The 72,089-nt window shown below is 43.3% G+C and overlaps 3 protein-coding genes across 3 annotated transcripts; all 3 read left to right on the top strand.

Moving 5' to 3' along the window:
- Nucleotides 1–7,171: 7,171 nt before the first annotated feature.
- LOC309975181 (PRAME family member 15-like) lies at nt 7,172–10,410 on the top strand (the record flags this gene model as incomplete). The annotated part of the gene is made up of 3 exons (XM_082860133.1): nt 7,172–7,416; nt 7,849–8,421; nt 9,837–10,410. 3 exons carry the CDS (start codon nt 7,172–7,174, stop codon nt 10,408–10,410), a joined length of 1,392 nt encoding a protein of 463 aa, XP_082716259.1.
- Nucleotides 10,411–28,585: 18,175 nt separating this feature from the next.
- On the top strand, nt 28,586–38,650 carry LOC309975171 (PRAME family member 27-like; the record flags this gene model as incomplete). The annotated part of the gene is made up of 4 exons (XM_082860122.1): nt 28,586–28,830; nt 29,282–29,854; nt 30,872–31,193; nt 38,618–38,650. 4 exons carry the CDS (start codon nt 28,586–28,588, stop codon nt 38,648–38,650), a joined length of 1,173 nt encoding a protein of 390 aa, XP_082716248.1.
- An 8,235-nt stretch (nt 38,651–46,885) lies between these two features.
- Nucleotides 46,886–50,478, top strand: LOC309975160 (PRAME family member 8-like; the record flags this gene model as incomplete). The annotated part of the gene is made up of 4 exons (XM_082860110.1): nt 46,886–47,172; nt 47,622–48,194; nt 49,207–49,572; nt 50,439–50,478. 4 exons carry the CDS (start codon nt 46,886–46,888, stop codon nt 50,476–50,478), a joined length of 1,266 nt encoding a protein of 421 aa, XP_082716236.1.
- Nucleotides 50,479–72,089: the final 21,611 nt, after the last annotated feature.

The following is a 72,089-nucleotide window of genomic DNA, read 5'->3' as shown; positions in this document are numbered from 1 at the left end:
AGTATCTTTTACCTGGGGCCACTCCCCAGTATCTTTCAACTGGGAGGCCAGATACCGTTATATACCACCAACTAAAACTCAGGATCATCAACCAATAATCAGGAGATCCAAGAACCAGGAGAGACTAACCCAAAAGAGTCTGGACATGCCGAGGAAGGGGACAGGCACAAGTGGCCTCTGCTGGTACCAAGGATCTGTGTTTTTGCAGAGTTCAGGTGAAAGAAGTCAACTCTCATTCCTTTCATGGTCACCAAAACTATTGCCTTAAAAAAGTGCAGGGCTTCCCTGGTGGCGCAGTGGTTGAGAGTCCGCCTGCCGATGCAGGGGACACGGGTTCGTGCCCCGGTCCGGGAGGATGCCACATGCCACATGCCACGGAGTGGCTGGGCCCGTGAGCCATGCCCGCTGAGCCTGTGCGTCCAGAGCCTGTGCTCCGCAACGGGAGAGGCCACAACAGTGAGAGGCCCGCGCACCGCAAAAAAAAAAAAAAAAAAAAGTGCAGAAACTAAAAGTTGAGAATTATGTTTTATTCAGTGCCCTTACTTATAGCCCAGGGAAACAACTTTTCAGATAGCTCTGAGGAACTGATCCAGAGGTAAGGAATGAACAAGGATATAAAGGAGTTTTTGCTCAAAAAAAAAAAAATGTAGTCAAATACCAAAAGTTTACTGCTAGTCACAAAAACCAGACATCTCAAGTTAGTGATCCTACGGCTTTTCTATGTATGAGAAATGTAAGAGTCTGGGCTTATTGAAGCCATTCCTTTGATATGCATCTTAACTATTTAGGACCAGTATCCTGTTTTCTCCATCTTGAATTCCCCTCAGGGGGTACTGTCTGGGGCTGCTTCAGTGGCTGATGGCTTTTTGGCTGCAACAGTTTTTCTGAAATGGCAGGTGACATTCTTTGTCCACAAACAAAAGCATAGAAGACCAAGGGTGTTACCAAGAGAGAAAATCTAGTTGAGTCCCCTCTGAGATACACCTGCTGGCTGGGTTATGGAAACGGAGCTGGAAATGAGAGCAGCTGCCTTCAGGCCTAAAAATCTACTGTAGGAATTCCCATCAGACTGTCATCCAGTATGTGCAACAGAGGATGCTGGACTGTGTCTGGGTCAGTTCTCAATGACATCTTTGGTCCTGGACTCTGAGTCACCTCTTCCTGCAGGCTCATCTCTTCCATGGGCAGAGGTCAGGTATGAGGGGTTCCTGAAAAGAGAGGTGACATCAGAATAATACACAGGGTGTCAGTGACACTAACAGGAATGAGAGATGGGATTTGGAGGTCCCTCAGCTCTAAGGACCATGTTGCAGCATCTCAGCCCACCACACGTGTCTACTTTTCCTAGGCCTGAAGTACTATGTCCTGAAAACATGGGTGGAAAGAGATCTGAAGCGGCCTCTGTGACTGTACACAGTAAGAACGATGGGTGCTGGGGTGGAAATTCCAATCATAGAGATGAGGACTTGGGCTTCTACTCATAAGTTCAGGGAACCTCATTTCCTTTCCAAGACCCCTATCACTTTTGTTGACTTCGTTTTTTTGGCGGTACTTCAAGAGGCACTGTGTGTTCCAAGGGTAAAGCACAATGACGAAAGGGCAGCGCAGATGACCCATTCAGGCACCACTGGGCTGGTTGTTGGGCCTGGGTCAGAACTATGTGATGGAACTTATTCTATTGGGTCCCACAGATGAGAAGCTTCCTGGGGAAACCACTCCCCACCCTAGACCCCAGGTTTGACCTGACCTACAAAAAACACTTCAGGTTTACCTGCATCCCTAATTTCTCTATATTCTGCCTAACTGAAGGTAAGTGCATGTTTCTGACATCAGAATTCATACTAAATATTATGCTGGCAAAGAAGACATACAGATGGCCAACAGGTACATGAAAGGGAGCTCAACAGCACTAATCAGGGAAATGCAAACGTAAACCTCAGTGAGATATCACCTCACACCTTTCAGAATGGTTGATATCAAAAAACAAAACAAACAAAACCAAGAGATAACAAGTATTGGGGGGGATGTGGAGAAAACAAGCCTTTGCATTCTTGTTGGGAACATAACAATGCAGCCAGTGTGGAAAACGGTACGGTGGTTCCTCAAAAAATTAAATATAGAATTACCAAATTGTCAAGCAATTCCACTTCTGGGTATATAAATGTAAAGGGAATGAAATCGCTCTCTCAAAAAGATATCTGCACCCCCATTTTTGTTGCAGCATTATTTACAATAGCCAAGATATGGAAACAAACTAGGTTTCCATCAAGGATAATGGACAAAATGTGAATATATATATAATGGCTTCTTTTGTGGCATATATAGTTAGGGTTAGGGTTAGGGGAAATGAATAAAGGTGGTCCAAATGTATACTCTTCTAGTTATAAAATAATAAGTCATGAGGATGTAATGTACAGCATGGTGACAAAAGTTAACAATACTATATCTTGCATTTGAACACTGCTAAGAGAGTAGATCTTAAATGTTCTCACCACAAGAAAAAAATTTGTAACGATGTGACATGATGGATGTTAAGTAAATTTATTGTGATAATCTTTTTGCAATATATACATATACCTGATCATTCATTTGTACACATAAAACAAATAGAATGTTATATGTCAATTATATTTCAATAAAACTGGAGAAATATTATTCTGGGAAATTATGGCAAAAGGAAGAGAGAAAAAAGAAATGAGAGAAACAAGGGTTTTACCATGAAGAAGACAATAACGAATATTAGCACTTTTTTTTTTTTTGCGGTACGCAGGCCTCTCACTGTTGTGGCCTCTCCTGTTGCGGAGCACAGGCTCCGGACGCGCAGGCTCAGCAGCCATGGCTCACAGGCCCAGCCGCTCCGCAGCATGTGGGATCTTCCCGGACTGGGGCACGAACCCACGTCCCCTGCATTGGCAGGTGGACTCTCAACCACTGCGCCACCAGGGAAGCCCAATATTAGCACTTTCGATTGGTTTAGCTGTATAAACTAAGACAAGCAACTGAGAAGGAGCAGAGAGAGTGTGGCTGTATCACCCTGTGCTCACCCTCACTACTCAGACCATACCAGGTGTGCTTGGGTGGTGTGTGCAGGATTATGTAACAGTCAAACATGGAAAGAAGGGTCACCTAACTTTCTCACTGGTAGGGAAAAACCACTGCTTTCATTTCTGCTAAACTTTTTCCTAGCTCTGCAGTTCTCAAATTGTTGATCTCATGACTCCTTTATTTTCTTAAAATGTATTGAGGATCCCAAAGAGCTTTTGTGTATGTGGGTTATAACTACAACATTTTCAATATTAATTAAAGTGGGAGGATGTTAAAAACTCATTTATTAATTCAGTTATGCATAACAACTCCTAACCCATTACAGGTGAATATAAATAATACATTTTTACCAAAAGTAGTTATGTTTTCCAAAATTAAAAAAAAACATAGCGTGAAGTGTCACATTTTAAAAAATATAATAGTTTTATTGGGATAAACTTTACATATTGTGCAATCCATCCAATTCAAGCACACAGTTCAGTGCTTCTGAGCGTATTCACAGAAGTGCAGATACGTCACCACAATCTGAGAACACTTTCATCACACCCAAGTGAAACTCTGTACCCACTGAGAGTAATGCCCCATCTTCTCACAAACCTCTCAGGTCCTGACAACCACTGATGCACTGTCTGTCCTTGTGGGTTTCCCCATTTGCACTGACCTTCATGTGAAGTCTGTTAGTCAGTCCTTTCCAACATTTAGGATGTCTGACAACTCAGTGGTGGTGGTGGTGGGGGGTCCTTCTAAGCCTCTCACCTGAGGGAACCTACCAATTGCTCACTGCCTGGAAGTGGGCAGTTTCTTCTCCCTGGCCCAGAACTGGGTTCACCAGCCTAAAAATAGGGAAAAGGGCAGTGACATTTACATTTTCTGTGAAGGTTATTTGAAGAAGTGGATGAAAAGTGCCCACCTTGTGAGTGTTCAACAGAGATGTTTATGATTATCATTGTTACTAATCTCACTCTACAGCACCTCATTAATAAAGACAATTGAAAGGCTGGGAGTTAAAATGTCTGTTGAGTACAATCCAGCTTACCTCATTTTTTTTTTTTTTTACGGTACACGGGCTTCTCACTGCTGTGGCGTCTCCCGCTGCGGAGCACAGGCTCTGGACGCGCAGGCTCAGTGGCCATGGCTCAGGAGCCCAGCTGCTCTGCGGCATATGGGATCTTCCCGGACCAGGGCACGAACCCGTGTCCCCTGCATCGGCAGGCGGACTCTCAACCACTGCGCCACCAGGGAAGCCCCAGCTTACCTTATTTTTATGCAAAGACCATTTATACCCAGGATAGAAATGTAGCGAATGGAATCTTTCCAACAGATACCAAGATGGAGAACACCCTTCAAAGAATCCCAGCCTTCGTGGCCAGTGGTATATAAGAAATGTTTGGGCATCACGTTGAATGGGGGAAAGAGAGGCATGGAGAATTCTTTGGGGTTGAGGAAGGTTCTCACTTGCTTTGTGTCTTGAAATTTTAAAAGAATCTCCCTGTGATGCAGTCCAGTGTGGGAGTCATCCCTGAAAGTGACAGACACTTAAACACCAAATATAGCTTCTGAATTCTGTGAGGGAAATGGGTTGAAATTTGTGAACAGTGCTAAATATGAGGAGAAAAACAGAATTTTATTTCTGTGCTTCATGGCATTGCCTCAGTCAGAACCCGTGTTGAACTTAGCTAAGCTTGAGGAAACAGGAATTATCAAAATATACTTGGGGCTTCCCTGGTGGCGCAGTGGTTGAGAGTCTGCCTGCTGATGCAGGGGACACGGGTTCGTGCCCCGGTCCGGGAAGATCCCACATGCCGTGGAGCGGCTGGGCCCGTGAGCCATGGCCGCTGAGCCTGCGTGTCCGGAGCCTGTGCTCTACGACGGGAGAGGCCACAGCAGTGAGAGGCCCGCGTACCGCAAAAAAAAAAAAAAAAAAAAAATTCCTCAAAATATACTTGGAAAGGGGCCAATGGGATTATGGTTTGGTTCCCAAAGTCCCTGGAAAATGGCTGGGGCTAATTGCCGTCTGGGAATCACCCTCTTTGGGAAGAACCTAGAAGAAAATACTTCCTGGTAGCTGCTGCCATGATGAGGACAGGGTTATTTGCAACTGACCCATGTTTACTTTTTCCCTGGCTCCAAGTTCCCAAAGAGCCCACAGCGCCACCCTCAGTGGCTCTTAGACTTGGAAATGTCCAAATTCCCAGGGCTGGGTGCCTCACTCTCCACTCACATTCTCAGATTTAGTGTTTTTAAGGCAATTTGCTGAGCTGAGCCCATCTTTCCGGGAAGTAAGGAGCTCAAAGATAACATTGTCTTCTCTTAGTTACTCCCTGTAAATTTCTAGACTCCATCCAGAGCAAAAATTTTAATCTCAAGCCTGCCGAATAGGGAAGAAAACAAACATATTTTACACTGTTTGGGTCATTCACAGGGTCACTTAATGTATACTCAGCTGCCTACTCCTCAGCCCCCACCCTTACTTCTCATTGTGATTATTACCTGACCACCATCAGAGAAGCCATGACTTAAGCCTGGAGGACCAACACATCCCCAGTTGCATTTCTCTTGCTCCTTGAATCAGTTCATGATCTGCTATGTTGCCCACATAACACTTAAATGGCAAGTTGACACAAGGACTTTTTTTTTAACCTTTTTATTGGAGTATAATTGCTTTACAGTGGTGTGTTAGTTTCTGCTTTATAACAAAGTGAATCAGCTCTACATATACATACACCCCTATATCTCCTCCTTAGGACTTCTTTATATTGGGGCTTTGCGGGGAAAGAAACCACTGTTTTTAGAAAGTTTTAAAAATTCTGGGACATTTTGATTACTTTGATCTGGCTGAAGATCCCCCAACAGTAATGCTTTTGGTATTATTATTCTCATTCAGGAAGAGATTAAACCCTTCCTGTCTCACACCCAGAGCTACAACTGTCCATATTAGTAAAACTCAGTGTTTGTGGAGTGAATCAGGAATGATTCCTTGACTCTCTTGCCGCCCCCACCCCCCATTCTTTCTCTTTCTTGAATGAATATCTGATTCAGTCAACTCATCTGAAGAAAGACAAAGGTCCAATCAGGATTAACCTGACGGACCGTCTAGAATCTAATTATGTATAACTTTCTGATTGGAAGATAGTAGTTGAAAAGGGGGATGATGTGATTAGAAAGTTCTACAAAAGCCTCAGGTACCAAAGAAGAGATGCAGAATTTTCTTGCTCTGGTGTCACTGCCTGGGCTCTCCAACAGAACTGAGGTCTGAATACCCAGCCAATCACATCAGAGCTGGTAAGTTAACAATCTCAGTTAAGGACACTCAAATCTCATCTGTGGTAATCTGGTCTTGAATGATGACATGCAGCTAGGGATGGCAGGGATATTTTCCTTTTTCTTCCTTTTCAATGAATGGATTAAAGGCTTTTGTTTTGCCTCTAAGTGTAGCTTTGCCTTAATACCAAACATTTTGATCTGCGCTTTGATGTATATCATTTTAAAATATCTTAACCAACAAGATTTACTTTTGAATGACAAACATCTATCTATTTGGAATTTTATTTCTTGACATTTAAAATATTTCGTTTGTGCACAAATGACACTCATATTAAGGGTATCTCCTTAATCTTTCCCAACCAGGTTAACTGTGGGAACTGAAGATGGAGGCTGTGTTGGTCCACAGAGCTCTCCTATTCCCATAGTCTTAGGACATTAAGTGATGGTCTGAGAGTTTGCCCCCAAAAAAGATTGGGGTCAGCTTTCAGGCTCATGATTCCCACCTCCCAGCAAGACATAAATAAGCAAAGAAATGGATGGAAATGGATAGGCTACTGGTTGATATTTCCATCTCCACGGTACTTGTGAGACTCTTCTTATGGTGCCAGAAGGGGCAGAGCTATGACTTTGTGTCAACAGAGCCCAGGGTGGAATTCGGATAAACAGAGGCTCTTCCACTGCTGCTGGAGCAGTGACCTTGGCCCTGAATTGGTTCCTCTGAAGGGTAAGGAGACACATGAAGGTCTGCTCATGCTTGGCTTGAGAAGGATGCCTTGTTCCCTGCAAATATTCACAGGATTCCTTCTGGAGCAGAGTCAGCAGGAGTGTCTGGAACCCACCCAGACTCCTGGACCTAGCAGCAATGGGTCTGCTGAGGGATGAGACCTCGGTCATCTCCATTTTGGAGCATCTGCCCACCGAGCTCTTCCCACCACTGTTCATTTTGGCCTTCTATGGGAGACACGGTGAGGCCCTGAAGGCCATGGTGCAAGCCTGGCCCTTTGTCCGCCTGCCTCTGGGGGGTCTGATGCAGACGCCTCACCGGGGGACCTTACAAGCAGTGTTGGACGGTATTGATGTCCTAGTTGCCCAGCAGGATCGCCCCAGGTGAGTCTGATCCAGGTATCCTGGTAGAGTCCTAGACATCCTTGAGAGGCAGCTGGTGTCATAAGAGTGGATGGCCGGTTGATGGACTAGAGGCTTCTGATGATGCCAAATGAAGAGGCTCAGAGGCCTTGGCCATTGCTGAGTTCCAGAAATGTAGGAGTACCTAAGATGAAAGGGCACCTGAAGGAACACGTCCCCACATCTTTCTAGTGATGCTTAAGGTACTAGAAGTGGAGAACCAGGAAGGATGGAAGGGGAAACAAGATGGAGGAAGGTGAGGCGGAGAGGGAAGAAGAGGGCAAGGCAGCAGGTGATGTCAGGGATGAGAAGTAAAAGCTCGGGTGGGAAACGAGTGCTGCCTAAATGCTGAGACTGTGGTTTCATTATGTGCGGCTCTTAAACCATCGCTGCCAATCTGCTGCTTCCCCACAGGAGGTGCAGGCTGCGGGTGCTGGATTTAAGGCACACTGGGCAGTATTTCTGGGGCATGTGGTCTGGATCCAGTTACCATGTGTCCTCAAGATCACTGATGGCACAAGTGGCTGAGGACAGGTCAAGAACAAAGCAGTCGTTAGCTCTGTTGGAGGTGTTTGTAGAACTTCACCTCAAGGAGAGTAACCTGGATGAATTCCTCATCTACCTTATCCGGTGGGTGGAGCAGAGAAAAGGTTCTATACACCTGTGCTGTAAGAAGCTGAAGATCATTACAATGCCCACAGAAAACATCAAGGAAGTCCTGAGTAGGGTGCAGCTGGACTGTATCCAGGAGGTACAAGTGAATAGCACCTGGCATCTGTCCACCCTGGCCGTGTTTGCTCCTCTCCTGGGCCAGATGAGTAACGTGCAGAGACTCCTTCTCTCCCATGTCTACTTGTCTGCCTTTGAGGAGCAGCAGCAGCAGCGTGTTTTCCAATTTACCTCTCAGTTCCTCAGGCTGCACCACCTCCGGGATCTCTATATGGAATCTCCCTCCTTTCTTGAAGGCTGCCTGGACCAAATGCTCAGGTAAGTGTGGCCACACTGGCTGAATAAAAATAAACACAATACAATGTGAATGCATTGTCTCCTTTGCTGCTCTATCTTTTTTTTTTTTGTTTTGCGGTACGCGGGCCTCTCACTGTTGTGGCCTCTCCCGTTGTGGAGCACAGGCTCCGGACGTGCAGCCTCAGCGGCCATGGCTCACGGGTCCAGCCGCTCTGCGGCATGTGGGATATTCCCGGACCGGGGCATGAACCCACTTCCCCTGCATCGGCAGACGGACTCTCAACCACTGCGCCACCAGGGAAGCCCCAGCTGCTCTATCTTGAAGTGTGGTATAACATAACCACACAAATCAAGGTAGAGGGCTAAACTGGCAGAGATGCTCTGGAAAAAGACACCATGGTACAGATTAGACCATTCAGATCTATCAATGGAGATTTTGTGATTTCTGCCTTAAGAAGAAATACCTATCTTTAATCAGATGACCTAGTAAAATATGTAAGCTGACCTGAACATTTTTAAAGAGAAGCTCTGTGCTCACCCGTTTAGTGACCACAGTGAGCCTGTCTCTAATTCATTTCAGCAAAAGTTGTGTTGTGCTCTAGATAAGGTAATTAACATATGGGAAGTGCATGATTCTGGAGAGGATGGTTAAGGAGCTAGAGCCAAAAGGATTATCAAAAGGGGTAGGTGGGCTTCCCTGGTGGCGCAGTGGTTGAGAGTCCGCCTGCCGATGCAGGGGACACGGGTTCGTGCCCCGGTCCAGGAAGATCCCACATGCCGCGGAGCGGCTGGGCCCGTGAGCCATGGCCGCTGAGCCTGCGCGTCCGGAGCCTGTGCTCTGCAACGGGAGAGGCCACAACAGTGAGAGGTCCGCGTACTGCAAAAAAAAAAAAAGGGAGGGTAGGTGATTTGCAGGTGATGCAGGGGTGTAAGTGAGCCCCTGTAGACTGGAAAATCACAGTTGATGATTTGGGAACTTGTACAGGTTGGTTTTCTATGCTTATCACCCAGGACTGTCACTTGGCCTGAGATATAGGTGCTAGGGGCCCAAGCATGGACTGAAAGAACCTGAGTTGAAAGCATTTTTTTTCGTGTTTCCCAATATTAAAATTCAGTGGTGCCACTTGATTGAAACTCTGTGTAAGACTCTCCTCTGAGCATGTTTTAGTCCACGCCATAATCTTCATTCATCCTCATAAGGAAGTCGAGTAAATTTTATTCTGCTTGACAGATGAGGAAAGAGAGCTTTCAAGATTCTGTGAACTTGACCCAGTCACACAAGGAAGATGAAAGGACTCAGGCTAAAATAAGATTGGGTATTCTGGGTATTGACCTTTATCTGATGGTCAGAACAACCTTGACCTTGGGCTTTTCTCTCACCTGGAGTTCACCTGCCACTCCAGTTTTCAAGACCTAATTCATTGGTTTCTCTCCAGCTGCCTGAAGACCCCCTTGGACAACCTCTCAATAACCAACTGCCGGCTTACAGATTCAGACTTGCTCCATCTGTCCCAGTGCCCGAACATCAGTCAGCTAAAAGGCCTGGATCTGAGTGGCGTCACTCTGACCAACTTTAGTCCTGAGCTCCTCCAAGTTCTGCTGGAGAAGGTTGCAGCCACACTCCAGGAACTGGACTTAGATCTGTGTGGGATCATGGACCCCCAACATGAGGCCATCCTGCCTGCCCTGAGCCACTGTTCCCAGCTCAGGACCTTCAGCATGTGTGGGAACCTCCTCTCCATGGCCATCATGGAGAAGCTGTTGCAACATACCTCCAGGCTGCTCAGTTTAAGTCAAGAGCTGTATCCTGCCCCTCGGGAGAGTTACAGCCCTCAGGGAGATTTCCACCCAGAGAGACTTGTCCAGCTTCAGGCTGGGCTGTTGAAGATTCTTAGAGACTTAGGACATCCCAGGACCATCTGGATTAGCTCCAGCCCCTGTCCTTACTGTGGAGAAAACACGTTCTATCATCCCGAGCCTGTTGTATACAGCTACAATACCCCTGCCTAGTTGATATTCTGCCTAGTTCTCTATCAAAAACTTTCTTCTGAGCACCTGGACTGTGAAATCTAGGCAAAGCTGCATCCTGAAGGGAAAACTGACCCATGGTTTCCAACATCTGATCAATGTGAATGGGGAAAGGAAAGGTGATCCAGCAAGGGTGCAGGATTGCAGGGGGAAATCTTGACTCAGGTAGTTGATGGGACATTCAGGAATATGTGTTGATAGAGTCTGAAATATTGATCTAAATTTCTGGAAGGAAGTTCAGGCTTGAGATACACATGTTGGAGTTATCCCTGGGTGGATGGCTGTAAGTAAATGGTCAGAAATAAAGAGACCCCCAGTGTAAACCGACTGCTGCTCCCCATGATGTATTATTCTGTTTTTGCAGTTTATACCTCAGTCATCTTCAGTTACTGGTTAAAAAAAAAAAAGGCACTGAATTGTCTATAATCTGAAACCTTACCCTTCCTGCAAATTCTTTATTCTATCTGGGGCATCTCTTACTGCATTGCTTATTTCTGTGGCTGTTCAGTGGGTTAACAAACACAACAAGGGGAACATACTCAGTGGCCAATGAGCCAATAGCATGAAGAGTTCTTGGCAGGGTCCTCACTGCTGGCTCAGGCCATGATCCTGGACATGAGCAGTCCTCACGGTTCTCCTGGTGGGTTCTTTAGTCTCAGTTTCTGGTCTTTGTATGTGCTGGGAAAAATCTTCACTACGCAAGGCAATGCCCATGGTTCTGGAAGGTGTATCTATACAGCTAAGCTGAGCCTCTGGTCCTCACCAACCCATGCCTGTCATGGGTGGGTAGTCGTCCTTCTTGAATTAATCTAGTTGTGGTCAGTATAGACATCCAAATTCCTTTTAGCAAAAATTTAAAACCATGTAGTCATGTAACATGTTTTTAGTATTTTTATAGTGTGTTAAGAATTATACCATTTGGGCTTCCCTGGTGGCGCAGTGGTTGAGAATCTACCTGCTAATGCAGGGGACACGGGTTCGAGCCCTGGTCTAGGAGGATCCCACATGCCATGGAGCAACTAGGCCTGTGAGCCACAACTACTGAGCCTGCGCGTCTGGAGCCTGTGCTCCGCAGCAAGAGAGGCCACGATAATGAGAGACCCGCACACCGCGATGAAGAGTGGCCCCTGCTTGCCACAACTAGAGAAAACCCTCACACAGAAACGAAGACCCAACACAGCAAAAATAAATAAACTAATTAATAAACTCCTACCCCCAACATCTTCTAAAAAAAAAAATTATACCATCTGGGGGGACTAGTTCATGTCAGTTAGAGATTGACTATATTCCCTTAATACCTCCTGACTCTCCCTGTTATGGAAAACTGGCATAGAATGTTTTGACATCAGCATATCAGGATATATATCAAATACCTGTTATGTACCTCATACAACTCATAGTCTGCTGTCTCCATCATCAGTTTCATGTCCTTGGATTCAACCAACTTCAGATGGTTTAGTGCTATATTTACTATTGAAAAATATCTTCATGTAAGTGGACCCAAGCAGTTCAAACCCATGTTTCCAGTGTCAGCTGTATATATAGTTATGTATTAAAGGGAGTTATTATGGGAATGGGCTTACGTGGTTCCAGAGGCTGAGAAGTCCCACAATCTGCTGTCTGTAAGCTAGACAACCAGCAAAGCTGATGGTATAACTCAGACCAAAGTTTAAGGCTGAAAAATGGTGGAACTGACAGTGTTATTCCAAGTCTGAGGCTGAAGGCCTGAGAACCAGAGGACCCCTGGTATGAAGGCTCTAGAGCCACAAGCTTCAATGTTCATGGGCAAGAAGAGCGAGAAGGTGAGAATTGGATTTCTTGTTCCATTCAGGCCCCCAAAGTATAGGATTATGCCCACCTACATTGGTGAAGGCTGATCTCTTCCCTCAGTCTATGGATTAAAATGCTAATCTCTTCCAGAAACACCCTCTCAGACACACCCAGAATTATTGTTTTACCAGATATCTGGGCATTCCTTCACCAAGGTGACTCAAAATTAACCATCACAGTCGCCCTAAACCAAAGGCACCAAAATGAAGACTCCTCGTTACAAAATAAAAAACTGGTGTTATTGGATCGGGGGAGGAATAGGATATAAGGGTGGGAGGACTTTAGGCAAGGGCCTCATTTTCCCTATAACATGAAGATAATGGAGCACACTCAAGTTACAGGATTTCAGTACAAATCGATGAGACAATGTTAGTTGGTGGCCTGGCATAGGACCTGACATGCAGTAAGAGTTCAGCAGTAGGGTGTTTCTCTTGTTTTTTCCTCCTGGTGGACACACCCACTATCTTCATCCTCTAGTTTACCCTCTATTCCTGACAACGTCAAGGAGAGCAGAATCCAGGGTGTGAAGTGGGACTCAGCTTATACCTGTGGCACCAAAGAATCCTGATTCACCCGGGGTGCTTCAGCAGCCAGTGCAGAGAGAGGGACAGAGAAGAGACTGGATTCATCTCTAGTGATTATTAGGTAGACATTCTGAGCCTCAGAACTTTTAGGCACCTACTGGTAGACCAGACCAGAGGATATAAATTAGTTTTGCAAGCAGAACTATATAATTCAGTATTTTAAAAAAATCTTGAAACCGCTATGTGGCATTTTGGGGGGCTCTGAAGAGCTCGGGTCCATTATGTCCTCCATGCAGAAAGAATTCAGTGAGAGGCAAAGTGATAGATAAGAAGTGATTTATTAGAATAGGATGCTTATGAGGCTTATAAGTGGGTGGGCAACAGGGTGCTGCCCTGGAGAACTCAGTGGGCTACAGTTTAATAATCAAAGGAAAAGTGGGGAGGAAGAAAAGACGACCTTCTTCTTCATTCTTGAGTAGATGTCATGCCTCCATCATCAGCTCCTCCTCCAGGTTGGACAGGGAAGTTTTCTTGTTCCTACAAGGTCAAGCCTGGACTGTCATGGTACTATGGAAAAATTATTTTAGGTCTCAGTACAATGAGGGTCTTTCACTTTGAAATGCCACCTTTCCATAAATTACTGTTTTTCATGTGGGTAAAGAGCATGTCCTAGGGGCCATTAACTTACTGAGCTCACTGGGCAGGATGTGCGTCTCATGCCACCATTTTTTTATTGTTTGGGGGCATTTCTTATGTTTCTGTCATATGGTTTTTTTGCTAAGCATGCCTGCTTGGTTTTGTGGTCAAGCAAACCTGTTTTCTTAAGTGATCATTAACTTACAGGGGTTCCCCATATATTTTTTTTACTTAATCCCCTAGTGAGATTAACTATTTAATTACCTACTTTGTCCCTTTACTCTGTCCCTATCAATCTTATATTATGTAAATGCTAGTTGAGTAAATAATTACACTGTGATTTCTATAAATAATAAAGTTATAAATGTTCCTTAAAAATTATAAAGTATCCTTTATCAAAGATAAGGTGACCATATGTGCATGGGTTTATCTCTGGGCTTTCTATCCTGTTCCATTGATCTGTTTTTGTGACAGTACCATACTATCTTGATTACTGTAGCTTTGTAGTATAGTCTGAAGTCTGTTTCTGTTTTTGTGACAGTACCATACTATCTTGATTACTGTAGCATTGTAGTATAGTCTGAAGTCAGGGAACCTGATTCCTTCAGCTCCGTTTTTCTTTCTCAAGATTGTTTTGGCTATTTGAGGTCTTTTGTGTTTCCATACAAATTGTGAAATTTTTTGTTCTAGTTCTGTGAAAAATGCCAGTGATAGTTTCATAGGGATTACATTAAGTCTGTAGATTGCTTTGGGTAGTATAGTCATTTTCACAATGTTGATTCTTCCAATCCAAGAACATGGTATATCTCTCCATCTATTTGTATCATCTTTAATTTCTTTCAACAGTGTCTTATAATTTTCTGCATACAGGTCTTGTCTCCTTAGGTAGGTTTATGCCTAGGTATTTTATTCTTTTTGTTGCAGTGGTAAATGAGAGTGTTTTCTTAATTGCACTTTCAGATTTTTCATCATTAGTGTATAGGAATACAAGAGATTTATGTACATTAATTTTGTATCCTGCTACTTTACAAAATTCATTGATTAGCTCTAGTAGTTTTCTGGTAGCATCTTTAGGATTCTCTATGTATAGTATCGTGCCATCTGCAAACAGTGACAGCTTTACTCCTTCTTTTCCAATTTGGATTCTTTCATTTCTTTTTCTTCTCTGATTGCTGTGACTAAAACTTCCAAAACTATGTTGAATAATAGTGGTGAGAGTGGGCAACATTGTCTTGTTCCTGATCTTAGTGGAAATGGTTTCAGTTTTTCACCATTGAGGATGATGTTGGCTGTGGGTTTGTCATATATGACCTTTATTATGTTGAGGAAAGTTCCCTCTATGCCTGCTATCTGGAGGGTTTTTTTTTTTTATCATAAATGGGTGTTGAATTTTGTTGAAAGCTTTCTCTGCATCTATTGAGATGATCATATGGGTTTTCTCCTTCAATTTGTTAATATGCTGTATCACATTGATTGATTTGCATATAGTGAAGAATCCTTGCATTCCTGGGATAAACCCCACTTGTTCATGGTGTATGATCCTTTTAATGTGCTGTTGGATTCTGTTTGCTAGTATTTTGTTGAGGATTTTTGCATCTATGTTCATCAGTGATATTGGCCTGTAGTTTTCTTTCTTTGTGACATCTTGGTCTGGTTTTGGTATCAGGGCGATGGTGGCCTTGTAGGATGAGTTGGGGAGAGTTCCTCCCTCTGCTATATTTTGGAAGAGTTTGAGAAGTATAGGTGTTAGCTCTTCTCTAAATGTTTGATAGAATTCGCCTGTGAAGCCATCTGGTCCTGAGTTTTTGTTTGTTGGAAGATTTCTAATCACAGTCTCAATTTCAGTGTTTGTGATTGGTCGTTCATATTTTCTATTTCTTCCTGGTTCAGTCTCAGAAGGTTGTGCATTTCTAAGAATTTGTCCATTTCTTCCAGGTTGTCCATTTTATTGGCATAGAGTAGCTTGTAGTAATCTCTCATGATCCTTTGTATTTCTGCAGTGTCAGTTGTTACTTCTCCTTTTTCATTTCTAAATCTGTTGATGTGTGTCTTCTCCCTTTATTTCTTGATGAGTGTGGCTAATGGTTTATCAATTTGTTTATCTTCTCAAAGAACCAGCTTTAGTTTTATTGATCTTTGCTATCATTTCCTTCATTTCTTTTTCATTTATTTCTGATCTGATCATTATGGTTTCTTTCTTTCTGCTAACTTTGGGTTTTTTTTTTGTTTTGTTTTGTTCTTCTTTCTCTAATTGCTTTAGGTGTAAGGTTAGGTTGTTTATTTGAGATGTTTCTTCTTTCTTGAGGTAGAATTGTGTTGATATAAAATTCCCTCTTAGAACTGCTTTTGCTGCATCCCATAGGTTTTGAGTCATCATCGTTTTCATTTTCATTTGTCTCTAGGTATTTTTAAATTTCCTCTTTGATTTCTTCAGTGATCTCGTGGTTATTTAGTAGTGTATTGTTTAGCCTCCATGTGTTTGTATTTTATACAGTTTTTTTCCTGTAATTGATATCTAGGCTCATAGCGTTGTGGTCGAAAAAGGTATTTGATATGATTTCAATATTCTTTTTTTTTTTTTTTTTTTTGTGGTACGCGGGCCTCTCACTGCTGTGGCCTCTCCCGTTGTGGAGCACAGGCTCCGGACACTCAGGCTCAGCAGCCATGGCTCATGGGCCCAGCCACTCCACGGCATGTGGGATCCTCCCGGACCGGGGCACGAACCCGTGACCCCTGCATCTGCAGGCAGACTCTCAACCACTGCGCCACCAGGGAAGCCCTCAATATTCTTAAATTTACCAAGGCTTGATTTGTGACCCAAGATATGATCTATCCTGGAGAATGTTCCATGAACACTTGAGAAGAAAGTGTATTCTGTTGTTTTTGGATGGAATGTCCTATAAATATCAATTAAGTCCATCTTGTTTAATGTGTCATTTAAAGCTTGTGTTTCCTTATTTATTTTCATTTTGGATGATCTGCCCATTGGAGAAAGTGGGGTGTTAAAGTCCCCTACTATTATTGTGTTACTGTCAATTTCCCCTTTTATGGCTGTTAGCATTTGCCTTATGTATTGAGGTGCTCCTATGTTGGGTACATAAATATTTACAATTGTTATATCTTCTTCTTGGATTGATCCCTTGATCATTATGTAGTGTCCTTCTTTGTCTCTTGTAATAGTCTTTGTTTTAAAGTCTATTTTGTCTGATATGAGAATTGCTACTCCACCTTTCTCTTGATTTCCATTTGCATGGAATAGCTTTTTCCATCCCTTCACTTTCAGTCTGTATGTGTCCTTTGGTCTGAAGTGGGTCTCTTGTAGAGAGCATATATATGGGTTTTATTTTTGTATCCATTCAGCCTGTCTACTCTTTTGGTTGGAGCATTTAATCCATTTACGTTTAAGGTAATTATTGATATGTATGTTCCTATGACCATTTTCTTAATTGTTTTAGGTTTGTTATTGTGGGTCTTTCACTTCTCTGGTGTTTCCTGCCTAGAGAAGTTCCTTTAGCATTTGTTGTAAAGCTGGTTTGGTTGTGCTGAATCCTCTTAGCTTTTGCGTGTCTGTAAAGGTTTTAATTTCTCCATCAAATCTGAATGAGATCCTTGCTGGGTAGAGTAATCTTGGTTGTAGGTTTTTCCCTTTCATCACTTTAAATATGTCCTGCCACTCCCTTCTGGCTTGCAGAGTTTCTGCTGAAAGATCAGCTGTTAACCTTATGGGGATTCCCTTGTATATTAATTGGTTTTTTTCCCTTGCTGCTTTTAATATTTTTTCTTTGTATTTAATTTTTGATAGTTTGATTAATATGTGTCCTGATAAAGGAGGCAAAAATATACAGTGGAGAAAAGATAGCCTCTTCAATATGTAGTGCTGGGAAAACTGGGCAGCTTCATGTAAAAGAATGAAATTAAAACACTCCCTAAGACAATGCACAATAATAAACTCAAAATGGATTAAAGACCTAAATGTAAGGCCAGACACTATCAAACTCTTAGAGAAAACATAGACAGAACACTCTATGACATAAATCACAGCAAGATCCTTTTTGACCCAACTCCTAGAGAAATGGAAATAAAAACAAAAATAAACAAATGGGGGGCTTCCCTGGTGGCGCAGTGGTTGAGAGTCCGCCTGCCGATGCAGGGGACACACGTTTGTGCTCCGGTCCAGGAAGATCCCACATGCCGCGGAGCCGCTGGGCCCGTGAGCCATGGCTGCTGAGTCTGTGCATCCGGAGCCTGTGCTCCGCAACGGGAGAGGCCACAACAGTGAGAGGCCCGCGTACTGCAAAAAAACCACAAAACACTAAAAACAATAAACAAATGGGACCTAATGAAACTTAAAGCTTTTATACAGCAAAGGAAACCATAAACAAGACAAAAAGGCAACCCTCAGAATGGGAGAAAGTATTTGCAAATGAAGCAACTGACAAAAGATTAATATCCAAAATTTACAAGCAACTCATGCAGCTCAATATCAAAAAAACAAACAACCCAATCCAAAAATGGGCAGAAGACCTAAACAGGCATTTCTCCAAAGAAGATATACAGATTGCCAACAAACACATGAAAGAAGGCTCAACATCATTAATCATTAGAGAAATGCAAATCAAAATGACAATGCGATATCATATCACACTGGTCAGAATGGCCATCATAAAAAATCTACAAGCAATAAATGCTGGAGAGGGTGTGGAGAAAAGGGAACCCTCTTGCACTGTTGGTGGGAATGTTAACTGTTATAGCCACTGTGGAGAACAGTATGGTGGTTCCTTAAAAAAATAGAAATAGAACTGCCAAATGACCCAGCAGTCCCACTACTGGGCATATACCCTGAACAAACCATAATTCAAAGAGTCATGTACCGCAATGTTCATTGTAGCTCTATTTAGAACAGCCAGGACATGGAAGCCATCTAAGTGTCCATTGACAGATGAATGGATAAAGAAGATGCAGCACACATATACAATGGAATATTACTCAGCCATAAAAAGAAATGAAATTGAGTTATTTGTAGTGAGGTGATTGGACCTAGAGTTTGTCATACAGAGTGAAGTCAGAAAGAGAAAAAACAAATACCACATGCTAACATATATACATGGAATCTAAAAAAAAAAGAAAAAAAAGGATGAAGAGCCTAGGGGCAAGACGGGTATAAAGACCCAGACCTACTAAAGAATGGACTTGAGGACATGGGGATGGGGAAGGGTAAGCTGGGACAAAGTGAGAGAGTGGTAGTGTTTATATGGACATACATATATACATTACCAAATGTAAAATAGCTAGCTAGTGGGAAGAAGCCGCATAGCACAGGGAGATCAGCTCAGTGCTTTGTGACCACCTAGAGGGGTGATATAGGGAGGGTGGGAGGGAGACACAAGAGGGAGGAGATATGGGGATATATGTGTATGTATAGCTGATTCACTTTATTATACAACAAAGTGAATACAACAACTTGGATACATGCAGAAACTAACACATCACTGTAAAGCAATTATACTCCAATAAAAATGTTAAGAAAAAACATTATAATGTAAATTTAGTACTTTTAAAGAATGAATGTTTACTTCTAGGAAAAGTTTAACTTGATTTGGAGCCTCTAAACGAATGAGACTTTAAAACTGATTTTAAACATTAATGAACAAGAATGGTTTCTTCTTTAAAAAATTAGAATAATAAAATTTTAGGGCTGGAAAGTTTACAATTATATTTTTTTACAGTAGACTTTATTTCTTGGGGGAGTTTTAGGTTCATCTTGAAAATGAGCAGAAAGTACAAAGAGTTCCCATTTAACTGCTACCCCACCACATGTACAGCCTTCAGGACTATAAACTTCCCTCACCAGGTTGGTACATTTGTTACATTGATGAACCCACATCGACACATCATTATCAGCCAAAGTCCATAGTTTACATTAAGGTTCACTCTTAGTGGTGTAGTTTCTATGGGTTTTGGCAATCATATAATGAGATATATCCATCATTATCATATCATAGAGAGAAATTTCACTGCCATAAAAGTCCTATTTGCTCTTTTTCATCTCTCCCTCTCCCCCATTCCCTGGCAACCACTGATCTGTTTTGCTGTCCCCAGAGACTGGTCTTTTCCACAATGTCACATAGTTGGAATCATACAATATGTAGCCTTTTCTGATAGGCTTCTTTGAATTATTAATACAAATTTAAGGTTCCTCCAAGTATTTTCATGGTTTGATAACATACCATTGTCTGAATATAGTGCAGTTTATTTATTCATTTACCTACTGAAGGACATCTTAGCTGCTTCCAAGTTTTGGCAATTATGAATAAAGCTGTTATAAGCATCTGTGTGCACATTTGTTGTGGACATAAGGTTTAAACTCATTTGGGTAGCTACCAGGGAGTGAGATTGCTGGATTGTATGATTAGGGTGCGTATTACAATTATTTACCTTGACAATCTCACCTGTTAGAGATTGTCCCATAAAGGGCAGGTACTGTGTCTCTCACACTGTGGTAGTATAGCTGAACACAAAGCCTGAACTGCATGATGTGTGGAAATCTTTAACATCAGTTTATAGCCAAATGATACTTTTCACTGAAATGCAGATTTGTGCAAAATCAACATTTTCTGGCTACCAATAACGTAGATAAGTTGATATGGAAGAAATAGCAATTGTAGTCTATATATTTGTACATGTAAATGTACATGAAAGAACAGTTTTGTTTTCCATACTATTTTAAAATTTATTTATTTATTTATTTTTGGCTGTGTTGGGTCTTCGTTTCTGTGCGAGGGCTTTCTCTAGTTGCGGCAAGCGGGGGCCACTCTTCATCGCGGTGCGCGGGCGTCTCATTATCGCGGCCTCTCTTGTTGCGGAGCACAGGCTCCAGACGCGCAGGCTCAGTAGTTGTGGCTCACGGGCCTAATTGCTCCGCGGTATGTGGGATCTTCCCAGACCGGGCTCGAACCCGTGTCCCCTGCATCGGCAGGCGGACTCTCAACCACTGCGCCACCAGGGAAACCCCAGAATTCCAGTTTTAACACTTACTCTTGTGTGTCCTTGAAGAAGTTTCTGTCCTTCTCTGAATCTATGTCTTCCGCTATTGAATGGGTACCATGATGATCTCTAACTCAGATACAAACACTGAGCCCAGAACTTGTTGCCGAATAAATCCTCCAAAAATGGCAGCAGCTGTTTCTTGACATTCAAAGACCACAGGCATAAATAGCCAGGCCCCAGGGAATGGCCCGGCTCTGCAGCAGCGTCCAGTAACCTGCCAGCTGGTCCCTCTGCCAAGATGTGCTGGTTTGACTGTGGAGCCCGGCACCTTAGGAGCCAAGCCTGGATGACCCCCTAGAGTTCAGCCCATTGGCTGGCACAAGCCCCCTGGTGGCCAATTTGACACCAATGTGCAGGTGGCTATGGCTTCGGGATCAGGGTCTGTCTGATTGGCGCTAACTTATGGGAGCAGATGTGAAAATAAGTCAACACCTGATTGCCCCCTGCCCCCAGCGATTTTCTATTTCTTCTTGGCAAACGTCTGGGGGGCTGTTGGTGAACTCGGGTGCGCCAATGCTCAGATAATTCATCCATGAATTTGAAGGCATAGCCGTGTTGACCTGCAAACCCTGTGGGGCTCACTCCGAGGTCCCAGTTCTGGTCAGACATTTCTTGCTGACACATTTCATGCTCTGGGCCTCCGGTTCTTTGTCTGAAAAGAAGCCGTCTCTGAGGTCCCCAGTTCACTGGAGTTTCCAGATATACTCCTGAATCTGGATTTTGTGCTAGATTTCTTTTTTTTTTTCTTGAACTAAGGTTCCCATAGTCACTGGAGCAGGAACAACTTGGATACATGCAGTTTATGTAGCCCAGGTCCCCACATCCCACTTTGGGGTCTTCCCACCCTTTTCCCACTGCAGGAGTAGGTGAACAGTTTCCTTCTCTCCCAGTCTCAGGTCAAATTGCCTGGGCATCTTCCTACATGAGACACAAACCCCACAGAACCCAGGGCCAGGCAGGGGGTGAGTGAAGGATTGCAGGCAGGGACCATGGAGACCTGGAGGGCACGGGCCCCCACATCAGGGAAGCTGCCTCGCAGTTCATGCCCAGTGATGCCCCTTAGGGATGTGGGTTCAGTGATGCTACATTTTTCTTTTAAGATTTTTTCTTCAAGGGATATTGGGGAGTAAATTATGATACAAAACTTGATTTTTAACCTCTGGCCACAAATCTTATTTGTTAAAACATTGTCCCAAAACGTGTCTGTAGGACACATTTGGCTTCTGGAGTGCCACCCAGCAGCCTCTAATATGGAGAAAAAAATGTCCTGCATAGCATTCTGACCTGACCCACAGTGACGTTGAAGACAACAGACAAGAAACCACATGACTTTGTTTTTCTGGGCCAGAGATTGACCTTAGGCAGGAGCCTGGCTTTGAAACTGCAGGGCCTATAATCCCCTTTGCACCCCACAGTAGTGCAACACCATGTATAAATATAAAGTCCATGGGAGGCATTTGCAAATAGCTCTTGAATAAGAATATATATGATTATATATGTATGTATGTGTATATATATATATATATGTATATATATATATATATGTGTGTATATATATATATATATTTCAGGTGTTACTCTGTACTTCATCTTTTTTCATAAAATGATGTAATCATCTGAAGACTAACATGGCCCAGCAGACTCTTTACCTTTTTTTCATATCTGCTCCTTTCCCATTCCTCCCAATTTTAAGAAGTCACCACAAGGCTCTAGGAGGTCCCTCAATCCCTGTTTTACCCTCATGCCCCACCTTCACTCTAAGAGCGAAGTGCTGTTGATTCTGCCTCCAAGTATCCCTGAAGTTGTCCCCAAGGTACCTAAAGTGCAAGCCAGGATCTGCCGCTAGGAGCCACCAAGGGTCTCTTTCTGGCATCCCTGCTTCCTTGTTAACTCCCCCAGAACACTAACCAACAGCAACCAGGGGGGCTGGGAAACACCCATCAGGTTATGTCACAACCCTACTTACAAAATTCCAGGGTCCCCTAACAAGCCCCTGCCTGGGCAGTCTCCCCCCATCACCCCAGCCTCCACTCCCTGGCTGCCCCCTAGTTCAAGGTGATGCAATCTCTCTCGCCTCCCTCCTGGAACCCTGCACTGCAGCCAATTCTGGGCCCACAGTGTCCCCTGGTGGCTGGAGATGCAAGATCATCTAGACTGCTGGACAAGGGGTGAGACCTGGAGGAAGAAAGGTGAGAGAGGACAGGATAGTAGATTTGGGAAAAGACTTGGAAGAGTAAAAGCTTAGGAGAAGACCAAGAGCGTCAGACAGAGAGGAAAGTCTAACTGAGTCCCCTCTGGGATGGCCCTACTCTCTGGGTTACGGAAATGGAGCTGGAACAAGAATGCTGTTGGCCTCAGGATGGGCCTATAGCTCTTCTCCAGGGCCTCCCATCAGACCAGCACCCATGTCTGTGCAGGAGAGGACACTGGACTGTGTCCGGGTCAGTTATCGAGGAACTTTCTGTGTCTTGGACTGAGTCACCTCCTTCCTTATCAGAATATTACACAGAGGGTCAGTGATGGTAACAGGAATGGGGGATGGGAGTTTGGGGATTTGAGACAGCCCTGAGGACAACCTTGCAACCCTCCCCATGTGCCTGATTTTGCAAGATCTGAAGAACTGTGTCCTGAGAACAGGGATGGGAAGAGTTCTGAGGCAGCCTCAGTGAGTGTGCACAGTGAGAACCAGGGATGCTTGGGAGGAAATTCCAGTTATAGAGATGAGGTCTTGTGCTTCTATTCATTAGTTCAGGGGACAGCATTTACTTCCCAAGACACTTGCGACTTTTGTTGATTTGCTTTTTTGGTGGCATCCCAGGAGGTAGTGTGTGTTCCAAGGGTAAAGCACAATAATGAAAGGGCAGAACAGATGAGCCGTTCAGGTACTCCCGGGCTGGCTTGAAGCCAGGGGATGGAACTGAGTCTCTTGAGCCCCACTGTTGAGAGGCCTCTAGGGGAACTACCCCCCATCCCAGACCCCAAATTCTCCACCTGGTTTGCCGTATCCTACAGAAAAAACACACTTCTGGTTGACCTGTATCCTGTATTTCTCTACACTCTACTAATCTCAGGGGACTGCCCATTGCTGACTTCATTCTGGCAAAGAAGACATGCAGATGGCCAACAGGTACTTGAAAAGATGCTCGGGAAATGTACATCACAACCACAAGGAGATATCACCTCACACCTTTTAGAATGGCTGTTATCAAGAGGATAAGAGATAAGGGTGTGAAGAAAAAGGAGCCCTTGTGTAGCCACTGTGCTGGGAAGATAAGAATGTGCAGACAATGTGGAAAACAGTATGGAGGTACCATAAGATCTAGCAATTTCAGTTCTGGGTATATATATGAAGATAATGAAATCACTTTCTCAAAAAGACATCTGCAGCCCTAAGCTTCTGCAGCATTATTTACATTAGTCAAGAAAGGGAAACAACCTAAGGGTCCATCAATGAATGATGAAGAAAATGTGAATATATATATAATACATATATATTCATATATATATATGAATATTATTCAGGATTAAAACCATAAAAAGAAGAAAATCCTGCCATTTTCAACAATATGGACAGATCATTAGGGCATTATGTTAAGTGAAACAAGTCAAAGAAAGATTTATGGGGAAATGAATAAAGGCGGTCAAAAGGTACAAACTTCTACTTATAAAATAAATGTGTCATAGGGATGTAATGTATAGCACAGTGACAAAAGTTAACAATTCTGTATTGTGTACTTGAAAAAAAATGCTAGGAGAGTAGATCTTTAAAGTTCTCACCACAGGAAAAAATTTTAACTATGTGAAGTGATGGATGATAACTAAATTTATTGTGGTGATAATTTCACAGTGTATACATATATCAAATCATTATGTTGTACACTGAAAAAGAGGTCAATCGTATCTCAATAAAACTGGAAAAAATCTTCTAGGAAAATATGCCAAAAGAAAACTGAAAAAAGAAAAGAGTCAAGGCTTTTACAATGGAAAAGAGAAGAGCAAATATTTGCACTTAGGGTTGATTTAGCTGTATAAACTTAAAAGAACCAACTGAGAAGGAATAGACAGAGGGTGGCTGTATCACCCTGTGCTAACCCTCACCATTCAGACCATACCAGGTGTGCTTGGATGGTGTGTGCCAGAATAAATAACAATATAAGAATAAAACAATCTTCCCCTAACTTTCTTCACCAGTAGGGAAAGAATTAATAAGATCATGAAAATCTTCTGATGGATCCTTCCTGAACTGCCTGCACCTCTTTGCCCAGCCTCAGTGGCTTTCTTCCTGTTCTCAAGTTGGCCAAGCTCTTCACTACATCAGGATTTGCACAATGCACCCATGGCTCCCCTCAACTGGCATGTACACTTGAAAACTCTAAGTCAGTCTCCTGACCTTCTGCTAGGCCCATCTGTGTACATCCTTGTAAAATCCAGCTTTAGGAAGAACCCTGATTCGTCAGTTTTAGAAGAATCCACACCTTTGATACCTGCTATTCCAATATCTGATCCAAATTCCTCACTCCCCACTCTTGGTATCTGATCACAGGATTCGGTAGGAATCCTGTTACACTGGTTTAGCCAGATTTCCTCCAGAACTGAAGTCTCCTCATAATAATTTTCCAGCCACAGAACCCCCTGCTTGTTGGTTGTGAATTCCCAAATGTCTTCATTGTATTGCGAATGGAGACCAGTTGCATACTGGTGTATCTTTTCCTCTGTTGCAATAATCCTGAATAAAATTCGCCTTTACTGTATAAACCTGTGTCTGTCTCTGGTTTTCTTTGACACAGCTCCCATAGTTGATTACTGCTCAGGCAAGAAATCTCCTTCCCAGTATCCTGCAAATTCCCAAATATCCCAGAGAGGCTCAACTTCGAGTCTGCCCACTTTGGACCTTTCCATTTCATCCCTGGAGTTTTCTTCAGAGAATTAGTTACAACCTGCCACTTTAAAACAGTGGTCTTGGGCTTCCCTGGTGGCACAGTGGTTGAGAGTCCACCTGCCGATGCAGGGGACGCGGGTTCGTGCCCCAGTCCGGGAAGATCCCACATGCCGCGGAGCGGCGGGGCCCGTGAGCCATGGCCGCTGAGCCTGCGCGTCCGGAGCCTGTGCTCCGCAACAGGAGAGGCCACAGCAGTGAGAGGCCTGCGTACCTCAAAAATAAATAAATAAAATAAAACAATGGTCTTTTTGGATCTCATGGAAGCTGCAAACCCATAGAAACATCCCCACCTGAGACACTGCACTTTCCCGATTTCCACTAACATTCGAGTGAAGTCTCTCAGTCCGTCCTCTCCAAAATTTAGGTTGTTTGACAGCTCAGGGTTCCTTGGTTCCTTCTGATCCTGTGAACAAAGGGAATCTACCAGTTATTCACTGCATGGCAGTGGGCAGATTCCTCTACTGAGTAAGACCCCAATCCACCAGGTTAAAAATGCAGAGAGATAGCAGTGACCTCTAGATTCTCTGTGAAGGTTAATGTTTGAACTAGTGGATAAAAATTAGCACCAGTGCTCACCCAGTTTGTGTTCAATAAACAGAGATGGTTATGATTACTGTTGTTGCAGATCTCACTATACTGCAACCCATTAATAAAGGTGCTTGATGGCCTGGGAGTTAAAAGTCTATTGAGTACAATCTGGTTTAGCCCAATTTTATGTAAAAGCCATTTATACCCATGGTAGAAATACGGTGAAAAGAATCTGCAGGAAAGATACCAAGGTGGAGAACAATCTTCAAATAATCCTTGCCTTGGCAACCAGTGGTATCCAAGAATTGTTTGGGCACTGTATGGAATGGGGGGTGGGAGGCACGGAAAATTCTGGGGGTGGAGAGAAGTTCCAACTTTCTTTGTGTCCTGAAACTTCAAAAGAATCTCTGTGTGGTGTAGCTGGGGTGGAACTCATACCTGAACGTGGCAGACCCTTAAACACCAAATACAGCTTCTGAATTTTGTTTGGAAGAGGTGTTCGTATTTGTGAACAGTGCTTAATATGAAGAGAAAAACAGAATTTTATTTCTGTGCCCATTGCTATTACCTTGATCAGAATCTGTGCTGAACTTAGTTAAGTTTTAGAAAACAGTAATTATCAAAATATACTTGGAAAGGGGACAATGGGACGATGGTTCAGCCTCCAAGACCCCTGGAAAATGGGTGGGGGTATTTGCCATCTGGGAATTATCCTCTGTGGGGAAAAAACCTAAAGGAAAACATCTCTTCTTAGCAGCTGCCCCTGGATGACAGGGTTATTGGTGACTGACCATGTTCATGTCTCCCCCTGGTTCCAAGTTCCCAAACAGCCCACAGTGCCCACCCTCAGTGGGTCTCAGTCTTGGAAATGCCTGACTTCCCAGGGCTCCCAGCCTCTCCCTCTTCTCACATTCTCAGATTAATCTTTTCATGCCTGTTTGCTGTGCTGATACCATCTTTCTGGGAGGAAACACCGTCAGAGATGACATTGCCTCCTCTTAGCCACTCCCTTTTAATTTCTAAACTCCACCCAGAGAATAGCCTTTAAATCTTCTCCCTTCTCAGGAGAAAACAACAGCAACAACTATGTTTTCCACTGTTTGTCTCATTCACATGGTCCCTTTAAGAATGCCCAGCTCCATGCTGCCCAGCCCCACCCTTCTCACTGTGATTTTGACCTGACCTCCTTCAGAGAAGCCTTGACATAAGGCTGGAAAACCAAACACATCCCCAAAAGAACTTCCCTTGCTGCCTGAATCAGCTCATGATCTCCCATGTTTCCGACATAACACCTAAGTGACACTTGATACAGGGATGGATTTATTGTGTTTCCGTTGGGAACAACACCACTGCCTTCATGAAGCTCTTTTTATTCTGGGACATTTTGATAATTGTGATATGGCCAAAGATCTCCCAACACTGATGCTTTAAATTTTTGTTTTTCCTATCCAATATCACAAATCAATAGCCCCTTCCCTGTCTCATACCCACAGGTATAACTATTGGTATTGGTCAAACCCAATGAATATTTGTGGAGTGAATCAAGGAACGTGTCTTTGACTCCAATACCCCTCCTGCATTCTTTCTCTTTCCTGAATGAGTATCTGATTCAATCCATTCCTCTTGAGATAGACAAAGATCCCATCAGGATTAACCTGATAGACAGTCAGGAATCTAATCAGGTATGCTTTCTGATTGGAAGTTAGTAGTTGCAAAGAAGGAAATTGTGATTAGAAAGGTATATAAAATCTTCCTGTACCAAAGAAGAGTTGCAGAATCCAGTCACCTCCTGGATTTTCCGAGGAGTCTGAGGTCCTAGCACCACCCCGCCAATATCATCAGAGCTGGTCAGTTACATACCTCAGCTAAGGACACCCTCATCTTACCCATGATCTCTGTGTCTTGAATGGTGGCACGTAGCTTGGTATGGAAGGTTTCTTATTTCTTTTCAGATAAACTGATTTAAGATTTTGGTTTTGCCTCTAAGTGTAATTTTGCCTTAATCCCAAATACTTTGATTTGTGCTTTGGTTTATATTATTTCTAAATGTCTTAACCAAACAGATATTCTTTTTAATGAAAAGTATCTCTTTGGAATTTTATTTCTTGGCATTTAAAATATTTACTTTGTGCAAATAGCATTCATTTCAGGGGCATCTCCTTCATCTTTCTCAGCCAAGTTAACTGTGGGAATTGAAGATGGAGGCTGTTCTGGGCCACATGATGCTCCTATTCCCATAGTTTTGGGGCCCTAAGTGATGGTCTGAAAGTTTTCCCCCAAGAAACATAAGGGACATTGTTAAGGCTCATGGTACACACTTACCACTGGGACATGAATTAAGCAAAGCAGTGGGTGGAAATGGATGGACTAGTGGTTGCCTTTCCTTTTCCTTGGTACTTGTGAGATACTTGTTCTGCTGCTAGTAGGGAAAGAGTTATGGCTTTGTGTCCGCTGAAACTAGAGTGGAATTGGGGAAAATTGAGGCACTTCTACCACTGTGCTAAGTCCCTCTGAAGGGTGGGGAGACAATGGAGGCTTGTTCATGCTTGGCATGAAAAGGATGTCTTGTTCTCTGATGGCTTCCACAGGTTTCCTTTTGGAAAAGATCAGAATGAGTCTCTGGAATCCACCCAGACTCCTGGACCTGGTGGGAATGAGCCTGCTGAGGGATGAGGCCTTGGCCTTTGCTGCTCTGGAGGATCTACCAACAGAGTTCTTCCCATCACTGTTCATGGAGGCCTTCCATGGGAGACACAGTGAGACCCTGAAGGCCATGGTGCAAGCCTGGCCCTTTGTCCGCCTACCTCTGGGAGGCCTGATGGAGATGCCTCATGTGGGGACCTTACAAGCAGTGTTGGATGGGCTTGATGTCCTGCTTGCCCAGAAGGATTGCCCCAGGTGAGTCTGCCAGGTAGGCTGGTAGGGTCCTAGACATTGTTGAAGAGACAGCTGGTGTCGTAAGAGTAGGTAGCCAAGGGATGGACCAGAGGCTTCTGATGATGCCAAGGAAGAAGCTCAGAGGCCTTGGCCATTGCTGAGCTCACTTTGGGAAATGCCTTCTGGAAGTGTAGGAGTGCCTAAGATGCAGGGGAGCCTGAAAGAACATGCCCCCACAGCCTTCTAGTGATGATTAAAGGTACTAGAAGTAGAAAACCAGAAAGAATGGAAGTGGGAAAGGAGATGGAGGAAAGAAAGGCAGAGAGGGAAGAAGAGGACAAGGCAGCAGGTGACGTCAGGAACGTGAAGTAAAAGCACACGTGGGAAGTGAGTGCTGCCTAAATGCTGAGACTGTGGTTTCATTCAGTGTGGATCTTAAACCATCGCTGCCAATCTGCTGTTTCCCCCACAGGAGGGGCAAACTGCGGGTGCTGGATTTAAGGAATACTGGCCAGGACTTCTGGAGCATGTGGTCTGGATCCAATGTCCGTGTGTCCTCAAGCTCATCAATGGCACCAGTGGCTGAGGACAGGTCAAGGACAGAGCAGCCCTTGGCTCCCTTGGAGGTGTTTATAGAACTTTGCCTCAGTGAAGGGACCATGGATGAATTCTTTATCTACCTCATGCAATGGGTGGAGAAGAGAAAAGTTTCCATACACCTGTGCTGTAAGAAGCTGAAAATTGTTACAATGTCCATGGAAAATATTATGAAGGTCCTGAGTATGGTGCAATTGGACTGTATCCAGGAGGTGCAAGTGAATTGCACCTGGCACCTGTCCACCCTGGCCGCATTTGCTCCTCTCCTGGGCCAGATGAATAAAGTGCAGAGACTCCTTCTCTCCCACATCCACGTCTCTGCACTTGGGGAGCTGGAACAGCAGCACGTTGTCCAAATTACCTCTCAGTTCCTCAGGCTGCACCACCTCCGGGATCTCCGTATGGAATCTCCCTCCTTCCTCCAAGGTCGCCTGGACCAGATGCTCAGGTGAGTGTGCACCACTGACCGAGTAACAGAGAACACAACACTAGAACGTCACGTGCATTGTTTCCTTTGTTGCTCTACCTTGAAGTGTGGCATCACATAACCACACAAATCAAGGTAGAGGGACAAAGTGCGATAGAGGCTCTGGAAAGGGACACCATACTAGGAAGCTATAGATTGGAGGGTTCAGATGTATCAGAGTGTTTGTGATTTCTTTCTCAGGAAGAGATGTCTTTGTTCAGGTGACTTAAAAAAAAAAAACAGGTAAGAGGGCACTGAAGAGGGGAAAGAAACTCAGACCAGAGTATTTCTAGAGGAACTCTGTGCTCAACAGTTTTGTGACCACAGTGAGCCTGTCTCAAATTCCCCATCTGTAAAATGTTGCTTGTGCTCCAGATTAGGTAGTTAATATACGGGAAATGCATGATTCTGGTGGTAAGGAATGGGGAGCCAAAAGCAAAATAAAAAGTGGTAGGTGGTTTGCAGATGATGCAGGGATGTAACTGAGCCCCTGCAGACTGGAAACCCCGGTTGATGATGTGGGATCTTGTCCAGGTTGGTTCTCTGTGCATGTCTCCCTCCAGTCTCATCTGGCCCAGAGATATGGGCACCTGGGGCTCAAGTAGTGAGCTAAAGGCACCCTGATTTGAGAGTATTTTTTGTTTGTTTCAACTCTAAATATGAAAATTCAGTGATGCCCGCTCTTGAGACTCTGTGCTAGGCTCTCCTCTGCGCATGTTCTAGTGAATTCCACTCTTTTCGTTCATCCGCAAAAGGAAGTGCAGTATGTTGTACCCTGCTTGACTGATGAGGAGAGAGAGTTTTCAAGATTCTGTGTACTTATCTCAGCCAAACAAAGAAGATGACAGGAGTCAGGCTAAAATAAGATTGGGCCTTCTGGGTATTGATTGTTATCAGATGGTCAAAATGACCTTGGCCTTGGGTAAATCACTTATCTCCCACCTTGAGGTCACATTCCATCCCAGTTTCCAAGACCTAATTCCTCAGTTTCTCTCCCAGGTGCCTGAAGACTCCCTTGGAGAACCTCGCAATAACTCACTGTCTGATTACAGAATCAGACTTGAAACATCTGTCCCAGTGCCTGAACATCAGTCAGCTAAAGGGCCTGGATCTGAGTGGTGTCCCACTGACTGACGTTAGTCCTGAGCTCCTCCAAGTTCTGCTGGAGAAAGTTGCAGCCACGCTCCAGGAACTGGACTTAAATCTGTGTGGAATCATGGACTGTCAACTTGAGGTCATCCTGCCTGCCCTGAGCCACTGCTCCCAGCTCAGGACCTTCAGCATTTGTGGGAACCTCCTCTCCATGGCCATCATGGAGAAGGTGCTGCGTCATACTGATGGACTGCCCAGTTTAATCCTAGAGCTGTATCCTGCCCCAAAGGAGAGTTACAGCTCTCAGAGAATTCTACACCTGGGGAGACTTGCCCAGCTTCAGGCTGAGCTGATTGAGATTATGAGGAACTTAGGAAGGCCCAGGACCATCTGGATTAGCTCTAGCCCCTGTCCTCGCTGGGGCAATGAGATATTCTGTCATGAGAAGACCATTATATACTGCTGTTTTGTCCCTCCCTAGTTGGTTGCCTCTATGAAAAGCTTTCTTCTGGGCACTGGAAACTGAAACCTAGGAAATAGGTGCATTGTGAAGAGAACACAGACCTATGGTTTCAGGCATCTGCTCAACGTGAATGTGAAAAGGAAAGGTGACCCAGCAGGGGTACAAGATTGAAGGGGACTTAGGTTGTTTCCATCTCTGGGCTATTGTAAATAGAGCTGCAATGAACCTTTTGGTACATGACTCTTTTTGAATTTTGGTTTTCTCAGGATATATGCCCAGTAGTGGGATTGCTGGGTCATATGGTAGTTCTATTTGTAGTGCCCATCATCGGATGAATGGATAAAGAAGATGTGGCACATATATACAATGGAATATTACTCAGCCATAAAAAGAAATGAAATTGAGCTATTTGTAATGAGGTGGATAGACCTAGAGTCTGTCATACAAAGTGAAGTAAGTCAGAAAGAGAAAGACAAATACCGTATGCTAACACATATATATGGAATTTAAGAAAAGGAAAATGTCACGAAGAACCTAGGGGTAAGACAGGAATAAAGACACAGACCTACTGGAGAACGGACTTGATGATATGGGGAGGGGGAAGGGTGAGCTGTGACAGGGCGAGAGAGAGGCATGGACATAGATACACTAACAAACGTAAGGTAGATAGCTAGTGGGAAGCAGCCGCATGGCACAGGGATATCGGCTCGGTGCTCTGTGACCGCTTGGAGGGGTGGGATAGGGAGGGTGGGAGGGAGGGAGATGCAAGAGGGAAGAGATATGGGAACATATGTATATGTATAACTGATTCACTTTGTTATAAAGCAGAAACTAACACACCATTGTAAAGCAAATATACCCCAATAAAGATGTTAAATATATATACATATATATATATATATATATATATATATATATATATATATATATATATATAAAATTGTCTCAAAGTGAAAAAAAAAAAGTTTGAAGGGGAAAAGTTGACTCAAGGAGTTGATGGGAAATCCAGGGTGTTGGTGCTCCAGGGATGGAGTGGATATAGGGGTGGAGGAACATTAATCAAAAGCCTCGGTTGCCTTGCAAAAGGAAGATAATGATACAAACCCAGCTCATTAGACATTTGTAAGTTCCAATGAGATAATGTACTTGAGGGTTTGGCCCTGGAGCTAGCATACCCTAAGAGATAACTAAATGAGTCTTTCCCTTCTTTTTCTCTCCTAGTGGAAACCTCAGTATCTACATTCCTCTAGCTTACCCTCTATTCCTTACAACAGGGTGGAGAGCAAACCCAGGGCCTGAAATGGGTCACACCTTTCACATGTGGACACCAATGAAACATGGTTCCCTCAAGCTGCTCTCTCAGCCAGTGCAGGGAGGAGGAAGGGAGGGCATAGGAGAGATTGGATTCATCTCTAGTGATAGACATTCTGAGCCTCAGGTCTCCTAGGCCACCAGCTGGTAGATCAGACAGGAGGATATAAATCGGTTTTGTAAGCAGGACTGTATACGTCAGTACTTTTTAAAAATTTTGCTGTCCTGTTAATACTAGTTGAGTTTAAATATTTGCACATTTATATGAATATTAAATACATGAAATTTCTTTGAAAATTATAGAGGTAATTTAGTACTTGTAAAGAATGCATGTGGATTTTTAAAAAAATGTTGAACTTCCTTTGGCGTCTCAAGACAAATAAGACATGAAAACTGATTTTAGAGATCAATGAATGAGATTTTTTCTCCTTTAAAAATATTTACAATAATAAAATTTTAGAGCTAGGATTACAATTATATTTTTTAAAGTAGACTTTATTTTTTAGAGCAGTTTTAGTTTCACAGTGAAATTGAGCAGAAAGTACAGAGAGTTCCCATTTGTCTCTTGCCCCTACGTGTACAGCCTCCCTGGATATCCAAATCTCCCACCAGAAGAGTACATTTGTTATAATTTATGAATCTACACTGAGACATCCTTATCAACCAAACTTCATCGTTTACACCAAGGTCCACTCTTAGGGTTGTATGTTCTATGAGTTTTGACAAATGTATAGTTGCATGTATCTACTAGTGTAGCATCATATGGCCTATTTTCACTGTCCTAACTTATAAGAACCTGCTGTATAGCACAGGGAACTCTACTCAATACTCTGCAATGGCCTGTATGGGAAACAAATGTAAAAAAAAAAAAGAGAGAGAGAGAGTGGCTATATGTATATGTATAACTGATTCACTTTGCTGTACACCTGAAACTAACACAACATTGTAAATCAACTATACTCCAATAAATATTTTTTTAAAAAATCCTCTTTGCTTTGTCTATTTATCTTTTCCACCCCCCAGTCCCTGGCCACCACTGATATTTTTGCTTTCCCCAGAGCTTTGCCTTTTCCAAATTGTCATATAGAGTTACAGATGTAAGAAACAATGTTATGGTTTCCAGGGTGGAAAGGTGGGGGAGGGATAAATTGGGAGATTGGGATTGACATATACACACTGCTATATATAAAATAGATAACTAGTAAGAACCCACTTTATAGCACAGGGAAGTCTACTCAATACTTTGTAATGACCTATATGGGAAAAGAATCTAAAAAAGAGTGGATATATGTATATGTAGAACTGATTCACTTTGCTGTACAGCAGAAAGTAACACAACATTGTAAATCATGTATGCTTCAATAAAAATTTTTAGAAAAGAAAAAATTTCATATTTCTGGACTCATACAGTATGTAGCCTTTTCAGATTGACTTCTTTCACTTACTAAGTTTCCTCCATGTCTTTTCATGTTTTGATCCCATTCCTTGTCTGAATACACCACAGTTTATTTGCTCACTCATATACTGAAGGACAGCTTTCTTGCTTCTTTGGTTTGCTGCTAAAATCATCTATGTGCATGTTTGGTTTGGACATACGTTTTCAACTCATTTGGATAGATACCAAGGAACGAGGCTGCTGGATCATACGAAAAGGGTACGTATTACAATTTTTTCTGTTGACAAACTTACCTGTTAGACAATGATGAAATAAAACTTATATTTTAAGGCAGGACAAGAAAAACATTAAACAGAAAAGTCTCTCTCTGTGTTTGTCTGGGCCTCCTGCCTGCCTAATATGCAATGAGCTCCTCAAAGATGGGAGCGCCTGCTCAACATTAAAGATCAATTTTTTTTCTTCTGATGCCAGCAATGTAACTTCTTAAAAGAACAGTGCTCTTTCCCAGCTCTGTAGGGGTTCATGGTGACTTGCTGCTCACTTTGTACGTGCTTACCTGGACTATGTATCCTTGGTGAACTTCATGTAAAACATCAGGATGTCATTTTGATGTGTGATCCTTTGACTCAAAAATGTATATGACTATGCCTTTGACGTCTAACACATGGAACAGTTCCCAGGGCTTTTTGAGAATCTGCTTCCTGGGTTATAATCCTCAGTCTGGCTCAAATAAAATTCCCTTTTTTTTCTTCTTAACTTGAGAGTTAATTGAATTTTCATCAACAACATTAATAGTCTCATAAAGTACAGGGACTGTGTCTCTATCACCCTGTGGTCCTGCAGCTGAACAAGAAGCCTGGTGTGGCAGTAAATGCTTATAACTGTGGGTGCATGGACATATTTAACAACAGTTTATAGCCAAACGTTATTTTGCACTGAAATGCACATTTGGGGAAAGTCAACACTAACTGTCTACCAATAACAAATAAATTGGATACGGAAGAAATAGCACTTGTGGTCAATGCATTTGGACATATAAGTTGTACTTGGAAGTGTAACTGAGCAGAACCCTATGGGCCCTTCCCAGGACAGACTCCCCCTCATGTCCTGCACCTGCCTCTTGTTTGTAGAAAACCTTTATTCTCCTAGGCCTATCCTGAGTTCCAAAGAATAAACAGAAAATATGATAAAATGCAGAAACAAAGGAAAATAATCAAGCAGGACAAAATAATAATAGCTTAGCCATTAAACAAATTCAAAGACCTTTAGTTCCTCCTCAAGGGCTATAGATAACATTCTGAGCCATATCCTTGAGCTACTTTGAAAACACTGAATGAAGTGAACTCCAGGCTGCTACAAGCACATAGAGACCAGAGGGGGTGGAAGCAAAAGCTTGATGATATCTATTCCTGATTACCTCATCACCAACAACCAGAAGAATGTCCATGAGCTGATCACACACCCTACAACACTCTCTTTCACCCTGTCTTTAAAAATCTTTTCCTGAAAGTCATCAGGGAATTAGGGTCTTTTGGGCAACAGTTGCCCCCGTTCTTTGCTTGGTGCCTGCAATAAATGCTACACTTTCCTTCATCCCTCTCAGTATCAGTAGATTGGCTTCACTGCACACAGATCAGTGGACCCGAGTTTGGCTCAGTAACAAAAGAAACCTTCATTTGTTTCACATACTTTTGTTTGTTTGTTTGTTTCCCATACTTTTGTTGGTTTTGCCCAAGTAAGACAGGACTATACTCTCAATGTAAAACATCCCAACAATACAGAGAGAAGAAACATCTCCCCTGAACTTCCTCTTCATCCCAGGCCCCTCTCCAGAGTGTTCAGTTTAGTGTACTTTCCAGACTTCTCTCTGACTCTCTGTACATTTATTTTTGCATGTGCTAACATCTGGTTCAGCTTCCCTTACAGAAACGGTGTCTTAGTGATTCAGATCATCTTGCTTTTTTACGTTTAAGGGTGTGTCTTAAGGATCAGTCCTCTTCATATCAGCGGGCATATAGTAGTCCATAAAATGAATGGCCCATATTTTAACACTTTGTCTCCTTATGTAAATTTAGGTTGCTCCAATGTTTTGCTGTTCTTGCCAACCATAGAGTAATAAAAATCCTTGTACTCCCCAAAGCTTCTCTTTGGTTTCTCAATGCTTTCTCCCTGTATATAGCCCTGTTGTTCCTGAATTATCCATTTCATCCTCTTAGAAGATAATGTTCCTCAACTTATGTCAAGCTCACCACTATATTCTATTTTTTTAATTAGCAAAAAGGGGGAAAGACAATGTCACTGGATTTCAAATCATCCTCCAGTGCTTCTATCAGTAGGCTGAGCTGCTTTACTTTTTTTTTTAATTGAGGTATAGTTGAAGTACAATGTTATATAAGTTTCAGGTGTACAACATACTAAATCACAATTTTTAAAGTTTATACTACTTTTATAGTTATTATGATAAAATATTGGCTATATTCTCTGTGCTGTACAATATATACTCCTCGCTTATTTATTTTATACATTGTATTTAGTGTCTCTTAATCCCCTAACCCTATCTTACCCCTCTCCCTTCCCTCTCCGTACTGGTAAACACTAGTTTGTTCTCTGTATCTGTGAGTCTGTTTCTCTTTTGTTATATTTACTAGTTTATTTTATTTTTCAGATTCCACATATAAGTGATGTCATACAGTATTTATATTTTCTGTCTGACATTTCATTATACATAATACACTCCAAGTCCATCCATGTTGTTGCAAATGTTAAAATTTCTTTCTTTTTTATGACTGAGTAGTATTCCATTGTGCGTGTGGAATATACCACTTCTTTATCCATTCAACTGTTGATGGACACTTAGGCTGCTTCCATATCTTGGCTTTTTAAATAATGCTGCTGTGCACATTGGGATGCGTGTATCTTTTAGAATTATTGTACTTGGGGTTTTTAGGTATATACCCAGTAGTGAAATTGCTGAGTCATATGATAGTTATATTTTTAGTTTTTAGAGAAACCTCTGTCCTGGTTTCCACAGTGGCTGCACCAATTCACATTCCCACCTACAGTGTATGAGGGTTCCCTTTTCTCCACCCCTGGCCGACATTTGTGATCTGTGGTTTTTTTGATGATCGTCCTTCCGACAGGTGTGAAATGATATCTCATTGTGTTTTTTATTTGCATTTCCCTGATGATTAACAACACTGAACATCTTTCAATGTGACTGTTGACCATCTGTATGTCTTCTTTGGAAAAATGTCTATTCAAGTCTTCTGCCCATTTTTTTTTTTTTTTTTTTTGCTGTTGAGTTGTATCAGCTGTTTGTATGTTATTTTGGATATTATCTCGTTATTGGTCATATCATTGGCAAATATTTTCTCCCATTCAGCAGGTTGTCTTTTTATTTTGTCCATGGTTTCCTTTGCTGTGCAAAAGCTTTTAAGTTTAATTAGGGCACATTTGTTTATTTTTGCTCTTGTTTCCTTTGTTTTAAGAGACATATCAAAAAAAAATATTGCTATGATTTGTGTCAAAGAGTGTTCCACCTAAGTTTTCTTCTGGGAGTTTTATGGTTTTGGGCCTTACATTTAGGTCTTTAATCCATTTTTTGTTTATTTTTGTGTATGGTGTTATAAAATGTTCTAATTTCATTCTTTTACATGTAGGTGTCCAATTTTACCAGCACCAATTATTGAAGAGATTGTCTTTTCTCCATTGTATATTCTTGCCTCCTTTGTCATAGATCAATTGACCATAAGTGTGTAGGGTTTTTTCCTGTGCTCTCTATTCTGTTCCCTATTTTTATGTTTCTGGGTTTGTTTGTTTGTTTTGCCAGTACCATACTGTTTTGATTAGTGTATCTGTGCAATGTAGTCTAAAGCAGCAGCATGATACCTCCAACTCTGTTCTTCTTTCTCAAGATTGTTTTGGCTATTTGTGGTCTTTTTCTGTTTCTGTACAAATTTTAAAATAATTTTAGTTCTATGAAAAATGCTGTTGTTATTTTGATAGGGGTTGCGCTGAATTCCTAGATTGCCTTGGGAAGTATGGTCATTTTAACAATATTGATTCTTCTAATCCATGAACATGGTATATCTTTACATCTGTTTATGTTAGTTTCTGGCTGGAGACCCAAGATCTTCTGGACAACTGGGCAAGGGGTGAAGCCCAGAGGTAGCCAGATGAGAGAGGATAGCACACTGGACTAGGGACAGGCCTTGGAAGAGCAAAAGCTTAGAAGAAGACCAAGAGTGTTACTGAGTGAGGAACGTCTAATTCAGTCCCCTCTGGAATGGTGTCAGATTGCTGGGGTTATGGAAATAGAGCTGGAACTGGAGAGCAGTTGACCTCAAGGTGGACCTAAAGCTCTTCTCCAGAACCTTCCATCAGAGCAGCATTTATGTCTATGCAGGAGAGCACACTGGGCTGTGTCTGGTTAGTTGTCAACCACATCCTGGGTCCTGGGCTCTAAGTCACCTTCTTCCTGCAGGTTCTTCTCTTCAATGGACAGAGGCTGGTATGAGGGGCTCCTGAAAAAAGAGGTGTCATCAGAATACTACACAGGGGTTCAATGACGCTAACAGGAATGGAGGATGGGAGTTTGGGGCTGACTCACCAGCAATGTTGCAGCATCCCATCACTCCTCATGTGTCCACTTTTCCAAAGTCTGAAGAACTGTGTCCTGAGAACATGGATGAGAAGTGTTCTGAGGTGGCCTCAATGACTGTGCACAGTGAGATCTAGGAGTGCTGAGGATGAAGTTTCAGTTATAGAGACGAGGATTTGTGCTTCTATTAATAAGTTCAGGGGGCATAATTTACTTCCCAAGACCAGTGACTTTTGTTGAATTGCTGTTTTGGTGGTGCTCCAGGAGGGAATGTGTGTCCCAAGAGTAATCCACAACAATAAAATTGCAGTGTAGGTGACTAGTTCAGGCACCACCAGGCTAGGTGTGTGGCCTGGGTCAGAGCCAAGGGATTGGAACAGAGTCTCTTGGGTCCCTCCATGGAGAGGCCTCCAGGGGGAGTTACCCTCTTACCCCAGACCACAAGTTTCTGCCTGGTTTGCCTCATCCTACACAAAACACATTTCAAGTTCACCTGCATCCCATATTTCTCTACATTCTGCCTATTTGCAGGGGACTGCATGTTTCTGACCTCACAATTCATACTAAATATCATTCTGGCAAAGAAGACATGCAGATGGCCAACAGGTACTTGATAAAATGCTCAGCATCACTAATCAGGGAAATGCATATCAAAACTACAATGAAATATCACCTCACAAAATTTAGAATGGCTGTTACCAAGAAGACAAGAGATAATGAGTGACGTGAGGGTGTGGAGAAAAGGGAACCCTCCTGCACTGTTGTTGGGGATGTAGTTTGGTGCAGCCAGTATGGAAAACAGCATAGAGGTGAATTTTAAATAAAAAATAGAACTACCATTTGATCCAGCAATTCCACTTCTGGGAAGGAAATGAAGTCACTGTCTCAAAAAGATATCTCCACCTCCATGTTCACTGAAGCATTATTCACAGTAGCAAGATATGGAAACAGTCTAAGTGCTTGTCAATGGATGATGAAGAAAATGTGAATAATATACAATATATATTATTCTGGTTGGTCAGATACACCACACTAATACTGGTAAGAATATTTCCCTCCTGCTGTTCCAGCCACTTGGTGACTAGAGCCCTTTCTCCTTCAAAGGAGCCAACCTTCACAGGGAGACAACCTGGTGAGGTGCCTTATGTGGATAAAAGGCACGTAAATTCAGACCCTGCTCCCTCCATTTTCTTGCATGTGACCTTGAACCAGTCAAGGGCAACCCTCTCTCCATGGTCTCTGTTCCTCTCAGGCTCACACCCCTCTTCTCCCAGAGATGCAGGAAGGAGGAAAGCATCTGAAGAGAAGATGAAGAAGCCCCCGAGGAAGTGACACGGGCTGGAAATTTCAGACTAACGAAACTCTCCGGGAATTTCATGATGTCAGAAGGATGAAGGATCAAATGTTGGGGGCTGATACAAACTTAGAAAGGAGGATGACAATTTACAAAGAAATTTACATAGAAACGATGTTGGCTCCCCGTTGACAATTATGCCATGGGAAGAAGGCAGGCCCTGCTCATACTACTCTTGATAAGTTTATTACAAAGAAATACAGCACTTTAATTCTCAAAGTTTTAAAATCCAGCATACTAAATAAATATTCCTTTTACTGTTTTTACATTTATATATATATTTATAACTACATCAAGTGAGTTCTTAACTTTTCTAAAGGTTACGTAATAATCATCATTTTTACTATTGATTATTAAGATTATTGATTATTTACTATTGATTATTGATTTTTACTATTACTATTTGATTATTAAGATTGTGCTGTAGCTTCAGTTTGCATGTTTATTTTTATTGGGGAGGAAAAATGTTTTCTGTAACCTTCAATGTTCTTCAGCTGGTATAAGAATCAAGTTAATCAGAGAAAAACAGAACAAAATTAATTACAAACCTACAGGAGTCAGACAAGTGCAGTGAAACCCAAGGAGAAGCCAAACAATTGAGGCTCATGAGTGATCTCAGGACACGGGATGGGAGAGAGTGCCAGGTCTTCAATGGGGAAGAATGTGATTCACAGAAGAGCTAGTAATTTGTTTGGTAATTAGATGTTTGTCCTGCCGTACAGATACACCACTCAGATAAAGTTATCTCTTGATAATAGCTCTCTCTCTGGCCCAGGCCCCCTTTCTAAATTCTTTTAGGTAGTTCAGAGAGAGGTAAAAGGTTTTCTTTGCTTCAGTCTGCTGTGTCTTGATCGCCTACAGCTCAAAACAGTAAGTATACCAGTGTTGCACATTGGGAAGGGCTCTTTTTTAGTCCCTTTGCGTTCCTGCACTACTGTGGTCTAGGTACACATCTGCCTGTATTAAATTCATGTTTCAGCTTATGTGTTTTTTGTCTGTCTCAATAGAATGTAAAGTCCGTACATATGAGATAACATGGTAGTGGGACATATCACATTAATTGGCTGTTTCCCTGATACCCAGAATAGCAGTTGGTACACTGTATATACTCAGTAAACACATTTTAATTGAATGATAAGTGACAAATACAATTGTAGATATTTAAACTGTGCAATGTGGTGATGTGATATACGTATACCCTGTGAAATGATTACCAAGGTCAAGATAATTAAGACATCCACAACCTCATAGTTAACTCTTTTTGTGTGTGTGTGGTGAGAATGCTTAGAAGATCTACTCTCAGAAAATTTTAAATATACAATATTATATTATTAACTATGGTCACTGTGAGTGTACTAGATCCTTGAAGAGACGTCTGAACACCCATGTTCACTGCAGCGTTATTCACAATAGCCACAATATGGAAACAACCTAAAAGTCCTTTGATGGACGAATGAATAAAGGAAAAGTTGTATATGTTCATATTGGTATATTATTCAGCCATAAAAAGGAAATTCTGCCATTTGTGAAAATATGGATAAACTTGGAGGACGTTATGCTAAGTGAAGTAAGCCAGAGAGAGAAAGACAAATACTACATCGTATCATTTATATGTAGGCTCAAAAAAAGGAAAAGAAAATCAATTTCTCATGAACAGAGAATAAAATGGTGGTTGACAGGGGGTGGGCCAGAGGGAATGGAGAGAAATACGTCAAAGGGTACAAATTTTCAGTTACAAGAAGAATAAATAATACTTTTTTTTTTTTTTTTTTTTTGCAGTACGCGGGCCTCTCACTGTTGTGGCCTCTCCCGTTGCGGAGCACAGGCTCCGGGCGCGCAGGCTCAGTGGTCATGGCTCACGGGTCCAGCCGCTCCGTGGCATGTGGGATCTTCCCGGACCGGGGCACGAACCCGTGTCCCCTGCATCGGCAGGCGGACTCTCAACCACTGCGCCACCAGGGAAGCCCTAAATAATACTTTTAAATGAATCAAGGAGAAAAGTGAGAGGGCAATACTGGGTACGAGTATTAGGCTGTGTCACATGTGCTGGAGACAACCCAGTGAACTTGTCCACAGAGCCCTCCCCCCACCCACCGCCACCACCAGAAGCTCCTGCCGGTCGTCAGCCCGGGACGTTAGAAGATTTTCCCACAAGAGGGAGGCCAGTACAGGTCCCTGCGCTCCTCCTTCATTTGTGCTGGACAAGCAATGGGTACTGCTTTGACTTTCATCTCCTATGACCTTCATAAGGATTAAAGTAGGCAATTTGCTATCATTTGGATGACGGAGACACAGTAACAGACTTCATTATTTCTTATTTTCTCCTGAAAAACACAATTCTCAAAGTCTGGAAGCTGTGATGAGTGAGGAGACAAAACTGCAAAATTTCCAAAGCGCATCCCTTCCCCTGGCATATATGTCAAGGTGAGGATCCTCGCCTTCCCTCCTAACCTGTCCCTGGTACTTGCACCCAGACTGGATGCCCACCGCTCTTTCTCTCTCCAGACTCTTCGCTGGCCAGACACTGTGCCCTTGCGGTGAGTGCGAGAGCAGCCACTGGAGCCTAATGTCAGTCAGGGCAAAGCAATCCAGACCCTGGGAACTCACAGCCCCCAATCCAGGGCCTCAGTGTCCGCAGTGGCCTCAGACACAAGTCCCCAGACTTGATGGGACACAGTCCTGTGAGAGCCAGAGGACATGGTCTCCTGCTAGGCTGCCATTTCTCTACTCCCCCGCTCATTCGGGGCCCTACAGCAGCTCCTCTGGACATTCTCTGCACTCCTCTCTCTTCTTTCCTTCATTCCCTGTGGCCCAATTCCACCTGGAGAGAGTCCCAGACATCTGCCCCACCCACCATGTCTCTACAAGCCTGTCCTTTGGGATTAATTGCCTGGACCCAGGGGAATGTTGTCATCAAGTCTTTATTGATGAGGAAGAAAGAGCAACAGTTCCTTGTTTATAGCAAGATATTAGTGGATCTAAAGTGGAACCAGACCCTGTTGAGTACTGGGGGAGCAGGCAAGGGGGGCCAACACAGACAGCTGGACTTTTAAAAAGGCATAGAGAGTGAGACATTTCAGGGCAAGAAGAGATCTGAGTTGGGAGAGAAAAAAAACTTACTGAACCTGAGGAGAACATTGTCAGCCCAAGTGCTGGACCAAGAGAGCCACAAAGGGGAGAGCCTCTGCAGGGGACTGGTCCCTAAGGCCTCCCACCAGCTGTCATGTCTAGGAAGACCAGAGGAGTCAGGGTCCTCTTCTGTAACCCAGGATGTGTCGCCCCCCAGCATTCCTGGGTGCTTTGATGGATCCAGAGATGCAACAGGGAACTCTATGCATTGGGGTTAGTCAATTTGTCCAAAATAGCACAGAGGAATTAGAAAAGAAGTACTTGATTTTTGCTGATCCCATTGGAAGTGTGTCCCAGCATTGTAACCAGGCTCCAGGTTCCCGGAGAGGTGATGTTGGTGGGCTGCAGAAAGAGAGGGCTGCCGAGTCAGTTCATGCTGGGAGGGGGAACTGGTTGCACAGAAATATGCTAACCCCCTGAGCAAAGACCCTGGAGCAATGTTTTAGGATGTCACTTGGGATCGTGTGACTGGAGAAGCGGGAAGGACAACCCCCTGATGGGCTCAGGGAGCTGCTCCGACCTGGGCAGCAAACAAGGTCATGAAACAGGCAATCAGTACAGGGTAGAAATGTCAAATCCAGGCTTCTCACCAGACCCCAGGCGTCCTGCAGGCCCCGAATTGGGTGGGAAGGACGGCACCTCTGTGCACATGTGCTCCCTCCTCCTCGCCGCCCAGTATGTCCCCTGAGCAAACAGGCTCTGTGTGGAGTTGGACAGAGGAGGTCCCCTCTACTCAGGGGGAAGGGAGAGGGCTGGGCTTTTATAATTTCTAGAACATTCCAACACTTTGACCCCTCCTACCTCCTTCGATTTCACAGAAACTGGGAAACATCCCCAGCTTGGAGTCTACAGTTTCCCCCTTTCCACTGACATCATGTGAAGTCTGTCAGTCAGTCCTTCCTAACACTCAGGGGACCTTCTGAACCCCTCACATGAGGGAATCTACCAGTTATTCACTGGATGGAAGTGGGCAGGTTTCTATCCCAAGCCCAGACCCAGGTCCACCAGGCTAAAAATGGAGAAGGAGCAGTGAACCTTTCATTTCCTGTGAAGGTTAATCGAGGTAGTGGATAGAAAGTGCTGACACCGTTGCTTGCCACGTTGTGTTCAATAAACAGAGAGGTTTATGATGATCATTGTTACTAATCTCACTCTATTGCAGCTTATTAATAAAGGGGTTTGGTGGCCTGGGAGTTAAAATACCTATTGAGTACAATCCAGTTTACCCCAATTTTATGCACAAGGCATTTATACCCATAGCAGGAATGTGGTGAAAGGAATCTTCCGGAAAGATATCAAGGTGGAAAACACTCTTCAAAACTCCTAGCCTTCTTTGGCTGTTTTATAATTGAATTACTTGGACATCACAGTGAATGGAGGAAAGGAAGGCATGAAGAACTCTTAGGGGTGGAGGGAGGGTCACACTTTCTTTGTATCCTGAAACTGGAAAAAAATCTCCATGTGATGAAGCCCGGGGTGGGAGTCACCCATGAGCAGATCCTTAAAAACCAAATATAGCTTCTGAACTTTGTAGGGAAAGTGTTGGTATTTGTGAAGAGTGCTTAACGTGAGAAGAGCAGAATTTTATTTCTGTGCCTAATGGTGTCACTTTGGTCAGAGTTTCTGCTGAACTTTCCTAATTTTGAGGAAATAATAATTATCATAATATGCGTGGAAAGGGGCCAATGGGATTATGGTTTGGCTACCAAGCCCCCAGGAAAATGGCTGCGGCTAATTGCCATTGGGGAGCATCCTCTGTGGGAAGAACCTAAAAGAAAATGTTTACTGGTAGCAGCCACCACGATGAGGACAGGGTTTGGTGCACCTTATCCACGTTCATGTCTCCCCTTGTATCCAAGTTCCCGAACAGCCCACAGTGCCCACCCTCTGTGGCTCTCAGTCTTGGAAATGTCTGACTTCCCGGGGCTCCCAGCCTCTCCCTCTGCTCACATTCTCATATTTAATCTTTTCATGCCAGTTTGTTGTGCTGATCCCATCTTTCTGGGAGGAAACACCTCAAACAAACACTGGTTCCCTTTTTAATTTCTAAACTCCACCCAGAGAAAAGTCTTTTAGTCTCCATTTTCCCAGGAGAAAAAGAATATACCCATACTATACACTGTCTTGATTCCTTCACAGTGTCCCTTTAGGAATGTCCAGCTCTACACTGCCCAGTCCCCGCCCTTCCTTCTTATTGTGATTTTGACCTGACCTGCTTCAGAGAAGCCCTGACTTAAGCCCCGAGTGCCAAGCAGATCCCCCATTGCATTTCCCTTGCTCCCTGAATAGGCTCATGATCTGCTATGTTTCTTATATAACACCTAAGTGACAACTTGATGCAGATAGAAGTTTATGTTGTTTCCTTTGGGAATGACATCACCATATTTTTATAATGTTTTAATTGTTGGACATCTTGATGAGTTTGATCTGCGCAAAGATTCTCCAACAATGGTGCTTTCTAGTTTTGTTGTTTCTGTCCAATATCAGGAACCAATAATCTCTTCCCACACCCATGGCTATAACTGACCCTATTAGGAAAACTCAATCCATGTTTGTGCAGTGAATCAAAGATTGAGTCCTTGAATCCCCTACCCCCATTTATTCCCTCCTGAATGAAAATCAGATTCAATCAATTCATCAGGATGTAGGCGAAGATCCAATCATGATTAACCTGATGGACAGTCTGGAATCTAATCAGGCATCGCTTTCTGATTGGTTGTTAGTAGTTGGAAATGGGGAAGACATGACTAGAAAGGCCTATAAAAGCCTCGGGCATCAAAGAAGAGATGCAGAAACTTCTTCCTCTGGAGTCACTGTCTGGGTTCTCCACCTGGTCTTGGGACTGAGCACCCTGCCAACCACATCAGAGCTGGTAAGTTATAGACCTCAGTCAAGGACACTCTCCTCTTATGTATGGTCAGCTGGTCTTGAACTGTGCCATGTAGCTCAGGATGGCAGGGAGAGGGGTATCTTTAGTTATTTCTTTTCTGATGAACAAATTTAATGCTTTGGTGTTGCCTCTCAGTGTAGTTTTGCCTCGCTCTCAACATTTTGATTTGTCCTTTGGTTTATATCATTTTTAATTATCTTAACCAAGAAGATTTTCCTTTTAATGAAAACATCTAACTGTTTAGAATTTTATTTCTTGACATTTACAATATTTAGTCTGTACACAAAAGAGCCTTCATTTTAGGTGTATGTCCTTCATCTTTTCCAGCCCAAGTTAACAGTGGGAATTATGGATGGAGGCTGTGTTGGGCCACATAATGCTCTTATTCCCATAGTTTTAGGGACCTAAGCGATTTTCTAAAAATTTTCACCAAAAAGATTAGGATCAGCCTTCAGGCTCGTGGTACCCACTTCCCAGTGCAATACAATTAAGCAAAGTAGTGAACGGAAATGAATGGACAAGTCGTTGGTTTTCTACCTCCTTGGAAGGAGGCTTGCTCTGGTTCCTGTAGAGGCAGCGTTATGGATTTGTGCCCACAGAGACTAGAGCAGAATTCTGCTAAACAGAGGCTTTTCCACTACTGTGGGCGCAGTGATTTGGCTATGAGTTTGTTCCTCTGCAGGGTGAAAAGACAGATTAAGGGGTGCTCATGCTTGACTGAGAAAGATGCCTTGTTCCCTGCAAGTTTCCACAGGATTCCTTTTGGAGCAGAGTCAGAATGAGTGTCTGGAACCCACCCAGACTCCTGGGCCTGGCGGGAATGAGCCTGCTGAGGGATAAGACCTCAGTCATCTCCATTGTGGAGTATCTGCCCACCGAGCTCTTCCCACCACTGTTCATTTTGGCCTTCTATGGGAGACACAGTGAGGCCCTGAAGGCCATGGTGCAAGCCTGGCCCTTTGTCCGCCTGCCTCTGGGGGGTCTGATGCAGACGCCTCACCGGGGGACCTTACAAGCAGTGTTGGACGGTATTGATGTCCTAGTTGCCCAGCAGGATCGCCCCAGGTGAGTCTGATCCAGGTATCCTGGTAGAGTCCTAGACATCCTTGAGAGGCAGCTGGTGTCATAAGAGTGGATGGACGGTTGATGGACTAGAGGCTTCTGATGATGCCAAATGAAGAGGCTCAGAGGCCTTGGCCATTGCTGAGTTCACTTTGGGAAATGCCTTCCAGAAATGTAGGAGTACTTAAGATGAAAGGGCACCTGAAGGAACATATCCCCACATCTTTCTAGTGATGCTTAAGGTACTAGAAGTGGAGAACCAGGAAGGATGGAAGGGGAAACAAGATGGAGGAAGGTGAGGCGGAGAGGGAAGAAGAGGGCAAGGCAGCAGGTGATGTCAGGGATGAGAAGTAAAAGCTCGGGTGGGAAACGAGTGCTGCCTAAATGCTGAGACTGTGGTTTCATTATGTGTGGATCTTAAGCCATCGCTGCCAATCTGCTGTTTCCCACAGGAGGTGCAAACTGCGGGTGCTGGATTTAAGAAATACCAGCCAGGACTTCTGGAGAATGTGGTCTGGATACAGGGTCCATGGATGTTCAAGCTCACTGATGGCACAAGTGGCTGAGGACAGGTCAAGGGCAGAGCAGTCCTTGGCTCCCGTGGTGGTGTTCATAGAACTTCACCTCAAAGAAAGGACCATGGATAGATTCCTCACCTACCTCATCAGGTGGGTGGAGGAGAGGAAAGCTTCCATACACCTGTGCTGTAAGAAACTGAAGATACTTTCAATGCCCATGGAAAATATTATGAAGGTCCTGAGTATGGTGCAACTGGACTGCATCCAGGAGGTGCAAGTGAACTGCACCTGGCATCTCTCCACCCTGGCCGTGTTTGCTCCTCTCCTGGGCCAGATGAATAAAGTGCAGAGACTCCTTCTCTCTCACATCCACGTCTCTGCACTTGACGAGCAGGAACAGCAGCACGTGGTCCAAATTACCTCTCAGTTCCTCAGGCTGCACCGCCTCCGGGATCTCTGCATGGAATCTCCCTCCTTCCTTGAAGGCTGTCTGGATGAGATGCTCAGGTGAGTGTGCACCACTGACCAGGTAATGATGAACACGACACTAGAATGTGAAACACACTGTCTGCTTTGCTGCTCTATCTGAAGTGTGGTATCACATAACCATACAAATCAAGGTAGGGACCCAAACTGGGATAGGGGCTCTGGAAAGGGATGCCATGCTAGGAAGATATAGACTAGAGGCTAGGATCTAGTGGGTGTGAGTATGTGATTTCTTCTTTAGGAAGAGATATCTTTGTTTAGATGACTTAGGAAAATAGGGGGCCTTAAAGAATGAAAACTCCACCAGGCCTGAACATTTCTAAATGGAAGCTCTGTGCTCATCAGTTCTGTGACCACATTGAGCCTGTCTCAGATTCCCTGTCTGTAAAAGGTTGTTTTTTGCTCCAGATAAGGTACTTAATATATGGAAAATGCGTGATTCTGGAGATGATGGTAATAGAGCAGGATCATAAGGGATAATAATAATTGGAAGATGGTTTGCAGATGATGCAGGGATGTAACTAAGGCCCTGTAGACCGGCAACCCCAGCTGATGTCGTGAGATCTTGCCCACGTTGGTCCACTATGCATGTCACCCAGAAGCCTCACCTGGCCTGAGTTATGGGTGCCTGTGGCCCAAGCATGGGCTGAAGGAAGCCTGAGTAGGAAGAGTTTTAGGGATGTCACGTACTATTAAAATTCAGTGATGCCCACTCTTGATTGACACATGGTGTCAGGCTCTCTTCTGAGCATGTTCTAGTGCATTCCATTATCTCCATTCATCCTCAGAAGAAAGTGGAGTATGTTGTACCCTTTTAGCAGATGAGGAAAGAAGGCTTTCAGGGTTCTGTGGACTTGATCCAGTCACACAAAGAAGGTGAAAGAACTCAGGATAAAATGAGACTGCGCATTCTGGGTATTGATCATTATCAGATGGTGAGACCAAACTTAGCCTTGGGCAGATCACTTGTCTCCCACCTTAAGTTCACTTTCCACCCCAGTTTCTAAGACCTAATTGCTCTGTTTCTTCCCAGGTGTCTGACAAACCCCTTGGACAACCTTGCAATAACTCACTGCCTCCTTTCGGATTCAGACTTGAGCCATCTGTCTCAGTGTCCGAACATCAGTCAGCTAAAGGGCCTGGATCTGAGTGGCATCACCCTGACCTACTCTAGTCCTGAGCTCCTCCCGGTTCTGTTGGAGAAAGTTGCAGCCACCCTCCAGGAACTGTATTTAGAGCAATGTGGGATCATGGACTCTCACCTCGAGACCATCCTGCCGCCCCTGAGCCGCTGCTCCCAGCTCATGTTCTTTAGCCTGCGGGGAAACCTCATCTCCATGGCCGTCATGGAGAAGCTGCTGCGACACACCTCCGGGCTGCCCAGTTTAAGTCAAGAGCTGTATCCTGTCCCTCAGGAGAGTTACAGCTCTCAGCGAATCCTCCAACCTGGGAGACTTGCACAGTGTCGGGCTGAACTGTTTGAGATTCTGCGAGTCTTAGGACGTCCCAGGATCATTTGGATTAGTTCCAGCCCCTGTCTGCACTGTGGAGATAACACATTCTCTCATCCCCAGCCCATCGTATACCGCTGAAATACCCCTAACTACTTGGGTGCATCTGTCAAAAGCTTTCTTCTGAGCACTTGGAAATTGAAATCTAGGACATAGTTGAATCGTAAAGGGAAAACAGACCCAGGGTTTCAGATATCTGCTCAATGTAAATGTGAAAAGAAAAAGTGATTAAGCGAGGGTGCAGGATTGCAGAGGGAAAAGTTAACTCTGACAGGTAATAGGCCTTTAGGGGACATGTGTCCTATAGAGTCAGAAATATGAATCTAAGTTTCTTTAGGTGGATTCGAGCTTGAGACACATATGTTGGAGCTCTCCCTGGGTGGATTTTGTAAAGAAATGGTCAGAAATAAAGAGACCCTCAGGGTAAACTGACTGCTGCCCTCCATGACGTATTATTCAGTTTTCTCAGTTTATAACTCAGCAAACTCCAGTTACTGATGGAAAAAAAAAAAAAAGCACTGAGTTGTCTGTGATCTGAAACGTTACCATTCAAGCAAGTTCTTTATTCTGTCTGGGGCATCTCTTTCTTCCATCCTTATTTCTGTGGCTGCCCAGTAGGTTAATACACACAAAGGTGAACATACTCAGTGGTCAATGAGCCACTGGAATGAGAGTTCTTGGCAGGGCCCTCACTGCTCTCTCAGACCATGACCCTGGATATGAGCAGCCCTCATGGTTCTCCTTGTGGGTCCAGATGTCTCAGCCAGAGCAGGAAGGGCGTGGGGAGGGCATAAGAGAGATCGGAGTCATCCCTTGTGATAGACATTCTGAGCCTCAGGTCTCCTAGGCCACCTGTTGGTAGATCAGACCAGAGGATAAAAATTAGTTTGGTAAGCAGGACTCTACTGTTCAGTATTAAAAAAATAACTTAGGGCTTCCCTGATGGCGCAGTGGTTGAGAATCTGCCTGCTAATGCAGGGGACATGGGTTCGAGCCCTGGTCTGGGAAGATCCCACATGCCACGGAGCAACTAGGTCCGTGAGCCACAACTACAGAGCCTGCGCGTCTGGAGCCTGTGCTCCGCAACAGGAGAGGCCGCGATAGTGAGAGGCCCGCGGACCGCGATGAAGAGTGGCCCCCGCTTGCCACAACTAGAGAAAGCCCTCGCACGGAAACGAAGACCCAACACAGCCAAAATAAATAAATTAATTAACTCCTACCCCCAACATCTAAAAAAAATTAAATAATTAATTAATTATTTTTTAAAAAAACACAGAAAACAATCCAAAACCCTGCTGCTATGTAAATGTCAGTTGACTAAATCATTGTGCTCTGATCTATTAAAGATATGTGTCATTTTAAAATTATAAAAATATTTAGTACTTTTAAAGAATAGATGTGGGTTTAAAAAATGTTTTGTTTGGTTTGGAGCCTCACAACAAATAGGATTTTAAAACCGAGTTTAAAAATCAATGAGCACGGATGTTGTTTCTCCCTTAAAAATATTTAGAATAATCAAATTTTACAGCTGGACGGATTATAGTTTTAAAAGTAGACTTTGTTTTTCAGAGCAGTTTTAGATTCATAGTGAAGCTGAGCAGGAAGTACCGAGAGTTCCCATCTAACTGCTGCCCCTACACACGCACAGCCACTCTATTGGCATCTCCACCACAGGAATACATTTGTTATAATTCTCGAACATACACTGAGGCATCATTATCACCCAAATTTCATCGTTTACACTGAGGTTCACTCTTGCAGTTGTATATTCTATGAGTTTTGGCAAATATTTAGTTGTAGTGTCCTACAGAGTAGTTTTACTGCCCTAAAAGTCCTCTTTACTCTGCTATTTATCCTTCCATTCCTGCAACCCTGGCAACCACTGATCTTTTTGCTTTCCCCAGAGCTTTGCTTTTTCTAAAATACTATATAAATGGAATCATCTGGTATGTAGCCTTTTCGGATTGGCTTCTCAGTTAGTAATAAGCATGTAAGTTTCCTCCATGTCTTTTCATGTTTTGATAATATTCCATCGTCTGAATATACCAGAGTTTATTTATTCATTCATCTACTGAAGGACATCTTGGTTGCTTCCTTGGTTTGCTGCTATAAGCATCTGTGTGCACATTTGATATGGACATAAGTTTTCAACACATTTGGGTAGATACCAAGGAGTGAGATTGCTGGATCGTATAAAAAAGGTGTGCATTGGGCTTCCCTGGTGGCGCAGTGGTTGAGAGTCCACCTGCCGATGCAGGGGACACGGGTTCATGCTTCGGTCCGGGAAGATCCCACATGCCGCGGAGCTGCTAGGCCCGTGAGCCATGGCCGCTGAGCCTGTGCGTCTGGAGCCTGTGCTCCGCAACGGGAGAGGCCACAACAGTGAGAGGCCCGCGTACCGCCAAAAAAAAAAAAAAAAAAAAAAGAAGCAAGAGAAAAGCAACAAATAACAAAGGGAATCCCCATAAGGTTATCATCTGATTTTTCAAAAGAAACTCTGTAGACCAGAAGGGAGTGGTAAGATATATTTAAAGAAATGAAAGGGAAAAACATACAATCAATATTACTCTACCCAGCAAGGATCTCATTCAGATTCCACGGAGAAATCAAAAGCTTTACAGACAAGCAAAAGATAAGAGAATTCAGCACCACAAAACCACCTTTACAACAAATGCTAAAGGAACATTTCTAGGCAGGAAACACAAGAGAAGAAAAAAAAGACCTACAAAAAGAAACACAAAACAGTTAAGAAAATGGTAATAGGAACATACATATCAATAGTTACCTTAAATGTAAATGGATTAAATGCTCCAACCAGAAGACACAGACTGGCTGAATGGATACAAAAACAGGACCTATATATATGCTGTCTACAAGAGACCCACTTCAAACCTAGCGATACATACCCACTGAAAGCGAGGGGATGGTAAAGATACTCGATGCAAATGGAAATCAAAAGAAAGCTGGAGTAGCAATACTCATATCAGACAAAATAAACTTTAAAATTAAGACTGTTACAAGAGACAAAGAAGGAAACAACACAATGATCAAGGGATCTATCCAAGAAGAAGATATAACAATTGTAAATATTTATGCATTCAACATAGGAGCACCTCAATACATAAGGCAACTGCTAACAGCCATAAAAAGGGAAACTCACAGTAACACAATAACACTGGAGGATTTTAACACCCCACTTACACCAATGGACAGATCATCCAGACAGAAAATAAATAAGGAAACGCAAGCCTTAAATGACACATTAGACCAGATAGACTTAACTGATATTTATAGAACTTTCCATCAGAAAACAGCAGAATACACTTTCTTCTCAAGTGCACACAGAACATTGTCCAGGATAGATCACATCCTGGGTCACAAATCAAGCCTCGGTAAGTTTAAGAAAATTAAACTCATATCAAGCATCTTTTCTGATCACAACACTATGAGATTAGAAATCAATTACAGGAAAAAAAACTGTAAAAACACACAAACACATGGAGGCTAAACAACATGCTGCTAAATAACTAGAGCTCACTGAAGAAATTAAAAAAATACCGCAATGACAATGAAAACATAACCTAAAACCTATGGGATGCAGCAAAAGCAGTTCTAAGAGGGAAGTTTATAGCAATACACTCCTACCTTAAGAAGCAAGAAACATCTCAAATGAACAACCTAAACTTACACCTAAAGCAACTAGAGAAAGAAGAACAAACAAAACCCAAAAGTTAGTAGAAGTAAAGAAATCATAAAGATCAGAGCAGAAATAAATGAAATAGAAACAAAGAAAACAATAGCAAAGATCAATCAAATTCAAAGTTGGTTCTTTGAGAAGATAAACAAAATTCATAAACCTTTAGCCAAACTCATCAAGAAAAAAAGGGAGAGGACTCAAATCAATAAAATTAGAAATAGAAAAGGAGAAATTGCAACTGACACCACAGAAATACAAAGGATCATAAGAAACTACTATAAGCAACTACATGCTAATAAAATGGACAACCTGGAAGAAATGGACAAATTCTTAGAAAGGTACAACCTTCCAAGACTGAACCAGGAATAAATAGAAAATGTGGACAGATCAATCACAAGTAATGAAATTGAAACTGTGATTAAAAAGCTTCCAACAGGGAGGGTGGGAGGGAGGGAGACGCAAGAAGGAAGAGCTATGGGAACATATGTATATGTATAACTGATTCACTTTGTTATAAAGCAGAAACTAACACACCATTGTAAAGCAATTATAGTCCAATAAAGATGTTAAAAAAATGGTTAGCACCATTTTTAAAGTAAATATTGGTGCAATATGAAAAATAAATAAATAAGAGCATAAAAATAATAATAATAAAAAAGCTTCCAACAAATAAAAATCCAGGACCATATGGCTTCACAGGCGAGTTCTATCAAACATTTAGAGAAGAGCTAACACTTATCCTTCTGAAACTATTCCACAAAATTGCAGAGGAAGAAACACTCCCAAGTTCATTCTACAAGGCACTATCATCCTGATACCAAAACCGGTGATATCACGAAAAGAAGAAAATTACAGATGAACATCACTGTTGAACATAAACACAGAAATCCTCAACAAAATAGAATCCTAGCAAACAGAATCCAACAACACATTAAAAGGATCATACACCATGATCAAGTGGGATTTATCCCAGGGATGCAACGATTCTTCAATATATGCAAATCAATCAATGTGATATACCATATTAACAAATTAAAGAATTAAAACCATACGATCATCTCAATAGATGCAGAAAAAGCTTTTGACAAAATTCAACACCGATTTATGGTAAAAACTCTCTAGAAAGTGGGCATAGAGGGAACCTACCTCAACATAATAAAGGCCATATGTGAGAAACCCACAGCAAACATCATTCTCAATGCTGAAAAACTGAAAGCATTTTCTCTAAGATCAGGAACAAGACAAGGATGTCCACTCTCACCACTATTATTCAACATAGTTTTGGAAGTCCTAGCCACAGCAATCAGAGAAGAAAAGGAAATAAAAGGAATACAAATTGGAAAAGAAGAAGTAAAACTGTCACTGTTTGCAGGTGACATGATACTATACATAGAGAATCCTAAAGATGCCACCAGAAAACTACTAGAACTAATCAATGAATTTGGTAAGGTTGCAGGATACAAAATTAATGCAGAGACCTGTTGCATTCCTATACACTAACAACAAAAGATCAGAAAGAGAAATTAAGGAAACAATCCCATTTACCATCACAACAAAAATAATAAAATACCTAGGAATAAATCCACCTAAGGAGGCAAAAGACCTGTACTCAGAAAACTATAAGATACTGATGAAAGAAATCAAACAGATAGAGAGATATACCATGTTCTTGGATTGGAAGAATCCATATTGTGAAAACGACTATACTACCCAAAGGAACCTACAGATTTAATGCAATCTCTATCAAATTACCAATGGCATTTTTCACAGATTTAGAACAAAATATCTTACAATTTGTATGGAAACACAAAAGACCTCGAATAGCCAAAGCAATCTTGAGAAAGAAAAACAGAGCTGGAGGAATCAGGTTCCCTGACTTCAGACTATACACAAAGGTACAGTAATCAAGACAGTATGGTACTGGCACAAAATCAGAAATATAGAACCATGGAAAAAGATAGAAAGTCCTGAGATAAACTCATGTGCCAATGGTCACCTAACCTATGACAAAGGAGGCAAGAGTACAGCAACACAATGGAGAAAAGACAGTCTCTTCAGTAAGTGGTGCTGGGAAAACTGGACAGCTCCATGTAAAAGAATGAAATTAGAACACTCCCTAACACCATACACAAAAATAAATTCAGAATGGATTAAAGAACTAAATGTAAGGCTGGATACTATAAAGCTCTTAGAGGAAAACAGGTAGAACACCCTCTGACATAAATAACAGCAAGATCTTTTTGATGCACCTCATGAATTAATGAAAATAAGAGCAAAAATAAAGAAATGAGACCTAATTAAACTTAAAAGCTTCTGCACAACAAAGGAAACCATAAACAAAATGAAAAGACGACCCACAGAATAGGAGAAAATATTTGCAAATGAAGAAACCAATAAGGGATTAATCTCCAAAATATACAAAGAGCTCATGCAGCTCAATATCAAAAAAACAAATCACTGAATCAAAAAATGGGCAGAAGACCTAAATAGACATTTCTCCAAAGAAAACATACAGATGACCAAAAAGCACATGAAAAGATGTTCAGCATCACTAATTATTGGAGAAATGCAAATCAAAACTACAATGAGGTATCACCACACACCAGTCAGAATGGCCATCATCAAAAAAATCTACAAATGATAAATGCTGGAGAGGATGTGGAAAAAAGGGAACCCTCTTACACTGTTGGTGGGAATGTAAATTGGCATAGCCACTACGGAGAACAGCATAAAAGTTTCTTAAAAACTCAAAATAGAGCTACCATATGATCCAGCAAGCCCACTCCTGGGCATATATCCACAGAAAACCATAATTCGAAAAGACACATGTACCCCAGTGTTCATTGCAACACTATCTACAATAGCCAGGACCTGGAGGCAGCCTAAATATTCATTGATAAAGGAACGGATAAAGAAGATGTGGTACATATATACAATGGAATATTACTCAGCCATAAAAAAGAATGAAATAATGCCATTTGCAGCAACATGGATAGACCTAGAGATTGTCATACTGAGTGAAGTAAGTCACACAGAGAAAGACCAGTATCATATGATATCACTTATATGTGGAATCTAAAAAAAAAGGGTACAAATGAACTTATTTTAAAAACAGAAATAGAGGTATAGATGTAGAAAATAAACTTATGGTTGCCAAGGAGGAAAGGGGTAGGGAGGGATAAATTAGAAGTTTGAGATTGACATATACACACTACTATATATAAAAAAGATAACTAATAAAAACCTACTGAATAACACAGGGAACTCTACTCAATACTCTGTAATGACCTACATGGGAAAAGAATCTGAAAAAGAATGGACATATGAATATGTATAACTGAATCACTTTGCTGTACATCTGAAACTAACACAACATTGTAAATCAACTATACTTCAATAAAAATTTAAAAAAAGAGAAAAAACTCCACAAGGAGATATCACCTCGGAACATTTAGAATGGCTGCTATAAAGACAAGAGATAACAAATGTTGATGAGGGCATGGAGAAAAGGGAGCCCTTGAAACTGTTGCTGGGAATGTAAGTTGATGCAGCCACTGTGGAAAACAGTACGGAGGTTCCTCAAAAAATTAAATAAACAACTACCATATAATCCAGCTATTCCACTTCTGGGTATATATATGAGTGAAATGAAATCGGTATCTCCAAAAAAATCTGCAGCCACAGTTTCACTGAAGCATTGTTTACAGTAGCAAGACATGTAAGCAATCTAAGGGTCCATCAATGGATGATGGAGAAAATATGAATGTGTATATTTATATATATATATATATATATGAATATTATTCAGCCACAAATCCATAAAAAAGAAAGAAGTCCTGCCACTTTAGGTAGCATGGACGGACCATGACGGCATTGTGCTAAGTGAAATAAGTAAAGAAAGACCTATGGGGAAAGACATAAAGTGGTTAAAAGGTACAAACTTCCAGTCACAAAATAAATAAGTCAAGGGGATGGAATGTCTGTCATAGCACAGTGACAAAAGTTAAAAATATTGTGTGTTGTGTATGAAAATTGCTAAGAGAGTAGATCTTTAAAATTCTCATCATGAGAAAAAAACACATTTATGTGATGTGATGTATGATAACTAAACTTCTTGTGGTGATCATTTCACAATGTATACATGTCACATCGTTATGTTGTACACTGGAAAAGGAATACGGTGTCATAGGTCAATTATACCTCAATAAAACTGGAAAAATTCTTCTAGGAAAATATGCCAAAAGAAAAATGAAAAAAAATATAAGGAGACAGGGCTTTTACAGTGAAAAAGAAAAAAAACCCACAAATATTTGCATGTCTGACTGACTTAGCTGTGTAAACTATGACAGCCAGCGGAGAAGCAGTAGAGAGAGTGTGGCTATACCACCCTGTGCTCACCCTCACCACACAGACCATAACACGTGTGTTTGGATGGTGTGTGCAGGATTAAATAACAGTATAAGGGGGAAAGAAACTTCACTTTTCTCACCAGTAGGGAAAAACCACTGCTTTCATTATTGGTAAATTTTCATCCTAGAGCCACTGTTCTCAAATTTTCAGTCTCAAGATGCCTTTATATTTTAAAAATATATCGATGATCCTAAAGAGCTTTTGAGTATCTGGGTTATGTTTATCAATATTTGTCATCTAGTTACAATGGGAAAATATTTAAAACTCATTTATCAATTCAGTTATGCATAACAATACCAACCTGTGACAAAAGTAACACATTTTTACCAAAAGTTGTTATGTTTTCCAAAACTATAAATAAATAAATAAATAGATAGATAAAAAATTTTTTTAAAGTAATGTGAAGTGTCTTATTTAAAAAATATAAACTCTTTATTGGGACATAATTTACTACTATGCAGTTCATCTTTTTCGGTAATTTAATTTTTATTTTATATTGGAGTATGGTTGACTTACAATGTTGTGCTAGTTTCAGGTGTACAGCAAAGTGATTCAGTTACACATACATCCATTCTTCTTCAGATTCTTTTCCCATACAGGTTATGAAAGAATATTGAGTAGAGTTCTCCTCCACACTGGACCTTGGCTGACCCTTGCCTGACTTCCAGGTGCAAGTATTCCAGGAGGACTCGGAGGGAAGGAAACCTGCCGTGAACTCAAGGGAGGGGAAAGCGCCAGGGAGACAACCTCTCCCGCACTCCCCCACCCACTGCCAAACGCCTCTGGTCCCCTTAAGGACTTTGCACCCAGGTGGGTGCTGGGGCCCTCTCCTGCACAGGGACAGGTGCAGCTGTCCTGCAGCTGAGACTTCTCTAGAGGAGGGACACAGGAATATGTGAGGAACCCAGAGCCAGCTGTTCTCTGACTCTGCACCTGATAGAGGGAAAGGGCTCACCAGCACTGCAGGCCCTGGTGTGGGTCCTGGTCTCAGCATCTCATCCTCTCCCTTCCTGAGATCCAGAGTCCAGTGGGTGTGGCCTCAAACCTTACCCCGATCCCCTGGGTTCCCAGCCCAAGGAGAACAAACTCCTCCCAACTCCCTGGTCAATCTGGTCCTTGATCCCCACGGTCCTGAGTTTCCGCCGGGAAACAGAAGCCAGCTTTGATCAGGTACACCATATTAATACTGTTAGGAATGTTTCCCATCTGCTGTTCCAGGGAATTGCTGATCCAGGACCTTTCTCCTTCAAATGGAGCCAACCTGCACTGGTGAGGCGCCTCATGTGGATAAAATGCAGGTAAATCCAGACCCTTCTCCCTCCATTTTCCCATGTGTGACCTTGAACCAGTCAAGGGATCCCCTCTCTCCATGGCCTCTGTTCCTCTCAGGCTCACAGCCCATATCTCCCAGAGATGCAGGAAAGAGGAAAGTGTGTGAAGAAAAGAATGAAGAAGCTCCAGACGAGGTGACGCTGGTCAGAAAGTTCACACTCACAGGACTCTGGGGGAATTTCATGACGTTGGAAGTCCAAAGGATCAAATGTGGGAGGCTGATACCAACTTAGTAAGGAGGATAACAATTTACAAAGCATAGAAAAGATGCAGATGTCCTGTCATCAGTCATGAGAAGGAGGCAGCCACTGCTCACACTACTCCTGATAAGTTTCTCACAAGGAAATAAAACACTTTAATTCTCAACATCTTAAATTACAGTGTGCTAAGTCAATGGTAGTTTACTAGTTTTTATTTATCTGTATATTTATAATCACAGCAAAAGAGTTCTTAATTTTTTTTTTTTTTTTTTGCAGTATGCAGGCCTCTCACTGTTGTGGCCTCTCCCGTTGCGGAGCACGGGCTCCGGACGCGCAGGCTCAGCGGCCGTGGCTCATGGGCCCAGCCGCACCGTGGCATGTGGGATCTTCCCGGACCGGGGCACGAACCCGTGTCTCCTGCGTCGGCAGGCGGACTCTCAACCACTGCGCCACCAGGGAAGTCAGGAGATAATCATAATTTTTTCTACTGATTATTAAGATTGTGTTGTAGTTTCAGTTTGCACATTCATTTTTAGTATTGTTGGGAAAGAATAATTCCTCTAACCTTCTACTTTCTTCAACTGATCTAATAATCAAGTTGACATAAGACAGATTAACACAAGAAAAAAAGAAGTTTAATTGGGAAAGTTCAGGAGTCCCACAAGCACAGTGAGACCCCAGGAGAAGCCAAGCAATGGAGGCTTATGTGTGATCTCATGACACAGAATGCGAGAGGGGCCCCAGGCTTCAAAGGGGAGGAGGGTGATTCACAGAAGAGCAGGTGTTTGGTAATTAGATGTTTGTCCAGTCATACAGGTACGTCATTCAGATAAAGTTATCTCTTGGTAATAACTCTCTCTCTGGCCAGGCCCCCTTTCTAAATTCTTTTAGGTAGTGCAGAGAGAGGGAAAAGGTTTTCTTTGTTTCAATTGGCTGTGTCTTGATAGCCTATAGCTCCAAAAATATGCATAACAATGCGGCACATTTGGGGGGTGGCGTTTTTAATCCCTTCACCCTCCTGCACTACTGTGGTCTAGGTACAGCTCTGCTTGTATTAAATTTATTTTTCACCTTATGTGTTTTTTGCCTACCTCAATAGAATGTAAGGTCTGTACATGTGGCCTAACATAAGAGTGGGTCACATTCATTGGATGGTTCCCCGACACCCAGAGTAGCAGTGGGCACACTCTAGATACTAAGTAAATACATTTTTCTAATTGAGTAATGATTGACAAATATAACCGTAGATATTTAAGTTGCACAATGATGATGATGTGATATATCGCACATATACGTTGTGAAAAGGTTACCAAGATCAGGATAATTAAGACTTCCATCACCTAATAGTTAATTCTTTTTGTGTGTGTAGTGAGAATGCTTCAGAGCTACTCTCAGCAATTTCAAGTATACAATATTATATTATTAACTATAGTCATTGTGTGTGTCTTAGATTTTTGAAGAGATAACTGAACACCCATGTTCACTGCAGCATTATTCACAATAGCCACAGTATGGAAACACCTAAATGTCCTTTGATGGATGAATGAATAAAGAAAAGGTGGTATATGTACATAATGGTATATTATTCAGCCATAAAAAGAAGGAAATCCTGCCAAAAGACAACTATTATATGGAATCTTTATATGCAGAATCAGAAAAGAAAAGAACAATTTCACAGAAACAGAATAGGATGGTGGTTGCCAGGCCCTCGGCCAGGGGGAATGGGGAGAAGGGTAAAAATGTTCAGTTATATGAAGAATAAATAAGTACATGTAAATGGATCAAGTAGAAAGGAGTGAGGAGGCAGTATTGGGTATTAGGGGGTGTCGTGTGTGCTAGATACTTCCTACTGAAAGTGCCCACGGAGTCCCCACCTCGATGGGTTCCTGCTGTCCTCAGCCCGGTCATTAGAGGAGTTTTCCCACACACGGGAGGCCAGTGCCCCTGACGCTACTGCAGGTCGTCCCTGTGCCCCTCCTTCATTTGTGCTGGGCAAGCAATGGATCCTGGTTTGACTTTTATTTCCCATGACCTTTCTACGGGTCAAAGTAGACAATCTGGTGTCACTTGGATGACAAAGACACAGTGTCAGACCTCCTTCTTTCTCATTTCCTCCTGAAAAGCACAATTCTCAAAGTATGGCGGCTGTGTTGAGTGACGACGCTAAATGGCAAAATTTCCAAAGAGCATCCCTTTCCTTGGCCTAAATACCAAGACGGGGACCCTCCACTTCCCACCTAACTTGCTCGTCATCTTTGCATCAAGAATGGACGCTATTTACCCTCTCTCTCCAGACTGCCCACTAGACAGACCCTGTGACTTTGGGCTGGGGGTAGGGGCAGCCACTGGAGCCTAAGGCAGGTCAGGCCAAGCAAATCCAGTCTCTTGGGAACTCCTAGCCCCAAGCACTGGCCCTCAGTGCTCCCAATGGCCTCAGACACAAGTCCCCAGTCTTGAAGGGACACAGCCCTGTCAGTGCTGAGGACATGGTCTCCTGCTCAGCTGCCATTTCTCTTTTCCCCCCTCATTCTGGGCCCTACAGCAGCTCCTCTGGAAATTCTCTGCCCTCTCCCTCTTCCTTCCTTCAGTCCCTATGGTCCAATCCCTCCTGGAGAGGGTCCCAGACATCCTCCCCACGCACCATGTCTCAACAAACCTCGGGTCCCTCAGGATTAATTGCCTGGACCCAGGGTAATGTTCTCATCAAAACTTTATTGATGAGGAAGAAAGAGCAACAGCTCCTTGTTTATAGCAAGATATTAGTGGATCTAGAGTGGAACCAGAGCCTGCTGAGAACTAGAGGGGGCAAGGAAGGCCAACACAGAGACCTGAACTTTTAAAAAGGCACAGAAGACAAGACATCTCAGGGCAAGAAGGGATCTGAGTTGGGAGAGAAAAAAGACTTACTGGGCTTGAGGAGAACTTTGTCAGCTCAAGGGCTGGAACAAGAGAGCCACAGAGGGGAGAGCCTCTGCAGGGGACTGGTCCCCAGGGCCTCCCATCAGCTGTCATCTCTAGGAAGACCAGAAGAGTCAAGATCTTCTTCTGTAACCTGGGAGGGGTCTCCCCCCAGCATTCCTGGGTGCCTCAATGGATCCAGAGGAGCAGTGGGGAACTCTATGCCTTGGGGTTAGTCATAAACTCCAAAATAACTCAGAGGAATTAAAGCAGAATTCCTGGATTTCTGCTGATCCCAGTGGAAGGGTGTCCCAGCATTGTAGCCATGCTCCAGTTTCTAGAAGAGGTGATGTTAGTGAGCTGCAGAAAGAGAGGACTGCCGAGTTGCTTCATCCTGGAAAGGGAACCGGATGCACAGAAACATTCTAAACCCCTGAACAAAGACCCTGGAGCAATGTTTTGGAATCTCACTTGAGATCCTGTGACTGGAAAAGCGGGACAGGACGTGCCCCTGATGGGTTCAGAGGGCTGCTCTGACCTGGGCTGCAAATGAGGTCATGAAGACAGGGAATCAAGACAGGGTAGAAATGAGAAATCCAGGCTCCTCACCTGACCCTGGGAGTCCTGCTGGGCCCAGAATTGAGTGGGAAGGACGGCACCTTTATGTACCTGTGCTCCCTCCTCCTCGATGCTCAGTGTGTCCCCTGAGCGAACAGGCTCTGAGTGGAGGTGGACAGAGGAGGTTACACTCTACCCAGGGGGGAAGGGAGAGGTCTGGGCTTTTTTCTAGAACATTCCAACACTTTGACCCCTCATAGCTCCTTGGATCTCACAGAAGCTGTGATCCTATAGAGACATCCCTGGTTTGGACTCTGCTATTTGCCCATTTACACTGACATAACCTGAAGTCCGTCAGTCAGTCCTTCCTACCACTTAGGTTGTCTGACAACTCGGGGGGCCTTCTGTATCCATCACCTGAGGGAATCTACCAATTATTCACAGTGTGGAAGTGGGCAGGTTTCTATCCCAAGCCCACACCTGAATCCACCAGCCTAAAAACGGGAAAAGAGCAGTGAACCTTTCATTTCCTGTGAAGGTTAATCGAGGTAGTGGATAGAAAGTGCTGACACCGTTGCTTGCCACGTTGTGTTCAATAAACAGAGAGGTTTATGATGATCATTGTTACTAATCTCACTCTATTGCAGCCTATTAATAAAGGGGTTTGGCAGCCTGGGAGTTAAAATGTCTATTGAGTACAATCCAGTTTACCCCAATTTTATGCAAAGGCTATTCATACCCATAGCAGAAACGTGGTGAAAGGAATCTTCTGGAAAGATACCATGGTGGAGAACACCCTTCAAAACTCCTAGCCTTCTTTGGCAGTTTTATAATTGAATTACCTGGATATCACAGTGAATGGAGGAAAGGAAGGCAAGAAGAACTCTTAGGGGTGGAGGGAGGGTCACACTTTCTTTGCATCCTGAAACTGCAAAAAAATCTCCATGTGATGAAACCCAAGGCGGGAGTCATCCCTGACTGTGGCAGATCATTAAACACCAAATATAGCTTCTGAACTTTGTAGGGAAAGGTGTTGGTATTTTTGAACAGTGCTTAATATGAGAACAAAATTTTATTTCTGTGCCTAATGGTGTCACTTTGATCAGAACTTGTGTTGAACTTTCTTAATTTGGAGGAAATAGTAATTATCAACATATACTTGGACAGGAGCCAATGGGGTGGTGGTTCAGCTGCCAGAGGTCCTGGACAAAGGCTGTGGCTAATTGCCATTGGGGAGTGTCCTCTGTGGGAAGAACCTAAAAGAAAATGTTTACTGGTAGCAGCCACCACGATGAGGACAGGGTTTGGTGCACCTTATCCACGTTCATGTCTCCCCTTGTATCCAAGTTCCCGAACAGCCCACAGTGCCCACCCTCAGGGGTCTCAGTCTTGGAAATGTCTGACTTCCCAGGGCTCCCAGCCTCTCCTTCTGCTCACATTCTCATATTTAATCTTTTCATGCCAGTTTGCTGTGCTGATCCCATCCTTCTGTAAGGAAACACCCCAAACATGACACTGTTTCCCTTTTTAATTGCTAAACTCCACCAAGAGAAAAGTCATTTAGTCTCCCTCTTCCCCAAGAGAAAAAAAAAATATTTCACACTGTTTGGGTCATTCAAAGGGTGCCTTTAGGAATGGCCTACTCCACACTGCTCAGTCCCCACCCTTCCTCCTTATTGTGATTTTGACCTGACTTCTTTCAGAGGATCCCTGACTTTAGCCTGGGGGGTCGTGAACATCTCCAATTGCATTTCCCTTGCTCCCTGAATAGGCTCATGATCTGCTATGTTTCTGATGTAAAATCTAAGTGACAACTTGATACAGATAGGAGTTTATGTTGTTGCCTTTGGGAATGACCCCAATGTGTTTTTAAAGTCGTTTTAATTGTGGGACATTTTGATTAAGTTGATCTGGCCAAAGATTCCCCAACAATGATGTTTTCAAGTTTTGTTTTATCTTTTCAATGTCAGGAACCAATAATCTCTTCCCTGTCACACACCCTTGGCTATAACTGACCCTATTAGTAAAACTCAATCAGTGTTTGTGCTGTGAATCAATGATTGAGTCCTTGAATCCCCTCCCCCCATTTATTCCCTCCTGAATGAATACCAGATTCAATCAATTCACCTGGTTATAGGCAAAGATCCAATCAGGATTAACCTGATGGACAGTCTGGAATCCAATCAGGCATCGTTTTCTGATTGGATGGTAGTAGTTGCAAAGGGGGAAGATGTGATTAAAAAGGCCTATAAAAGCCTCAGGCACCAAAGAAGATATGCAGAAACTTCTTTCTCTGGAGTCACTGCCTGGGTTCTCTACCGGATCTGAGGTCTGAGCACCCTGCCACATCAGAGCTGGTAAGTTACAGACCTCAGCTAAAGACACTCTCCTCTTATCTATGGTCAGCATGTTTTGAATGATGGCATGTAGCTATGGGTGACAGGGAGATTTTCTTTCTTTTCAGATGTACAAATGTAAGGCTTTGATTTTGCCTCTAAGTGTAGTTTTGCCTTAATCCCAAACACCTTGATTTGTACTTTGGTTTATATCATTTAAAAATCTCTTAACCAAACAGATTTTATTTTTTAATGAAAACACCTGTTTGGAATTTTATTTTTTTACATTAAAAAACTTTAGTTTGCACAGGGACTTCCCTGGTGGTCCAGTGGTTAAGACTCCACGCCCCCAATGCAGGGGGCACAGGTTCAATCCCTGGTTGGGGAACTAAGATCCCTATGCCTTGTGGTGTGGCCAAAAGATTAAAAAAAAAAAAGATTTAGTTTGCACAAATGGCACTAATTTTAGGCATATTTGCTTCATCTTTCCCAGTGCAGTTAACTGTGGAAACTGAGATTGGAGACTGTGTTGGGCCACAAGATGCTCCTATTCCCATAGTTTTAGGGCCCTAAGTGGCGGTCTGAAAGGTTTCCTCCAAAAAGACCGGGGTCAGCCTTCAGGCTCATGGTACCCACTTCCCAGTGCAACCTAATTGAGCAAAGCAGTGAATGGAAATGGATGGACGAGTGGTTGGGTTTCTTCCTCCTTGGTACTTGTGAGAAGCTTGTTCTGGTGCCCACAAGGGCAAAGCTATGGCTTTGGGCCCACTGAGCCCAGAGTGGAATTCTGCTAAACTGAGGCTTTTCCCCACTGCCAGACCAGTGACTTTGGCTCTGAGTTGGTTCTTCTGAAGGGTGGGGAGACCGAGTAAGGGGTGCTCATGCTTAACCTGAGAAAGATTCCTTGTTCCCTGCAAGTTTCCACAGGATTCTTTTAGGAGCAGAGTCACGATGAGTGTCCAGAACCCCCTGAGACTCCTGGACCTGGCAGGAGTGAGCTTGCTGAGGGATGAGGCCTCGACCATCACGGCTCTGAAGGATCTGCCCACAGAGCTCTTCCCCCCAGTGTTCATGGAGGCCTTCTATGGGAGATGCAGCAAAACCCTGAAGGCCATGGTGCAAGCCTGGCCCTTTGTCCGCCTGCCTCTGGGAGGCCTGATGAAGATGCCTCATCTGGGGACCTTACAAGCAGTGTTGGATGGGCTTGATGTCCTGCTTGCACAGAAAGATCATCCCAGGTGAGTCTGATCAAGGGAGCCTAGTAAGGTTTTGGGCAGCTCTGAAGAGAAAGCTGAAGTCAGGAGAGTGGATGGACAAGGGATGGAACAGAGGCTTCGATGATGCCAATGAAGAGACACAGAGACTTGGCCATTGCTTAGCTCATTTGGGGAAATGCCTTCCAGCAGTGTATGAGTGCCTAAGATGCAGGGGAGCCTGAAAGTACATGTCTCAGCCAGGGATGCGTAAGGGTAATAGGTGTAGAAAGCCAGGAAGGATGGAAGGGGAAAGGAGATGGAGGAATGTGAGGCAGAGAGGGAAGAAGAGGGCAAGGCAGCAGGTGATGTCAGGGATGAGAAGTAAAAGCTCAGGTGGGAAATGAGTGCTGCCTAAATGCTGAGACTGTGGTTTCATTATGTGTGGCTCTTAAACCATCGCTGCCAATCTGCTGTTTCCCCACAGGAGGTGCAAACTGCGGGTGCTGGATTTAAGAAATACCAGCCAGGACTTCTGGAGAATGTGGTCTGGATACAGGGTCCATGGATGTTCAAGCTCACTGATGGCACAAGTGGCTGAGGACAGGTCAAGGACAAAACAGCCCGGGGCTCCCTTGGAGGTATTCATAGAACTTCATCTCAAGGAAAGGACCTTGGATGGATTCCTCACCTACCTCATCAGGTGGGTAGAGCAGAGAAAAGCTTCCATACACCTGTGCTGTAAGAAGCTGAGGATTCTTTCATTTCCCATGGAAAATATTATGAAGGTCCTGCGTATGGTACAGTTGGACTGTATCCAGGAGGTGCAAGTGAATTGCACTTGGCATCTGTCCACCCTGGCCGTGTTTGCTCCTCTCCTGGGCCAGATGAATAAAGTGCAGAGACTCCTTCTCTCCAACATCCACATGTCTGCCCTTGGGGGGCAGGAACAGCAGCACGTTGTCCAAATTACCTCTCAGTTCCTCAGGCTGCACCACCTCCGGGATCTCCATCTGGAATCTCACTCTTTCCTTGAAGGATGCCTGGACCAGATGCTCAGGTGAGTGTGCACCATTGTTCAGGTAACAGCGAACACAACACTAGAATATCCAAAGCACTGTCCCTTTTGCTTCTCTATCCTGAACTGTGGTATCACATAACCACGCAAATCAAGGTAGGGGCCCAAACTGGGATAGAGCCTCTAGAAGGGGACACCCTGCTAGGAAGCTATGGACTAGGGGTTAGGATCTAGTGGTGTGGGTATATGATTTCTTCTTTAGGAAGAGATAGCTTGGTTTAGATGAATTAAGAAAATAACTAAGGGAAGGGGGCATTGAAGAGGGAAAACTCCATCAGGCCTGAGCATTTCTAAATGGAAGCTCTGTGCTCACCAGTGTTGTGACCACAATGAGCCTATCTCAAATTCCCTGTTTGCAAAAGGTTGTTTTTTCCTCCTGATAAGGTAATTAATATATGGATAATGCATGGTTCTGGAGATGCTGGTAATAGATCAGGAGCCTAAAGCAGAATAAAAACTGGTAGATGATTTGCAGATGATGCAGGAATGTAACTGAGCCCCTGCAGACTGGCAACCTCAATTGATGTCCTCAGATCTTGCCCTGGTGGTTTCACTATGCACATCACCCAGAAGCCTTACCTGGCCTGAGATATGCGTGCCTGTGGCCCAAACGTGGGCTGAAGGAAACCTGAGTAGGAAGCATTTTATGTATGTATCTCACTATTAAAATTAAGTGATGCCCACTCTTTACTGAGACAAGGTGTCAGGATCTCCCCTGAGTGTGTTCTAGTGTACTCTATTATCTTCGTTCATCCTCATAAGAAGTGTAGTAAGTTTTTCTCTGCTTGACTGATGAGGAAAGAGAGCTTTCAACTTGACTCAGTCACACAGGAAGGTGAAAGGACTCAGGTTAAAATGAGACTGCACATTCTGGGTATTGATCGTTATCAGATGATCAGATTAACCTTGGGGCTGGGCAAATCACTTGTCTCCCTACTTGAGGTCAACTTCCACCTCGGTTTCCAAGACCAAATTGCTCTGTTTCTCCCCAGGTGTCTGACAACCCCCTTGGACAACCTTGCAATAACTCACTGCCTCCTTTCGGATTCAGACTTGAGCCATCTGTCCCAGTGTCCGAACATCAGTCAGCTAAAGGGCCTGGATCTGAGTGGCATCACCCTGACCTACTCTAGTCCTGAGCTCCTCCCGGTTCTGTTGGAGAAAGTTGCAGCCACCCTCCAGGAACTGTATTTAGAGCAATGTGGGATCATGGACTCTCACCTCGAGACCATCCTGCCGCCCCTGAGCCGCTGCTCCCAGCTCATGTTCTTTAGCCTGCGGGGAAACCTCATCTCCATGGCCGTCATGGAGAAGCTGCTGCGACACACCTCCGGGCTGCCCAGTTTAAGTCAAGAGCTGTATCCTGTCCCTCAGGAGAGTTACAGCTCTCAGCGAATCCTCCAACCTGGGAGACTTGCACAGTGTCGGGCTGAACTGTTTGAGATTCTGCGAGTCTTAGGACGTCCCAGGATCATTTGGATTAGTTCCAGCCCCTGTCTGCACTGTGGAGATAACACATTCTCTCATCCCCAGCCCATCGTATACCGCTGAAATACCCCTAACTACTTGGGTACGTCTAAAAGCTTTCTTCTGAGCACTTGGAAACTGATATCTAGGACATAGTTGAACCATAAAGGGAAAACAGACCCATGGTTTCAGACATCTGCTCAATGTGAATAGAGAAGAGAAAGTGATTAAGGGAGGGTGCAGGATTGCAGAGGGAAAAGTTGACTCTGACAGGTAATAGGCCTTTTGGGGACATGTGTCTTATAGAGTCAGAAATATGAACCTAAATTTCTGGAGGTGGATTGAGTCTTGAGACCCACGTGTTGGAGTTATCCCTGGGTAGATGGTTGTAAACGAATGGTCAGAAATAAAGAGACCCTCAGTGTAAACTGACTGCTGCCCTCCATGCTGTATTATCCTGATTTCTCAGTTTATACCGCAGGAATCCAGATACTGATGGAAGAAAACAGTGGCTCTGAATTGTCTATGATCTCTGATCTTACCGTTCCCACCAGTTCTTTAGCCTGGAGCATCTCATACTTCCTTGCTTATTTCTGTGGCTGTTCAGTGGGTTAATACACACAAAGGGGAACATACTCAGTGGTCAGTGAACCACTGGAGTGAAGAGTTCTGGGCAGGGCCCTCACTGCTGGCTCAGGCCATGACCCTGGACATGAGCAGTCCTCACGGTTCTCCTGGTGGGTCCATAACTCTCAGTTCTTGACTTTTCAGTGTGGGGGGAATGGGCTTTACTGCACAAGGCATGGCTCCCAGTTCTGGAAGGGGTCATCCACACTGCAGATAAGCTGAACCTCTGGACCCATGGTGAGTAATGGTCCTTCCTGAGTTAATCCAGTTGGACCAGGGAAGTTATACAAATTTCTTTTAGCTAACTACTAAAATCATACAGGCATGTAACATGATTTTAGTGTTTTTATACCTCATTAAAAATTATATACTTTCAGGACTTCCCTGGTGGAGCAGTGGTTTAGAATCCTCCTGCCAATGCAGGGGACACGGGTTCGAGCCCTGGTCCGGGAAGATCCCACATGCCGTGGAGCAACTAAGCCCGTGCGCCACAACTACTGAGCCTGCACTCGAGAGCCTGCGAGCCATAACTACTGAGCCACAACTACGTGTGCCACAACTATTGAAGCCTGTGCACCTAGAGCCTGAGCTGCACAACAAGAGAAGCCACCACAATGAGAAGCCCCGCTCGCTGCAACTAGAGAAAGCCCGAGAGCAGCAACGAAGACTCAACACAGCCAAAAATAAATAAATAAATTTATTAAAAAAATTATATCCTTTCAGGGGCTAGATTATATCAATGAGAGATTAAATTTATTCCCATAAAACCTATTTCTCACCAACAGGGAAGACTAGAATAGCATGTTTTGCCATCAGATAATCAGAATGTATAATGTATAACAAAACACTTGTGGGTGTATGTGACCTCCTTGCCTGTGGTAAGACTGTATTTGTCAGGGTTCTCCTGAGTAACCAACAGGGTACGTCTGATTGCTGAGCAATGTGTCAGTGAGGGTTACCATCCCCTTCTCAGTTGAAAAATCCCCATATAACTTATCGTCTGCCCTCCATAGCCTCATTCCCACATCCTTGGTTCCACTAACCAGATCCTGTAGAACTATATTTACTCCTGAAAAACTCTGTGTGTAAGTGAATCTGATCATTTCAAACCAGTGTTTTCCAGGGTCACCTGTATATATATTAAAGGAGATTTATTATGGGAATGGGCTTGCATGATTACAGAGGCTGAGAAGTCCCTCAGCTTGCTGTCTGTAAACTAGAGAGTCAACAAAGCCAGTGGTATAACTCAGACTGAGGATTAAGGTTGAGAATCAGGTAAGCTGATGGTGTTACTCCAAGTCTGAGGCCAAAGACCTGAGAACCAGGGGACCGCTGGTTTAAGTTTCACAGTATGGAAGCCTGAGAGCCAGAAGCTTTGATATTCATGGGTAAGAAGAGAGAGGAGGAGAGAATTTGTCCTCTTTGTTTCATGCAGAACCCAAGGATTGCATGATGCCCACCCATACTGATGAGGGCAGATCTCTTCACTCAGTCTACTGTTTCCAATGTTAATTTCTTCCAGAAACACCCTCATCCAGAATTCATTCTTTACCATCATTTTTTTGCACAGCAATATTCATACAGAAAAATTTTAACCATCATAGTGACCCTAACAAAGGGCATTCACAGCAAAGCTCCCTGCTGAGGATTCAGGGGCTGGTGTTGTTGACTCAGTAAGGGAGGGGATATAGGGTTGGGGGGACCTTATGTAAAAGCTCAGTTTTCTTGTGAAAGAAAGACAATGTTACAAACCTAGTTTCTGGGATTTTTTTTTTTTTTTTTAGTTTCTGGGATTTTTGTAGGATCCAATGAGATGATGCACTTGTGGGCTTGGCACCCAACGTGGCAAACAATAAGACATTATTAAATGAGTCTTTTCCTTCATAGCAGAAGCCCCCAGGATTCTTTATCCCTCTAGCTCTATTCCTTGCAACAGGGGAGGAGAACAAACCCAGGACATGAAATGTGTCTCAGCATTTACATGTGGCCACCAATGAATCATGATTTACCAAGCTGCTCTAGTAGCCAGCGCAGGGAGGGTTGGGCGTGGACATAGGAATGATTGGATTCATCTCTAGTTATAGACATTCTGAGCCTCAAGTCTTGTAGGCCACCTGCTGGCTGACCAGGCCAGAGGATATAAATTTGGCCTGTTTGGCAGACAGGACAGCACGGTTCAGTATTTTTTTAAAAATCTGCTGTTATGTAAATGCTAGTTGACTAAATAATTGTGCTGTGAATCATTTAAATATTAAAGATACAAATATTCTTATAAAACTATAAAGGAAATTTAGTATTTTAAAGAATGCATGTGGGTTTAAAAAATGTTTAACTTGGTTTGGAGTCGCAAAACAAATAGGACTTAAAAACTGATTTTAAAAATCAATGAGCATCGGGACTTCCCTGGTGGTCCAGTGGTAAAGAATCCTCCTTCCAATTCAGGGGACACGGGTTTGATCCCTGGTTGGGGAACTAAGATCCCACCCACATGCCGCAGGGCAACTAAGCCCACGGGCCACAGCTAGAGAGGGAAAACCGGAACACCACAACTAGAGAGAAGCCCGTGCGCCACAACAAAGAGACTACGCTGCAGCAAAAGATTCCGCGTG

The sequence above is a fragment of the Leucopleurus acutus genome (genome assembly GCF_964270905.1).
Source record: "Leucopleurus acutus genome assembly, chromosome: 2".
Lineage (NCBI taxonomy): Eukaryota > Metazoa > Chordata > Mammalia > Artiodactyla > Delphinidae > Leucopleurus > Leucopleurus acutus.
The sequence above is the reverse complement of the archived record's forward strand: the minus strand, read 5'-3'. Positions and strand labels throughout refer to the sequence as shown.